The sequence below is a fragment of the Pleurodeles waltl genome, chromosome 9 (assembly GCF_031143425.1).
Source record: "Pleurodeles waltl isolate 20211129_DDA chromosome 9, aPleWal1.hap1.20221129, whole genome shotgun sequence".
Classification (NCBI taxonomy): Eukaryota; Metazoa; Chordata; class Amphibia; order Caudata; family Salamandridae; genus Pleurodeles; species Pleurodeles waltl.
Genome location: NC_090448.1, coordinates 258,946,241 through 259,018,329, shown reverse-complemented (window position 1 = coordinate 259,018,329; position 72,089 = coordinate 258,946,241).

Sequence of the window (72,089 nt, the reverse complement as noted above, 5' to 3'; positions counted from 1 at the left end):
GAAGGGTATCCCTTTATTCTACTCACAGTGTGTATGTGTCCTCTCACACAACAATAAGCTGCAGCATAATACAGCACCTTGTTGTCCGCGTTGTCATGCTGACAATGCTGTCTTTTATAATTTGGTGTGGGTTCGCCATGTTGTAAATCTGCTTTGGCCCAAGATTCAGAATGCTCTCAAAACTGTCACAGGACGGGAGTCCTATACGACTCCTGAGACATGTCTGATAGGCTCCTCGCCACATCCTCAACAAGGTAAATCTGGAACTAAATTTGCTGATTTATAATTGATATTGGCAAAACAGAGGCATTACTCTGAACTAGAAGTCCCTCACTATCCTGCACATTAAACAGTGGGAGGCAGCTGTCAATAGTATTTTAGGCTACTGAATGTGCAGCATTACACCGAGAGCAGGAGATTTGTGCACAGCCCTAGATTTGAACAGCAATAACTATATAATGCCCCCTTGAAGGTTTGGCGTTTCAACCCTCACTAGGCTAGCTATTCCACAATAGGAACCATTCGAGAGGTCAGAAGCAATTAGTATATTATGAATAACTTAATGTGTCCCATGGACCGCGACTAACTGATATCCCTGATATATCCATGTTGCACCTGCTGCTCCCTAGCATAGTATTGAGAACTCTATGTACTAACCCAAGAATGGAAAACACGCTTGTTGCATTAGCGCAGTGGCACCAATCTCTCCCTTCCTTAACATTTAACAGCCAGTTACCCACACATTATTCAGGAAGATCATTAGACATACCAAAAACTCTACAATAACACTAGTGCTGGGCACTCTGTAATACGAAAGCAACATATATGCTATGATACTAACACTGAATAACCTAATGAAGATATGTTTGTAACATTCTTCCATGCTAGAGTACCAATCTACCATAATAATGCTACATTGCACACTCTCAAGATACTCATAGAAGAGTCAAATTAGCAAAATATCAATTAAAAAAAATATGTTTACAAAGTGATCGGCTTGGTGTTTCTGTGTGGAATTATCGTCAGATGGCCAAATGTAGGTGAGATTATTAGAACAGTTTGTGTTTGGTGACAATGATCTAGAAGGAGCAAGACAAAGAGGGATGACATCATATGAAATGAGTTCTGGGTGGCTGGGTTGCAAGCAGGAGTGAGTGATTGGTGATAAACACGATATATAAGCAAGGTCAATTAAAAAAAGATTTGCTTTATTTTGATTGCATTTATTTGAATGATTTAGAGAGCACGTTAGTACATTGGATTTGGCGTTTGTACTGCGATTCTCTTACCATGCAAACATCATACCTATTGGCCTTGCCAATGCTTGTTCATTCGTCATTTCAACCATTAAAATACGGTGTACATCTAGATTTGCTTGAATAATGTCAGATTCGTACACTGGCTACACGATATGCACAGTATATCGATTAAAGTACATAAATGGACACAAGATTAGCATTTTTACTTTAGGTAAAGAGTTCCCTATCCATATCAAACTCGGCACATTTTCTGCTAACCTGACCAAATAACACAATGCACATGAACTGAGATCAAGGATCATGGAGATATACAATTGTTTCCACTTTACTATTTTTCTATTGTTAGATGAACAAACCAAGTGATTGAAATGACTGAAATGAGTAAGAGATGGCGTGAACATTGACTTCTAATATTTGAGAGGTGCAATTAAGATCACTGTGCTGTCAAAGTGTAATTGATAATGAAACCATTCATTTGAGGAAGAATATGAAAGACATTCTGTTTATGCTTAAAGGTCAACGAAAAGAGCCAAAACAAAATGCATGTATTTATATTACAACACGACGTAGAACTTAGTCACGCATGCCCTGTACACAAGGAAAGAAACATACATTACTGCGCACACGCACAAACACACAAACGTTTTAAATGTGAACTGACACCCATCAATTGATAGACGGGTGAGGAGAGTGATGGGAAATTGTTACTTTTGACGAAGTATGCAGAGAGACACAGTTGCCCAAAGGAAAGCCTGTTTTGTATGACATGCAATTCCATTGCCTCAATCCAGTGCATGAAAATGTTTTAAGTAATGTGCTACAATAGTGACATAAAATGATCAATGGAGTAAGGAAAAAAAAAATTGCTCACTCATCATTTTGCCCTTCCAGAGCCATTTTCATTAACCCACAGCTTAACCTTAACCTTGTAGCTCTGTAACAAAAAAAATTGCAATCAAGGTCTTCTAGGAGGTTTGGAAAATGTTTGTATGCCAACTCTCGGCAACACGACAGGGTTACCATAGTATATGAGAAGCTGATGGCTGACATGAAGAGAATGACATGTACAAATCCCTGAACTGCAACTAAGGTTGCTAAGCAACAGAGGTTCAGAGCATAATTGACTGAAGGCAGCGTGATAGCTTGCTAGAATGAAATAGCTGACTTGTATACTGAATTTTTCTTTTGCAAGCATTTTCGAGAGCATAATAAAAGGAACTGGTAAGTGAAAAAGGATTTAAGATTCTGAAAGCTGTATAAAAATCTTTCAGAATAAGGCAGTATGAGGTGAATTATTGACTTTGAGACACGGTGGTAGAAACTGACTGAATTTGCAGTAAAGTAATATGCTATTCAGTTCTCAATAATGAAAGCCATTCGCTATGTTTTTTTTCATTCACAGTACCTTTGCAAGTGCACTCGGAACACAATCAGAATCAGACAGTTAATTACACAATTTGCAATTTTTTTAATATTTCTAATCACCGCACTCGCCTAAAAATCTTAAATGAATTGTGCATCATAATATCTAGGAGTCGGAATTAAAATATGCTCCGCCGGCAGATTTGGCGGAATTATGGCCACTCCGCATTATAAGGTAATGCATAGTTTCGCCCAAATTCCGCCAACTTCTGTTTGGAAGAGATTTTTCTTGTCTGCAGCCCTCCAAGAGTAAGTTGGTGAGTGAAAATAGGCATCCCCTAGTGAGATTTTTGGGCCCAAGGAGGGCCCGGTGAGATTTTCTCACAGTAAACGGTCGCAGGCTGTGGCGACCATTTGCAGTGAGAAAGCTGCCAGTTTAGTAGAAAATCATGTCGAGTGGCAGCAAAATCAACTCAAGCAGCAGTGCCCTCTGGTGCACTGCAAGGAACTGTTCGCACTGATTTTTCAGCACGGAATGAGCTCCTGGTGCTAAAAATCAAAGTGAGAAGTGCAATGTGCCCATTTCCTCCCATTCGCGAAATTTATGAAATCTCGTGGAGTATTCATGTAACTCCGAGGAATTATGCAAAATGAAACTGGGCAAATTCCATCCACTCTTAATAATAACTACATCAAAGAGTGATAGAGAATAGAAACCTCACAAAACCTATTTAATATCTACTTTTCTTAATGTGTCTGAAAACCTGTTTGGGAAAGACAACTAGAATTTCGAAATATAGAGAATAACTAGGACATAGCATAAAAATAGATCCACATTCCCTCCACGGTTGTTATTTTTCACTATGTTTTACCTGACCATAAGCTGCCAAATCCTGGCAAGTCTACATTATAGGACTAAGGGGCTGATTTTGAGTATGGAGGTTGGAGGCTACTTCTTCACGATGGCAGAGAACATTGCCCCTGAGGATTATTTTAAACATTAGCAGGAACTGCCATCATGGCTGGTCCTGTCAAAGTTGTACACAGTTTTCACTTTATGACTGTTTGTGTGCTGCATGAATATATTGCCTCTAAGTTCATCCAGACTGCTTTTATGCCAAGATATCACTTTATAAAGGACATGTTAATATAGTGACTTTAGTGACTTTTGAGGCAGTTGCTTGAACAATGTTAACACCCCAATCAACCAACAGTATACAGTATAAGGCGGTTTGACACTCTGCATGGGGATAAGAAGAGTGATAAAAAATAATAATGTGAGAGTCAATTAGTGAGGAAAGCCCATCATGAAGAGGGAACTTATTGAGGGGTTGCCAAAAAGGACTGCTGCACCTGGCACCACCAACACCAAAGCTGACAAAGTACATTGGTGAATACACAAGCCATAACACTGCCTCTTTTGATGTGTAGCAAACACATTTTTGTAGTAAATTCTGGACTATGCAATTTTTTCCTGTTATGTTGCACTACAGCTTGTCTCTTCAGCCCTGCACACATGCAGGAATGGAAACATAATTTAAACAAACAGTCATAGGTGTTCAGTAAACTAAGCACCTGCTATCTGCCGATCTTTTTCTCTTCTATGTTTTGTACTATGCTCTGCGACTTCAGTATTCTAGAGTCTGCTGCAATCATGTTTCAGTTGCCTTGCCGACCTTTTAATATGACTTGTCATCTTTGCAGAAGCTATTCAAGAGCACAGTTTAATTTAAAGTTATTTACTGGCCAAAACTCGCAAGAGCAGCTTAACATGGAAAGCAAGGAAATTACAGATTTAGGAGGTTAAGTTGAATTTGGGGGTGATACAATTTCAGGTAAAAGTTTCAAATTTAAATTTTTCGAAATCGGAATTAATAATTTTTCACTCCTCCAATACAAGGGATAGCTCAGTCCTTCCTAGGGTATGAGCTAGATGCAGGGCAAGTATTTTAATATTTTGAAGCCCTGGATGGTATCCATCTTGCTAGGAGCTCTGTTGGTATTAGATGTACATAGCTTTTTTTTGGTTGCAAACAGCCCGATTCGCAGAATCAGTCTGTTTGCTACCAAAAAAAAAAAATGTCCAATGTACAAACCCTCATTTTGTGATTCTGTAATCTGTTTACTGAATCGCAAAATGGGTTTGCGAGTCACTATTAGGAAGGGGCGTGCCAAGGGCGTTCCTTCCTAATAGCGAGTCACAATGGTATGTATGATTGTTTTGCGACTGTGAATGCGGTCGCAAAACAATCCCAGTTACGACCAGTTTCAAACTGGTGGTAATCCATTCTCATTTGGGAAGGGAATGTCAACATTTTTTCAGAGCAGGCAGTGGCCCCATGGACCGCTGTCTTCTCTGAAAAACTTTTCATTTTTTTTAGTTTTTTTTTAGGAATGCATCCTATTTTCCTTTAAGGAAAACAGGCTGCATTTAAAAACCAAAAAAGTGCTTTATTTAAAAAACAGTCACAGAAATGGTGGTCTGCTGACCCCAGCAGGCCACCATCCCTGTGAGTGCGGCCATTCCCAAATGGGTCACAAATTGCAACCTGCCTCATTAATATTAATGAGGCAGGTCCCTTGCGACCCATTTGGGAATCACTAACAGTGTCTGAAACACTGTTGTACATCAGGTTTTTCACCTCGCAAATTGTGAGTCACTAAATTTCGCAATTTGTGAGTCACAAAACCTGACCTACGTACATCTGGTCCTTAATCTTATATTTCATCCGATGCCCACTGTGTTCCTGGAGGGGTTATTTACTGACACACTAGTAACCAGCCTGACATTGGCTCTCATTACAACCCTGGCGGTCGGTGTTAAAGCGGCAGAAATACCGCCAACAGGCCGGCGGTAAAAAAAATGGAATCACAACCATTGTGGAAACCACCAACACAGACAGCCACTTTAACACTCCGACCACCACGGCGGTAGCAACAAACACCGTGGCGGTAACCACCAACAGACAGGCGGAAGACAATGTACTGCCCACCCCATTATAACCCACCCATTCGCAAGCTTTCCATCAAAAGCACGGCAGAAACAGTACACAGAAGGGAAACCACCCACCTCGCGACACTCAATGAAGAACCAGGACGCCATTGAACCGAACTACAGGTGTTACAAATGTTGGTGTATCTTCTCATCTACCAGGAGTACGAACGGCGGTGGTGACGAGTGCGGTGAGTACTGCACCTAGCACACAGGGCAGGGGGGAGGAAAAAGAGAGTGACACACACAACACGCAACACCCCCACCTCCACCCTCACCACCAACACCATACACACAAACACATGCAACAACATTACATATACACACCGTAACCCTCTGGAATAATGCTAGGAAAAATGGAATGGAGTCAAATGAGTGTCATATTAGAAATAGTCAGATCTACGTTACAAATTCAAAAACAGTATTTACAATATATACAATATTCACATAAGGCGGTACATAGTCCACTCAAAATGTCTGTGGGCCACTGGGCCAAAACTCATGGGCCATGCCCAAACTTGACTCCTGCCTCAATACAGAGAGAAAACTGCAGGGGCATCAGGTCGAAAACACACAGGCACCTCAGGGGGACAGGGAAGGGGGGAGCACCTCAGCTGGAAGTTGGGACATCGCCACTGCTCCAGGAGGGGGCTACATGCCCACAGCGATGTCCTGGTGAGTGCAAGGCCACAGTCTCTCAAGTGGGTGGTTTGCCCCCTGCTTGGTCCTGGGGAGTGCAAAGTCACAGTCTCTCAAGTGGGTGGTTTATCCACCGCTTGGTCCTGGGGATTGCAAAGCCTCAGTCTCTCAAGTGGGTGGTTTGCCCACTACCTGGTCCTGGGGAGTGCAAAGCCACAGTCTCTCAAGTCTTTCAAGTGGGTGCTTTGCCTACTGCTTGGTCCTGGGGAGTGCAAAGCCACAGTATCTCAAGTAGGTGCTTTGCCCACTGCTTGGTCCTGGGGAGTGCAAAGTCACAGTCTCTCAAGTCTCTCAAGTGGGTATTTTGCCCACTGCCTGGTCCTGGGGAGTGCTAGGCCACAGTCTCTCAAGTGGGTGCCTTTCTCCACTGGTTCTGGAGGGGGCTTGGTGTCCAGTGTGCTGCATCCTGCCAAGGATAGGGTGAGTGGATGCCTTTTTCCACTGGTTCTGGAGGGGGCTTTGTGCCCAGTCTGCTTCATCCTGCCAAGGATAGGGTGAGTGGATGCCTTTCTCCACTGGTTCTGGAGGGGGCTTTGTGCCCAGTGATGCAACACTTGGGGGGTGGCACTTCACAGTCCCTCACCTGGGTGTCTGAACCACGAGATTTGCAGTAACCAGGATGTGTGATAGTCCATTGAGGTAGGGCTAGAGTCCATCCGGCGGCGGCTACGGCTGCACAGTGGTGGTAGTGTCGGTGCTGGTGGGGGTGCTGCCAGTGGTGGGGGGAGGCTCCAGCCCTTCTCCTGCAGCCTCAGACGGCTGCCCACTGGGGCTGCTGCTGCTGCCAGTAGTGGTGCTTGCGGCAGTGCAGGTGGCGGGGCAGGTGGCTGTGCTTGTGGCAGGGCTTGTGGCAGGACTGCTGGAGCTGCTGGCTGCGGTACAAGTGGTGGTGCTGGCAGTTGTGCTGATAGCTACCAGCCCTTCTCCTGCAGCCTCGGATGGCTGAGGTGCCTTGCCTGGTGTTTTGTGCCCCTTCCTGACCTTGGCAGATGGTGGTGTCACCTTGGGACTGGCAGCTGGAGTTTTTGAGGTTGCCTTGCTGGGTGGTTGTGACTTCTTCTCCTTGCTGGATGCTGTCCCCTTCTCACCTTGCAAGGTGGTGGAATGTTTTTTGCCTTGGCAGGGGTTGGTGGCACACTGGCTGGCCTGACGGGTGCCCTCTTTGAGCCTCTGACAGGTGCAGGAACCACAGCGGACATGGACTTAGTGGCTGAGGGACTGCTGGGCAGGGTTTTGGCCAACCTGGCCTGAGGGGAAGGACGGGGGGAGGGGTAGGGAACAGGTCAATGTTTGCCAGGAAAAGCTTCTTAGGGGCACTAGGGCGGGAAGAAGGTGAAGGTTTGGTAGTGGAGGAAGAGGGAACGGTTGTAGGAGGTGTCTATCTGCTGAGTTTGGGTGCAGCTGCATGGGCTGGATGCTGTTGTGAGGTGGATGGCTGTTGGGTGGGTGGGTGCTTGCATTTGTATACTTTGGGAGGAGGGGTCACAGACACAGTGGGAGTGGAAACAGGGGACATGTGATGGAGGTAGTGGATGAGGATGTAGTGCATGCTGGTGTGAGTGGAGACGCTACTGGGAGGGAGGTGGATGACGAGGAGGAGGGGGGCACAGTGGAGGCAGTGGATGTTGGTGTGTCTGCATGGGGATGGTGCTTGTGTGAGTGCCTGTGAGATGAAGTGTGGTGCTTGTGTTTGCCTGACCCACTTCTGTGTGTTTATTTGGATGAATGCTGGACTGAAAGTGTGCTTGGGAATAGGCTGGGATTGAGGAGATTGGGACTGGGTAGAAGAAGTTAGAGGGAGGAGGCTAGAGACAGGAGCAATGGCTGCCATCAATGCGGAGGCCAGAGCCTGAAATGTTCTCTGTTGGGCCGCCACACCAGAGTGAATGCCCTCCAGGTATGCATTTGTTTGCTACAAATGCCTCTCGACCCCCTGGATGGCATTCAGAATGGTTGACTGCCCAACAGTGAGGGATCTCAGGAGGTCAATAGCCTCTTCACTGAGGGCAGCAGGGCGGACTGAGGCAGGGCCTGAGGTGTCTGGGGCAAAGGAGATGCCCACCCTCCTGGGTGAGTGGTCACGGGAAACACACTGAGGGGCTGCTGGGAGGGCGGTGCTGGTAGGGGTGGTGGCGGCTGTACCTGTTGTTGGGGTGGGCACAGAGGTGTCTGCCACCGTCAGGGAGCTTCCATCGGAGGAGTCGCTGTCTGTGGTGTCCCCTCCTGTCCCCGTTGTGGTGCTCCCCTCGCCCTCCATCCCACTGGTACCCTCACCGTCGGTGGATTCGGCCTCCTGGCCCATGTGGGATGCAGCTCCCTCCTTCGCTGGTGCCTCTGCTCCTCCACCAGATGATGCTAATGCACACAAGGACAGGGTAACAAAACAAAAAGGGGGAGGAGAGACAGAAGATACACTTGGTCAATGCCACCAACAATACTACCGTTGCCGTGCACAACTCACAGGGATCAGCCCTATGCATTATTCCATACACTAGCAGTTACAATGGTAGGCACCAGCCCATGGTGTACAATGCCTAACACCATCAGCTGCACACCTGAAACCAACAGGTCCCTGACCAGTAGTAGATGCCCAATATCACTATTGGGGTTGGAGTGCTTCAGAGCCTGCCCAACAAGAGACCTACCCTGCCATGTTCGCCCTGGCCTAGAGGCACCCACAGTCCACATCCCCACCCAGGTAAAACCTTAACGTGCGCAAAGTTATGAATCTGAATCTGTACTCACCCCCTTGTGGCTGCTGTGATGCTCTCAATCACCCTCCATATCCAGACAGGCCACTGCCAAGATGCGAACATTAGGGGGGTTAGGGTACGATGGGCACCCCTTCCTTGTTGGGAGGCCAGCCCCAGCTGGGCCCCCGCTGTCTTCCTTGCCCAGCGGCACAGGTCATCCCACCGTTTGCGGCAGTGTGTGCTCCGCCTGTCAAAGACCCCCAGGGTCCGCATCTCCTTGGCGATGGCATGCCGAATACCCATTTTCTGGTGGGCGCTTACCTGCAGGAAAAAGACAGCAGAAAAGGGAATTATTTAACCGCCCGGACCGTCACACTCAGGGCCCACCTTATCCCTCCCATCCCCTGACACACATACATTGACCACCATACATGCAGTACTCTGGCCAGGACGCCTCAGCCCCCCCTACATGTGGCTTACACACAGAGCACTCCATCCATTAATGGCCCATGCATCATCCTCACAGAGTACTCATCTGTTTGTCTGGAGGAAAGTAGTGTAAAGTGTACTGGGGTAGGACCCCATCCACCAGTCTCTCCAACTCCTCCTCAGTGAAGGCAGGGGCCCTTTCCCCAGACACACGAGCCATTGTCGCTTCCAGACACAGGTCACAGCAGCACTTGCAGTAGAGGTCCTCTCCTGTCGAAGGTCAGCTAGCAAGTGAGTGAATAGATAGAAAATGGCGGTCACGTCCACAGCGGTGCGTACCGTCACCGCTGACGTACATCGCCATTGGGTCCTGGAACCCATAGGGCCCAATGATAACCAATGCAAAGATGCGCAGTGGTCGTCGACCGCCTACCGCAACGGCACACAGCGCCAGCGGAAATACCCCATTTCTACTTTTCCCTCCTCACAGGTCAGGCAGCTGCGATTTCAGGGGGGCACAGGCCATGGCACCTAACTGTGTCACAGCAGACATAGGCACAGCAACTGACTGTCGGAGTCACATACTGGTTCTGTAAAGGAAGAAATGCATCATTATTGCAATAGATGTGTGATTATGACCCTCTGCTCATCGTTTTCCTCCATAGGCTTCGACCGCTGAGAATGAATATGAGATGGCGACATCCTCCAGTGTACAGACCCCTGGTTAACCTTGCGACAATGGAGGGCATACACATTATCCTAACCTACAGACTTGATCAGGCCACAGTCCAAGAACTGTGTGCCCAATTGGAGGCAGACCTGATATCAGCTATACACCAGCCCATAGGTATCCTCCCTCTAGTGCAGGTCCTGTCAGTGCTCCATTTCCTGGCAAGTGGTTCCTTCCAAACAACAGTGTCCATGGCATCAGGAATGTCTCAGCCAATGTTCTCAAACGTGTTGAGCAGAGTGTTGTCAGCCCTGCTGAAACACATGCGCAGCTACATTGTATTCTCACAGGTGGAGGATTTGGCCACAGTGAAAGCTGGCTTCCATGCCCTGGGATATACCCCCAACATGATTGCTGCCATTGATGGTACACATGTAGCATTTGTCCACCCCCGGAGAAATGAACAAGTGTTCAGAAATAGAAAAAGCTTTCACTCTATGAATGTGCAATTGGTGTGTTTGGCGGACCAGTACATCTCCCATGTGAATGCCAAGTATCCTGGCTCTGTGCATGATGCCTTTATCTTGAGCAATAGCAGCATCCCATATGTGATGGCTCAACTCCAGAGGCACCGGGTGTGGCTAATAGATGAGTCCAAGGTCCCCACCCAGTATATGTTGGTGTCTGTGTACGGGTTTGTCCCTAAGGGTTAGTGTGTGTCTAACAGTTGTCCCTCGATGTTTTCAGGTGACTCTGGTTATCCCAACTTCTCATGGCTACTGACCCCAGTGAGGAATGTCAAGACAAGGGCAGAGGAACGTTACCATGAGGTACATGGGCAAACAAGGAGGATAATTGAGCAGACCTTCAGCCTCCTGAAGGCCAGGTACTGGTGTCTCCATCTGACAGGTGGATCCCTGTACTACTCACCCAAGAAGGTGTGCCATATCATCGTTGCATGTTGCATGTTGCACAACCTGGCCTTGAGCCGCCAGGTGCCTTTTCTGCAGGAGGATGAGCCTGGAGATGGTCGCCAGGTGCCTTTTCTGCAGAAGGATGAGCCTGGAGATGGTCTTGTGGCAGTGGTGGAGCCTGTGGACAGTGAGGAAGAGGAGGCAAAGGAAGAAGATGTGGACAACAGAAGTAATATCATACAGCAGTACTTCCAGTGACACACAGGTAAGACAATGTAACTTCATTTTATTTTTCAGTTTTCTGTTGAACATTGTACATGCAGCCTGATTTCCCTATGTCTATGGCCACTCACTGTACCCTTTGGCATCTCTATTTTCAGATCTCTGTGGCCCACTCTGGCTCCTGGTATGTCTATTCCTGCCCACTAAAGGTCATACCAATGTATGTATAACTATACATATGACTTGTAATGTTTTCAGAATGTTGTACTAATGCATATTCCAATCATTTGACAGACTCCAGATTTGTATTTGTTCCAAGGGTGTTCATTTAAGTGCTAATAAGTAGAGAGGGATGTGCAATGGGCTGGGGTGATGGTGGAGGAATGTCCTGTTAGAGTCCAGTCTCTTGGTATCACAGGTGCATTGTCCAATGGGGCATAGGAAGGGGAGCAATGGCAGTTCAAGGTGGACAGGGTGACAGAGTGGGACAGAAGGGTGACAATCAGGATAGTCTTATTTCTTGGCGGGGGTCTCTGGCTTATGCCTGGATCGCAGGGACCGGGTGGTTCTCCTTCTGCAGGGGTCGGGGTGCTGGTGGCCTGTTGTTCCTGTGGCGGGGCCTCCTGTCCACTAGTGCCAGAGGAGCTGGATGGCTGTTCTTTGGTGTGGCTAGTGTCACAGGCCCGTTGGTGTGCCACTGCCTCCCTCATGGTGTTGGCCATGTCAGCCAGCACCTCTGCAATGGTGACCAGGATGGTGTAGATGTGTTTGAGGTCCTCCCTGATCCCCAGGCACTGTCCCTCCTGCAGCCGCTGGGTCTCCTGCAGCTCGGCCAGTGTCTGGCCCATGGTCTCCTGGGAATGGTGGTATGATCCCAGGATGTTGGCCTCCTGGAGAGTGGGTTCCGTGGGCCTGTCCTCCCCCTGTCGCACAGCAGTCCTCCCAGCTTCCCTGTTGTCCTGTGCCTCTGTCCCCTGAATGTTGGTGGCACCTCCTCTCCGGTGACGTTGAGTAGGGGTCCTGTGGGGATGCAAATGCAGTATTATTGTATTTGCATGTGCCATCTTGTGCATGGGTGTGTTTCCTGTATGGTTGTGATTGCCCTGACAGCTTTGCCTTGTGTGTGTGGTGATTTTGTGGGCTAGGTGAGTCTCTCTAATGGGCATGCTGTGGTGATGAGTGTCCATGAAGGTCTGTGATGGGGCCATGGATTGGTGTGGCATGCAGGGCTTCATATTGGGATGGGTGGGTTGTGATAGTGGGGTATATGTGAGGTGGTGGAGTGATGGGGGTGAGGGTAGGGGTATGTGCTTGCATGCCGGTATGGTGGGGGATATATTAGTAAAGATTTAACTTACCAGAGTCCAGTTCTCCTGCTGCTCCTGCGAGGCCTCAGGATGCATAATCGCCAAGTCTTGCTCCTCCCATGTTGTTAGTTGTGGGGGAGGAGGTGGGTGTCCACCGCCAGTCCTCTGTATTGCTACCTGGTGTCTTGCAACCATGGAACACACCTTCCCCCGTAGGTCGTTCCACCTCTTCCCAAGGGCATCCCTTGTTTTGGGGTGCTGTCCCACGGGGTGACCCTGTCCACGACTCTCCACCATAGCTCCATCTTCCTAGCAATGGACATCTGCTGCACCTGTGATCCAAAAAGCTGTGGCTCTACCTGGATGATTTCCTCCGCCATGACCCTTAGCTCCTCCTCTGAAAAACTGGGGTGTCTTTGGGGTGCCATGGATGTGGTGTGAGTGATATGTGTGAGGATGTGTGGGGTGATGTGTGGGGTGCTGTGTTGGGTGTGTGCTGTGAGGTGCGTGGATGATGTATGGGTGATGGTGTTCTGTGGCTCAGATTGAGTGGGTCCTTCTGGCTTGTGTCTCTCTCTGTTGGCAATCTTTTTTTCTCGTAAAGGGTTGTGGGTAATGTGGGTGTGTGTTTTATAGTGGTGTGGGTGTGGTGTGTGTATGTGTGTCAGGTGTGTGTAGTTTGAATTGTCCAATGTGGTGATGTTTTGTAAGTGTATGTGTATTTTGAGCACGGCGGTGTGTACCGCCAATGGTTTACCACAGTTGAAAGACCACTACGGTGATTCATGGGCTGTGAAGCTGTGGGCGTATTCCTGTTGGCGTAACGGTGTGGGTTTTGCTATCGCCACTTTATCACTGACCTTTTGTGTGGCGGACTTGTGTGGGTGTCTGTATAGTGGCGGATATCTCTGTGTGGGTCATAATACCCATAGCAGTATACCGCCGCCGTCATGGTATGTTGGCGGCCGTCAGCACGGCGGTAGGCGGCATTTACCGCCACGGTTGTAATGAGGGCCATAATGTTCTTCAGATTCCTAGGCTCAAGAAATCAATATTGGGCAAACACTCTTTTGTCTGTTGCCAAACATTGGTCTTCTTTAGCTCTAGATTTTTGTTAAAATAATTTTGTCTTCAGGGAATCAATCACTACTTGGCTATTTCCATCTTTCTAGATAATATTATCAGCTCGCTAGGAGTTTCTAGAGTGCCAGAACACTCATTTGGGGTGAGAGTACACTTAATAAATACATTCAATGAATTTAATTTCTTAGAATGCAAAATGCGCCAGTTTGATCAATTTGCAGCTTTGGACATGCAACTTTTATGTAAAATACATGTGGGGAATAAAAGACATTAGCCCTCATTACAACCCTGGTGGTAGGTGATAAAACGGTGGTAATACCGCCAACAGGCCGGCAGTAACCAAAATGGAATTATGACCAAAGCGGAAACCGCTCAGACAGACAGCCACTTTAACACACCGACCGCCACGGCGGTATCAATAAGCACAATGGTCGTAACCGCCAACAGCCAGACGGAAGACAATGTACCGCCCACACTATTATGACCGGCCTGTCCACCACCTTTTCCGGGCCAGTACCAACGACACCAAAAGCATGGCAGAAACAGATCACAGAAGTCAAAGGACTCACCTGTGAAGGCTCAGGGAACAACCACAACGCCATGGAGCCCGAGCTGCACATATTTCCGATGCTCATCTACCTTTTTCTGCATTATGAACATCAATGCCGGCGAAGACGACCACGTTGAGTACTGCCGCCTAGCACACAAAGAAGAGGGGAGGAAAACAAGAGTGACACACACACATACACGCAACACCGAACACCCCCACTCCCAACACCATACACACAACCAGATGCACAAACATTACATGTTCACCCCGTACCTTTCAGGAATAATGCAATGACAAAGTGATTTGAAGAAAGTGAGTGTAAAACGAAATAATAACATGAATAAGTACATCAAAATACAAACTTATATACATATTTAAAAATGTAGGGACACTGCCCAGTCCTCAATGTCTGTGGGCCACAGGGCCACAGGGCCACAAAACATAGGCCAAGGCCCCACCTCACTCCTGCACCAACACAAAGAGAACACTGGAGGGGCATCAGGTCGAAAATACACCGACACCTCAGGGGGATGGGGGAAGGGGGGCACCTCAGCCGGACGATGGTACATCACCACTGGTCCTGGAGGGGTCTACATGCCATGTGCTCTGTCCTGGGGAGTGCAAGGCCAAAGTCTCTCTAGTGGGTGGTTTGCCCACTGCTTGGTCCTGGGAAGTGCAAGTCCACAGTCTCTCATGTGGGTGGTTTGCCCACTGCTTGGTCCTGGGGAGTGCAAGGCCACAGTCTCTCTAGTGGGTGGTTTGCCCACTGCTCGGTCAGGGGAGTGCAAGGCCACAGTCTCTCTAGTGGGAAATTTGCCCACTGCTTGGTCCTGGGGATTACAAGGCCACAGTCTCTCTAGTGGATGGCTTCTCCACTGGTTCTGGAGGGGGCCTTGTGCCCAGTGTGCTTCATCCTAGGAAGGATGGGGTGAGTGGATGGCTTCTTCCACTGGTTCTGGAGGGGGTATTGTGCCTGATGTGCTTCATCCTGGGAAGGATGGGGTGATTGGATGGCTTCTCCACTGGTTCTGGAGGGGGCACTGTGCTCTGTGATGCAGATCCTGGAGAGTGCAAGGTCACAGTCTCTCACCTGGGTGTCAGACCCACAGGATTTGCAGGGGCCAGGACTCACAACAGCCCCTGGAGGCAGGACTACACACTCTCCACAGGCGGTGACTGCTGCTCAGTGATAGCAGTGGCTGGACTGATGTCGTTGATGGCAGTGGTGGGGGAGGCTCTAGCCCATCCCCTGCAGCCTCGGACGGCTGCCCACTGGGGCTGTTCTGCTGGCAGTGGTGCTGGTGATGGTGCTGGAAGGGGTTGGGGGAGGCTCCAGCGCATCCCCTGCAGCCTCGGACGGTTGCCCATTGGAGCTGCTGCTGCTGGCAGTGGTGCTGGTGGTAGTGCTGCCAGTGGTGAGGGGAAGCTCCAGCCCATCCCCTACAGCCTCGGACGGCTGAACCACCATGGTTGGTGAGGGGGGCTTCGAATGAGTCCCAGCACCAGACCCCTGTCCTTCCTGCCTGCTGGTGCAGTCCCCTTGCCCTTCCTGGCAGCAGCTGGGGATCGCCCTTTGCCCTTCCTTCCTGCAGCTGGTGGTGCCTCCTTGCCCTTCCTAGACACTGCTGGTGGTGCCTCCTGGCCCTTCCCTGTCGCAGCTGGTAGTGCCTCCTTGCCCTTACCCGTCGCAGCTGGTAGTGCCTCCTTGCCCTTCCTTGATGCACGTGGTGCAGGTACCCTTTCAGTGTTGCTGCCTGGTGCCCGGGATCCTCTCCCACCTGCAGTACCTGTCGACACTACTGTGGCCATTGACTGGGTGGCTGAGGTGCTCGCCTGGGTTCTGACCACCCTGGCCCGACGTGAAGGATGGGGTGAAAGTGCCAGGGAAGAGGTTAAGGGTGGAGAGGAAAAGCTTCTTAGGGACATTGGGATGAGAAGAGGGTGAAGGTTTGGGAGTGGAGGAAGAGGAAGTGGTTGTAGGAGGTGTCTGTCTGCTGTGTTTGGGTGCAGGTGCATGGTCTGGATGCTGTTGTGAGGTTGATGGCTGTTGGCTGTCTAAATGCTTCTGTTTGTGCACTTTTGGAGGAGGACACAGACACAGTGGGAAAGGACACAGGGGACGTGTGCATGAATGTACAGGTGGTGACTGCCAGTGAGGAGTGTGTAGTGATAGGCGTGATGGTGGTAGTGGATGAGGATGTAGTGCATGCAGATGTGAGCGTAGACGCTACTGGAAGGGAGGTGGACGAAGAGGAGGAGGGGGCCACAGTGGAAGCAGTGGATGTTGGTATTTATGAATCTGGATGGTGTTTGTGAGAGTGCCTGTGGGATGATGAGTGGTGCTTGTGTTTGTCTGAACCACTCCTGTGTATTGTCCTGGGTGCATGCTGGTCTGCCTGTGTGCTTGGGATATGTTGGGGTTGAGGGGAATGGGATTTGGTAGAGGAAGTTGGAGGGGGAGGCTAGAAACAGGGATAATGGCTGCTATCAGGAAGGAGGCCAGAGCCTGGATTGATCTCTGTTGGGCCGCCTAGCCAGAGTGAATGCCCTCCAGGAATGCATTGTTTTTTTGCAAATGGGCTGCCAGCCCCTGGCTGGCATTCACAATGGTTGACTGCCCAACAGAGATGGATCGTAGGAGGTCAATAGCCTCCTTACTCAGGGCAGCAGGGCTAACTGGGGTAGGGCCTATGGTGCCTGGGCCGAAGGAGATGTCCATCCTCCTGGGTGAGCGGGCACGGGAAATACACTGAAGGGCTGCTGGGAGGGCAGTGCTGGTACGAGGGGTGGCAGTTGTACCTGTAGTTGGGGTGGGCACAGAGGTGTCCGTCACCACCAGGGAGCTTCCATCACAGGAGGTATCACTGTTAGAACTGTCCCCTCCAGTCTCCACTACCGTGCTCCCCTCGCCCTCCGTCCCACAGGTGCCCTTAATGTCAGTGGATTCAGCCTCTGGGGCCCTGTGGGATACAGCTCTCCCCGTCCCTGGTGCCTCTGCTCCTCCCCCAGATGCTAATGCACATAAGGGCAGGATGGGTGAGGAGAGACAAAGGATACCCTTGGTCAATGGTGGCAACAAGACCACCGTTGGCGTACACCCCCCTCACACACACACACAGGGAAGAGCCCTACATACTAGGCAATGCACTAACAGTCACAATGCTAGTCACCAGCCCATGGACAGGGATACCTAACACCAATTGCAGCATACCTGAGACCCACGGACACCACCCCAGTAGTGGGTGCCTACTAGCTTGGTCAGAGGAGGTTTATATCAGACCTTGCCCAACATCAGCCCTACCCTGCAATGTCCGGCCTGGCCTACGTGCACTCACAGACCAGATCCCCCACCCAGATGCCACCCCACCATGCGAAAGCAGTATATTGTGGCACTGTACTCACCACCTTGTTGCTGCTGTGAAGCCCCCAAGCACCCATCCAGCTCCAGATAGGCCACTGCCAGTATGCGAGCCATCAGGGGGGTCAGGGTTCAACGGGCACCCCTTCCTTGTTGGGAGGCCATCCCCAGATGGGGCTCCGCCATCTTCCTTGCCCAGCATCTCAGGCCCTCTCACCGTTTGTGAAAGTGGGTGCTCCGCCTGCTGTAGACCCCCAGCGTCCGCACGTCCTTGGTGATGGCACGCCATATACCCTTTTTTTGATCGGCGCTGACTTGCAGAGAAATACACATAGGAAAATATATCAGTCATACCGTCCTGCCTGTTAAACTCATGGCCCACCATAGCCCTCACATCCCCTTACACACAGACATTGCCCACCATACATGCAGCACGCTGCCCAAGGCCCTTCCACCAACCCCCCTACACGAGGCCCTCACACACAGCACTCCATGCATTCATGACCGATGCATCATGCTCACAGTGTACTCACCTGTTGGTCTAGAGGCCCATACAGCATTCAGTACTGGGGTAGGACCCCATCCACCAGTCTCTCCAACTCTGCAGCGGTGAAGGCAGGGACCCTTTCCCCAGTGATACAAGCCATGGTAGGTTCCAGACACAGGTCACAGCAGCACATGCAGTGTAGGTCCTCTCCTATTGAAGGTCAGGTAGCAAATGAGTGAACAAATAGAAAATGGCGGTGACATCAACGGCAGTGCATACCGTCACTGCTGGCGTACATCACCATTGGCCACTGTAAACCATAGGGCCCAATTGTATCCAATGAGGAGTTGCATGGCAGTTCTCACTCACCTCCCGCAACGGCGCACAATGTCAGCGGAATTACCTCATTTGCACATGTCCCTCCATACAAGACAGGCGGACGCCATTTCAGGGAGGGCAGGCCATGGCACCTCACAGCGTCACAGTACACATAGGCAACATTGGGCCTATCCCACAATATACTGTTACAGTCACAACATGCAATGCAGTGTAGGGTTTGGAAATATGGAATACTGACCAGCTGCTCACCGTTTGCTCCCTAGATTGCAACCACTGTGGATACGTAGGAGATGAAGACATTCCCCATGTACAGGCCCCTTCAGAAAAGGCACCTGGCATTTTAAGGCTAGGTTGTGCAACATGCAACATGCCACGATGACCTGGCACACCTTCTTGGGTGAGTAGCACAGGGATCCACCTGTCAGATGGTGGCATCTGAACCTGGCCTTCAGGAGGCCAAAGGTTCACTCACTAATTCTTCTTGTACGCCCATGTGCCTCATTGTAACTTTCCTCTGCCCTTGTCTTAGCATTACTCACTGGGGTAAGTAGCCATAAGAGGTTGGGATAACCAGAGTCACCTGCAAATATCGAGGGATACCTGTTAACCAGACACTCACCCTTAGGGCCAACCCCACACCCATATACCAACAGACACTGGTTGGGGACCATGGGCTCACCTATTAGCCACACCCTGTGCCTCTGGAGTTGAGCCATCATATATAGGATGCTGCTATTCCTCAGGGTAAAGGCATCATGCACAGACCTAGGATACTTTGCATTCACGTGGGAGATGTACTGGTTCACCAGGCACACTATCTGTACATTCATAGAATGAAAGCTCTTTCGATTTCTGAACACCTGTTCAATTCTCCTTGGGGAGAAAGGCAATATGTGTACCATCAATTGCCCCACTGATATGTCCCATTACATAGAAGTCACCCTTCACTGTGGCCAAATCCTCCACCTGGGGGAAAACGATGTAGCTGCACATGTGTTTCATCAAGGCAGACAACACTCTGATCAGCACTTTTGAGAACATTGACTAAGACATCCCTGCTGCCATGGCCACGGTCGCTTGGAAGGGGCCACTTGCCAAGAAATGTAGCACTGATAGGACTTGCACAAGAGGTGGGATCCCAGTGGGCTGACGGATAGCTGAGATCAGGTCTGCCCCCAATTGAGCACACAGCTCTTGGATTGTGGCCCTATCAAGTCTGTAAGTGAGGATAATGTGCCTGTCCTCCATTGTTGCCAAATCCACCAGGGGCCTGTGCACGGGGGTATGTTTCCATCTCTTATTCATCCTCAGTGGTTGTACTCTAAGGGGAAAAAACGATGACCATCTGGTCACTTTTCAACATTTCCTCATTGAACAATGCATTGCATGTTGTGGCAGAAACAGCATGTTTATGTTTATTCCCAAAATGTGCTTATGCAGGCTGTGATGCAGTTAGGTGCCATGGCCTGCCTCCCTGAAATGGCGGACGCCTGTCCTGTGTGGAGGCATAAGTGGAAATGAGGTAATTCTGCTGACATTGTGCGCCGTTGCGGGAGGCAGACAAGAACCTCCGTGCAACTCCTCATTGATTATCATTGGGCCCTATGTGTTCCAGTAGGCAATGGTGATGTACACGGCAGTGACGGTACACACAGCTGCGGTTGTGACCAACATTTTCTATCTGTTCACTCACTTGCTACCTGACCTTCAACAAGGGAGGACCTACACTGCAAGTGCTGCTGTGACCTGAGCCTGGAAGCGACCATGGCCCGAGTCTCTGGGGAAAGGGCCCCAGCCTTCACTTCGGTGGAGTTGGAGTGACTGGTGGATGGGGTCCTACCCCAGTACTGATTGCTCTATGGGCATCCAGACCAACAGGTGAGTACACTTTGAGCACGATGCATGGGACATGAATGCATGGAGTTCTGTGGGTGAAGGCCTCGTGTAAGGGGGGGTTGGTTGAGGATTCCTGGGCAGAGTGCTGCATGTATGGTTGGCAATGTATGTGCGTAAGGGGATGAGAGGGATATGGTGGGGAATGAGTGTAACAGGCCGGACGGTATAACTGATAGCATTATTCTATGTTTATTTCCCTGCAGGTCAGCGCCCATCAGACAAAGGGTATATGGCGTGCAATCGCCCAGGATGTGCGGCCCTGGGGGTCTACGACAGGCGGAGCACTTACTGTCGCAAACAGTGGGAGGACCTGAGACGCTGTGCAAGGAAGACGGTGGAGGCCCAGCTGGGGATGGCCTCCCAATGAGGAAGGGGTGCCCATCATACCCTGACTCCCCTGATGGCCTATCCGCAGTTGGATGGGCGCTTCAGGGCATCACAGCAGCAACAAGGGGGTGAGTACAGTTTCCAATTCGGCAAATTGCGCGTGGTACGGTATCTGGGTGGGGTATTTGGGCGCGTGGGTGTCCCACGGCCAGGTCAAACATTGCAGGGTAGGTTCCATGTTGTGCAGGGTCTGTTAGACTCCACCACCAAACATGCTAGTGGACATCTACTACTGGGCAGGGTTCTTTGGGTCTCAGGTATTCTGCTATTGGCGTTAGGCATTATTCTCCATGGCCTGGTGACTAGCATTGTGAGTAGTAGTGCATCACCTAGCGTATAGGGCTGTCCCCTGTGTGGCGTGTACGCCAACAGTGGTGTTGTTGCTGGAAATGACCAAGTGTATCCTCTGTCTCCCCCCCCCTTTTTGTTTTGTCACCCTGTTTTTCTGTGCATTAGAATCATCTGCCAGAGGAGCAGAGGCACCGGCGACGGACGGAGCTGCATCCCACATGGGCCTAGAGGCCGAATCCACCGACTGTGAGGGCACCAGTGGGAGGGGGGACAAGGGGAGCACCACAGCAGAGTCGGCAGGGGACAGTTCGGACAGTGATACCTCTTCCGATGGAAGCTCCCTGGTGGTGGCAGACACCTCTGTGACCACCCCAACTACAGGTACAGCCGCCACCCTCTGTACCAGCACCGCCCTCCCAGCAGCCCCTCATTGTGTTTCCTGTGCCCGCTCACTCAGGAGGAAGGGCATCTCCTTCACCCCATGCACCTCAGGCCCTTCCCCAGTCAGCCCTGCTGCCCTGAGTGAGGAGTCTATTGACCTCCTGCGATCCATCTCTGTTGGGCAGTCATCCATTGTAAATGCCATCCAGGGGCTGGCAGGTCACTTGCAACAAACACATGCATTCCTGGAGGGTATTCACTCTGGCATGGTGGCCCAACATAGATCATTCCAGGCTCTGGCCTCCTCCCTGATGACAGCCATTGTCCCTGTCTCTAGCCTTACCCCTCCAACTTCCTTTACCCAGTCCCATTCTCCTCAACCCCAGCCTATCCCAAGCACACCATCAGACCAACATGCACCCAAGACAACACACAGGAGTGGTTCAGGCAAACACAAGCACCACACATCATCCCACAGGCACTCACACAAACAACATCCAGAATCAGACATGCCCATATCCACTGCCTCCACTGTGTCCCCCTCCTCCTCGTCATCCACCTCCCTCCCAGTAGCGTCTCCACTCACACCTGCATGCACTACATCCTCATCCACTACCTCCATCACGTCTATCACTACACACCTCTCACTGGCAGTCAACACCCCCACATCCATACACACGTCCCGTGTGTCCTCTCCCATTGTGTATGTGCCTCGTCCTCCCAAAGTGCACAAACGCAAGCACTCAGACACCCAACAGCCATCCACCTCACAACAGCATCCAGCCCATGCACCTGCACCTGCACCCAAACACAGTAGACAGGCACCTCCAACCACCACTCCCTCTTCCTCCACTCCCAAACCTTCACCCTCTTCCGGCGCCAGTGTCCCTAAAAAGCTTTTACTCTCCACCCTTGACCTCTTCCCTGCCCCCCCATCCTTCTCTTTGGGCTAGAGTGAGCAGAATCCAGGCCAGCACCTCAGCCAACCAGTCCACAGCCACTGTAGTTTCGGCAGCTACTGCAGGTGTGAGAGGCTCCAAGGAGACACCCATCAGCATTGGCAGTGTGCCTACACCAGTTGGCAAGCGCAAGAAGGGACCACCAGCTACCAAGGACAAGGAGGCACCACCAGCTAGCAAGGGCAAGGAGGCATCACCAGCTGGAAAGTGCAAGAAGGGACCACCAGCTGCCAAGGACAAGGAGGCATCACCAGCTGCCAAGGGCAAGGAGGCACTACCAGCTGGCAAGGAGGCACCACCAGCTGGAAAGGGCAAGAAGGGACCACCTGCCACCACGGGCAAGGATGCACCACCATCTGGCAAGGGCAAGAAGGGACGACCAGCTGCCGAAGGCAAAGACAAAGGGCCAGCCACTGCAGGCAGGATGGATTTGGTGCTGATGCTGGTGCTGGATCTGAGCACACAACACCAATCATGGCACTTCAGCCATCAAGGTTGCAAGGGAAGAGCTAGAGCCTTCCCCACCACTGCTAGCACCGCCACCAGCCCCGCCACCAGCACCGCCAGCAGCAGCGCCACCTGCAGCGCCACCTGCACCACTGTCAGCACCACTGCCAGCAGCCCCAGTGGGCATCCATCTGAGGCTGCAGAGGAAGGGCTGGAGCCTCCCCCCACCACTGCCAGCACCACCACCAGCACCGGCACTACCACCACTATGCAGCCGTAGCCTCCGACGGATAGACTGTGATCCTGCCTCCATGGAGTATCATGCATTCTGCCCACTGCAAATCTCGTGGGTCTGACACCCAGGTGAGGGGCTGTGACCTGGCACTCCCCAAGGGCTGCATCACTGGGCACAAAGCCCCCTCCAGAATCAGTGGAAGAAGGCATCCACTCACCCTCTCCTTGCCGGGATGAAGCACACTGGGCACTAAGCCCCCTCCAGAACCTGTAAAAGAAGGCATCCACTCAGCCCTTCCTTGCCAGGATGAAGCACACTGGGCACAAAGCCCCCTCCAGAACCAGTGGAAGAAGGCATCCACTCACCCCCTCCTTGCCAGGATGAAGCACACAGGGCCCAAAGCCCCTTCCAGAATCAGTGGAGAAGGCACCCACTAGAGAGACTGTGCCTTTGCACTCCCCAGGACCAAGCAGTGGGCAAACCACCCACTTGAGAGACTCTGGCTTTGCACTTCCCAGGACCAAGCAGTGGGCAAACCACCGACTTGAGAGAGTGTGGCTTTGCACTCCCCAGGACCAAGCAGTGGGCAAACCACCCACTTCAGAGACTGTGGCTTTGCACTTCCCAGGACCAAGCAGTGGGCAAACCACCGACTTGAGAGACTGTGGCTTTGCACTCCACAGGACCAAGAAGTGGCCATGTAGCCCCCTCCAGAAGCAGAGGCATTGTACCATCATCTGGCTGAGGTGCCCTCCCTTCCCCGTCCCCCTGAGGTGCCTGTGTATTTTCAACCTGATGCCCCAGCAGTGTTCTCTCCGTATTGAGGCAGGAGTCAAGTGGGGCCTTGGCCTATGTGATATGGCCCTGTGGACTACGGACCTTATGGACTGGGCAGTTTCCCTCCATTTGTATATATGTATATACTGTTTTGATTTTGAAGAAAGTATTTCTAGTATTGTATCTTATTACACTCACTTTATTCAATTCCTTTTGTCCTTGCATTATTCCTGAGGGGTACGAGGTGGATATGTAATGTTATTGCATCTGTTTGTGTATATGGTGTTGGGGGTGGGGGTGTTGCATGTGTGTGTCACTCTCTTTTTCCTCCCCCTCCCCTGTGTTCTAGGTGTGGTACTCACTATGGACGTCTTCGCCGGCGTTGGTATTCCTGGTGTAGGAGGAGGTAGACCAGCATGGGTAACACCTGTAGTTCGGGTTCCATGCTGTTGTGGTTGTTCCCTGATTGTCCAGAGGTGAGTCCTTTCCCTTCTGTGTACTATTTCCGCTGTGCTTTTGATGACGTTGGTACCGCCCCAGAAAAGGTGGCAGATTGGCTTGTTGTAATAGGGTGGGTGGTACATTGTCTTCCGCCTGGCTGTTGGCGGTAATCACCGCAGTGCTTGTTGCTGCCGCCGTGGCCGTCGGTGTGATAAAGTGGCTGTCTGTGTTGGCGGTTTCCGCCATGGTCATAATTCAATTTTTTTACCGCTGGCCTGTTGGCGGTATTACCACCTCTTTATCACCAACCGCCAGGGTTGTAATTAAGGCCGATATCATTTACATAATCCTGGAGTGATCAGCTACCACACAGACAAGCATAGCATGCTGCTGATTAGATGGACGTGATGTTCACCATAAGTTCAGTAAGGCCGGATATATCTGAAAAGCTTAGGATAACCACCGCCTAATGTAAAAAGCAAATGTTGAGAATGTAAATATCCACTTTATTTTACACTGCAAGGTTCTATCTAGGAAGATGACTCTAAACAGTGCCACAGGCAGAAGGACTTAAACACTGTTATAAAAGCCAAGCAGAGAGAGTACAATGTTAAATATTGAATATGGTGAAAAAGAAAATCAAACAATGGAATGCCTGAACAGAAGTCCTACTTCAAACATTAATGCACATCTCTATTTTTACCTCTCAGATTGTCCAACTTTAAAATGCTATATTTTCTGTACAAGCCCTTGCCTCTGTTTGAGGTGATGCTGAATGTGTGTCTTGAAAGGGAATTTCTTTGCTTTGGAAGGTTTGCTTGGGGTCGACCTTCTAAAATAGTGAATTGATGCATTTTGAAACCTAAAATGAAGCCTACTTTTCTGTGTTTTTGGGGGGCTACGAGTGTGTTGTAGGTGGTGTTCGCTGTATTTGGCATATGTTTCCCATTGAGGAAATATAGAAATTGTGTCCAGAAGTGAGTTCTAGTTATTTGGAGAAGGAGAAGTTGTGTTTTTGGTCAAGTGTTTTTCTGTGTTTTTGGATGGCTTTTTCTGGGATGTTTTGGTGCATGATGGGTGTGTTTGAGATTCATTTGGTTTGTGTTTTAGTGTTGCACAGTGTTCTCTGATTTGGTGCAATGATTATTGATATTTTAGAGGGCAGGTTTGGGTTGGTGTGGAGTGGTTTTTGATTGCTTTGTTGTGTTTCTGTAGTTTTGGGGCCAGATACGTAGGGTTGTGGGAGTTTGGGTATATTTGTTGAGGTATGTGGTGCTAGAAGCAGCCAGCCTACAGCAGATAGAGTTATGTTATACATATCAAACTTAGACAGTAAAACAATTCAAAAAAAGGATGAAGACTAAATGTTACTATTACTAAGGGAGAACATTTGTATTTTGGTAACCCCTATTATAAAGAAAAAGTAAGACCCTTCCTTAGTAAAACAGTTTATTATTTATTAAAAAATCAATTGGTCACAAAATATAAAATGTGCATTAATTTAATACTGTTCGTTGAATAACTTTAGATTTCAAAGACCACAATCATTGAGCAGCGTAGATATGCTTTTACTTTTGATGTCACAATGCAATCATGACCTATATGTATTTATAACAACAACATAATGTGTGTTTTAACATTTACCTAATGGAAAGTGGTGCACTCAACATCAATAATGAAGCGCATTACCTGTAGTGTTAGGTAAAATGTATTCAGTGTGCCTTAACTTTATCAAATAAAATATAGCCAATGAATGTGTTTGCATAACAATCCTCTTGTTATTTGGATTTATTTGCATTTTAAATATTAATAATTTATGCAATGTGTACACTAATGTTTTATAGACCAGTGTTGAAATGTACATCTCCATCATACCTAAACTCATGTGTTAGTAAAAGTCTGCATTTATGTTAACTGTAACATGAAATTCTAACTGAATCTATGTAACAGATTTATATAACTGTAGAAATTAATATGTGCACAGTATAACATGAAATTAAATGTGCATTGCGGAATAATGTTGAATATTGACATTTCTAGGTCCGAATTTCTTTAACTTGAGAAACTGTTTTTCAGTTTTTGCTAACCTGTCCTCTCATTGCAGGTGCATTCACATCATTCACAATAAATTTTAGTTTGAAAGTAGATGTGCTACTGTTTTAATAATAGAGAGTCTAAGAACAAAACGTTGAAGGCAGTGCACGGAGAGACCAAGAGTAAAATGACTGTCCACTAATTCATACATGTTGCAAATGATGTCCAGAGGACCAAGGACAACAGTGTTCTCAGGAATGCCCTAAGAGCAAAGAGTGATGTTGCATTTTACACCGTGGGACAGGAGAACACAACAGAGCTCATGATGGCACGACCAGAAAAGTGTTGCCTGATTGGATTTTGTGGTTTTAACTAGGTCTTCCACTAATCGATTATAGAATACTTTCTCATGGACTCTGAGAGGTAGAGACCTCTTCCCCTTGTCCCCATGCTTTGCTGAGTGTGGGTTTACACTGAACCCTCATAGTTGATTCTTGACCGAGCTTCTGAACTTGCTGACACCTTCTTTCATTTTTTCATTTCATTTTCCCCATTCATTTTTACCTTATTTCTGCTCCCCTCTTTTTTGTCCTCATGCCTTTTTCAAGTTAGAATTTTTCTTTTTGCAATAGTTTAGACTTTGAGGATATTTCCCTAATTATCCATAGTTCAACTTAGTTAAATTATTTTAGTGTTCACTAAATTATTATTAGTATTGGTTGTGAACACTGTACAGAGGATTGTAGCTGAATAATGACTTCCTAATTGTAAATGAAAAATTATTGTGAAAGCTTGTAATTTGATTGAAAAAATTATATTCTTTAAAGAATTGCAAAGTCTCATGAAGGGAGATGCATTTATACCAGTTAGAAAGTGAGTGGAGACTCCTCCCAAATGTTCGCCAGGTCAATATATGGGGGGTCATTCCAACCCTGGCGGTCGGTGATAAAGCGGCGGCCAACCCGCCAACAGGCAGGCGGTCCAAAAAATGGAATTCTGACCCTGGCGGGAACCGCCAACACAGCCCGCCACTTTAACACTCCGACTGCCACGGCGGGACAGACAAACAGCGCGGCGGTCACCACCAACAGGCAGGTGGCAGACAATGTACCGCCCACCCTATCACAACTCACCAATCCGCCACCTTTTCCGGGTCGGGAGCCCGCTGATAAAAACACGGCGGAAACACACTACGAACGGGAAAATGCTCACCTCTACACACTCCACGAGGACGGAGGACAGCATGGAACCCGAATTAAACATCCTACCAGCTATTGTCTACCTGCTCATCTACCATGAGTACGAACGCCGGCGCAAACGACAACGGTGAGTACTGCACCTACGACACAGGGGAGTGGGGAGGAGAAAAGGTTACGGGCACACACATACGCGACACACCCACCCCCCCCAAATCCCTACACACCAATGCAGAGCAACAAGTCAGAGTGACACCCCCCAAACCCACCGGGATAATGCAAAGACACAAATAAAATGATCTTGAAAATATATGTATAATATAGCTCCATTGAAGTCATGGGAAATATGCAATATGAAAGATACAAAATAAGGAATGAACATAGTAAAAAATATATACATAGGCAATAAGTCCTGCCCATTCTGTCCAAGTTCCAAAGTCCGTGGGCCAATGTGCACAACACTGGGGCAAAGCCCACACAGGAGACCAGATACCATTGGAGAGAACACTGCTGGGTCATCAGATGATAAAACTACAGGCACCTCAGGGGGAAGGGAAGGGGGGGCACCTCAGCCACATGAGTCCACGACTCCAGATCCACGAGGGGCCTCCATGGCCACTGTGCCATCCTGGGGAGTGCAAAGCCACAGTCTCACAAGTCTGTACAGTGGGTGGATTGCCCACTGGACCATCCTGGGGAGTGCAAAGCCACAGTCTCACAAGTCTCTACAGTGGGTGGGTTGCCCACAGTGCCATCCTGGGGAGTGCAAAGCCACAGTCTCACAAGTCTCTACAGTGGGTGGATTGCCCACTGTGCCATCCTGGGGAGTGCAAAGCCACAGTCTCACAAGTCTCTACAGTGGGTGGATTGCCCACTGGACCATCCTGGGGAGCGCAAAGCCACAGTCCATCAGATGGATTACCGACTCCACTGTTAATGGAGGAGGCATGGTGCCCAGAGTGCTTCGCGAAGCCCTGCTCGACACAGAACCGGCACTGTCAATGGGCCAGCGGTGCCTGAGACGGCGGTGGCCAGCGGAGCGGTGCTTGAGACGGCGGTGGCCAGCGGAGCGGTGCTTGACAGGAAGGACCCAGCGGAGCGGTGCTTGAGACGGCGGTGGCCAGCGGAGCGGTGCTTGACAGGAAGGGCCCAGCGGAGCGGTGCTTGAGACGGCGGTGGCCAGCAGAGCGGTGCTTGACAGGAAGGGCCCAGCGGAGCGGTGCTTGAGACGGCGGTGGCCAGCGGAGCGGTGCTTGACAGGAAGGGCCCAGCGGAGCGGTGCTTGAGACGGCGGTGGCCAGCGGAGCGGTGCTTGACAGGAAGGGCCCAGCGGAGCGGTGCTTGAGACGCCGGTGGTCAGCGGAGCGGTTCTTCTCACGGCGGGCCCCTGTTCAGCGGTTCTTCTCACGGCGGGCCCCTGTTCAGCGGTTCTTCTCACGGCAGGCCCCTGTTCAGCGGTTCTTCTCACGGCGGGCCCCTGTTCAGCGGTTCTTCTCACAGCGGGCCCCTGTTCAGCGGTTCTTCTCATGGCGGGCCCCTGTTCAGCGGTGCTTGTCCTGTGTTTCTAGGGAGCCAGACCTGGCCAAGACTTCATGCTCACTCGCCATCCGACGTTGCGGTCGCGGGGCCCTCCTGTGATGGAGTCCTTGGCCCGTGGGTGTTGTCCGTCCCAACCGGAATGGGGCTGGTGGGGCCCTCGTGGGCAGCTCGCCTGCTGCCTGACTTCTCAGCACTGCTGCCCTTGCCCTCCTTCGCTGAAGCTCTGTGGCCCTTGCCTCCCTTTGAGGATGTGGCAGGTGACTGGCCAAGGCTACTGTCCTTGGTGGCAGCCGTCTCAGGCTTGTCGCGCCGGCCCTTAGTTTTTCTTGTCCTCTTCCCAGGGGGTGGGCTGGCTGTCCCCTTGCTGCTGGCCGATGTTCCTGCCCTAGGAGCTGGTGGACTCCAATAGCCCTGCACTATGGTCATAGTAGATGCAGGGCTGGTGGTGGCTGAGGTGCTTTTTTTACTGTTACCAGATGGAGGGGGTGGGTCAGTGGTTGGAACGAGGTCAAAGTTGGAAATGAAAAGCACTTTGGAAGGACAGGGACGGGTCGGTGTAGTGGGTATGGGAGTGGAGGAAGAGGATGTGGTTGTAGGAGAGTCAAGTGTGCTGTCTTTGGGTGCAGGTGCTTGTGACGGAGGCTGTCGTGAGGTGGATGGCTGTTGGGTGGGGGGCTGCCTGCGTTTGTGTGGTTTGGAAGAGGGGGTGACAGACACACTGGGAGAGGACATAGGGGACATGTAAATGGCAGTGGGGGTGGTGACTGCACGTGTGCGGACTGTATTGGAGGGTGTGCTGGTGATGGAAGTACTGGCTGATGGTGGTGTGCATGCAGGTGTGAGTGGAGACGTCACAGGGAGGGAGGAGGGAGATGAGGAGGTGGGGGACACAGAGGTGGTAGTGACTGTTGGCATGTCTGCATCTGGATGTTGCTTGGGTGAATGCTTGTGGGATCTGTGGTGCTTATGTCTGGATGAGCTGCCCTTGGGTGTAGAGGTGTGTGCAGGCTGGTCTGATGGTGTGGATGGGATAGGCAGAGGAACAGGAGACTGGGACTGGGTGGAGGGAGTCAGAAGAGGGAGGCTGGAGACAGGGACAATGGCTGCCGTCAGTGCTGAGGCCAGAGCGTTGAACGATCGCTGATGGGCAGCCTGACCCGAATGAATGCCCTCCAGGTATGCATTGCTCCGATGCACCTCCCTTTCTACACCCTGGATGGCATTCAAAAGGGTAGAATGCCCAACAATGAGCGTCCTGAGGAGGTCAATGACCTCCTCACTGAGGGCAGCAGGGGTAACTGGGGCAGGGCCTGAGGTGCCTGGGGCGAAGGAGATGCCCGCCTTCCTGGGCGAGCGGGCACAGAGCGAAGGCTGAGGGGCTGCTGGGAGGGCGGGGCTGGTGCGCTGGGTGGCGGCTGTACCTGTTGTGGCGGTGGGCACGGATGTTGCCGCCACCGCAAGGGAGCTCCCTTCCGAGGACGTGTCGGTGTCGCTGACGTCTGCACGGGTCCCCGTTGTGGAGCTCCCCTCGCCCTCCGTCTCACTGGTGTACTCGGAGTCTGTTGCATGGCCCTCCGGGGCCATGTGAGATGCAGCTCCCTCGTGCGCCGATGCCACTTCTCCTCCGCCTGATGATGCTAATGCACACATGAACAGGAAGACAAAGAAAATGGGGGGGGGAGAAATGAAGACAGGTTGAGTGCATGCATTGGCAACACCGTTGGCGGAGAGGACAGACACAGAAGCCCCCTGCACTAGGCCGCGCAATCGGGGTACACTACTCAGTTATTGTGACTAGGCCTACAGGCCTATGGACGACAAATGCACACATGGGTGAGGCTGGACCATGGAGAGCTGTACCTGGCACCCTACAGAGGTGGGGGGCGGGGGCACAGGGCCATGCCTAACGGAAGGGCCTAGCCTACAGAATGCGCCCTGGCCTAGAGATAGCCACAGCCCTCCTCCCCCACCCAGACACCTTCACTGCGCGCACAGATAGCAGAATGTGGTGATACTCACCCCCTTGTGTCTGCTGTGATGTCCTCACGCGCCCATCCAAATCGGGGTAGGCCACCGCCAGGATCCGGGACATCAGGGGGGTCAATTGGCGGCTGGCACCCCTCCTACGTTGGGAGGCCATCCCCAGCAGAGACTCGGCGGTCTTTCTGGTCCCGCAGCAGATGTCCTCCCACCTCTTTCGGCAGTGGGTGCCCCGTCTGTTGTGGACCCCCAGGGTCCGGACGTCCTTGGCGATGGCACGCCAAATGTCGATCTTCTGATGGGCGCTGACCTATGCGACATGTACAGGGTGGTAAAGGAAATCACATTACTTTTCTGCCTGGTCAATGTGAGTGCCCCCCCCCTCCCCAACCTTGCCATGTGGCACATGCTCTCATCTTTCGTGCGTTGCACTCCTCATTCGCTCCCCACCATCCTACATACACCCCTCTCAACACAGGCATAGCCCATTCAACGTGCACCCTGTGTACTAACCTGTTGGTCTGGAGGACCGTAGAGTAGCGCATACTGGGGGAGGACCCCATCAACAAGTTTCTCCAATTCTTCAGAAGTGAAGGCAGGGGCCCTTTCCCCAGTCGCAGCAGCCATTGTATCTTCCAGACCGAGGTCACAGCAGCACTTGCATTATAGGTCCTCTCCTGTGGATGATCAGGTCTCGAGTGATTAATCAGATAGAAAATGGTGGCCACGCCCGCGGCGGTGCGTACCGCCGCGGTGCGTACCGCGACCGCCGGCGCACATCGTCATTGGCTACTGAAACCCATAGGGTTCAATGTTAACCAATGCGGCTGAGCACCGCGGTCTTCGACCGCCTACCGCCACGGTGTGCCACGCCAGCGCATTGTCCTCACATCCCACTGTCACACTTCACAGGTCAGGCAGCCGCCATTTCAAGGGCCCACATGGCATAATTTTTACTGCGTCACACAGGTCTAGGCCTTGCATTGCCACTCATACAAGCCATTCAATGCATAGCGATTCGTGTACTGTGCAAGCTGTGTGAACGAACCTGTGGGTTGCTTGACTCTGTGCTCCATGTTGTCCTTCCTAGGCACCGTCCGCTGGGACTTGCAAGGAGAAGGATGAATCCTCCCGTGTACCGACCGCTGGTGGACCTGTCGACAATGGAAGAACGACATATCATACTTACATACCGCCTTGACAGAGCAACTATACATGAACTATGTGCCCAGCTGGAGCCAGACCTGATGTCCCCCATCCGCCAACCCACAGGGATTCCCCCTCTGGTGCAGGTTCTGTCAGTACTCCATTTTCTGGCAAGTGGGTCTTTTCAGACAACAGTGGCCATGTTATCTGGGATGTCTCAGACTATGCTTTCAAAGGTTTTGTCCAGAGTGTTGTCTGCCCTGATGAAATACATGCGGAGCGGAGGTGTGCAATTTGGCTACAGTAAAGGGTGATTTCTATGCCCTTGGACATATCCCCAACATCATTGGTGCCATTGATGGGACCCATGTGGCCTTGGTTCCCCCCAAAGACAGTGAGCAGGTGTACAGAAACAGAAAAAGTTACCATTCGATGAATGTCCAGGTGGTCTGTTTGGCTGACCAGTACATCTCCCATGTAAATGCCAAGTTCCCTGGGTCAGTGCATGACGCGTATGTCATGCGAAATAGCAGCATCCCTTATGTGATGGAACAGCTACAGAGACACCGTGTGTGGCTAATTGGTGACTCTGGTTACCCCAACCTGTCGTGGCTACTGACCCAAGTGAGGAATCCCCGGACCAGGGCAGAGGAACGGTACAATGAGGCCCATGGGCGAACTAGGAGGATCATAGAAAGGACCTTCGGGGTCCTGAAGGCCAGGTTTAGGTGCCTGCATATGACAGGGGGATCCCTAATGTACTCACCAAAGAAGGTGTGCCATATCATCGTGGCCTGCTGTATGCTTCACAATCTTGCTTTGAGACGCCAGGTGCCTTTTCTGCAGGAGGATGGTCCAGATGGTGGTGTTGTAGCAGCTGTGGAGCCTGTGGAGAGTGAAGAGGAGGAAGACGACGGGGACGACATGGACAACAGGGATACAGTCATACAACAATATTTTCAGTAGCACACAGGTAAGAATCACCCACGCCATCTTACATTTACTTAAGGCCTCATGCTTCTCTACTGTCTGTGTTTCCTCCCAGTTCCTGTTCACTGATTTGTGACTTTCCGTTCCCTTTTCAGAGCTGAATGACCCACTGCGTGACTTCTGCTTTGTTTGCCCATGGACTAAAGCTTATTGAAATTGGTATGTTGTCATCACAAAGTAACTGGACATTATTGCACCGTTATGTGTAATACATTTGTTAAGAATACAAGCAGACTCCTGTTATTTTAAGTGCAATAGGTGATTTATTTTAAGTGCTACATATACAGTAGGTACATGATTGTAAAACGGTGATGGGTGGGGGTGGAGTGATGTCCATGGCAGAGTCCAGTTCTCAGACGCACAGGTGCATTGTCCATATGCCTGTGGAATGATGGAGCAGGGGCAGTTAAAGGTTGGACAGGGTGACAATGTGGGACAGTGGGATGACATCAGGGGGTATCTTATGCTGGCGGGGGTCTTGCAATCCTACTCTGTCTTCTTGTGAGATCTCAGGTTCCGCTTGCGGGGTGGTTCTTCTTCTGCAGGAGGTGGGGTTCTGGTGGCCTGTTGTTGTGTGGGGGCCTCCTGACCACTAGCGCCGGCAGAGGTGGTAGGCTGTTCCTGGCCTGGGCCAGAGACAGGGGCCCTTTGGGGTGCCACATGGTCCCGAAATGTGGTGACTATCTGGTTAAGGGCCACGACGATGGTCCCCATTTCCTCTCTGAACCCCATGTACCGTTCCTCCTGCTGTGCCTGGATCTCCTGGAACCTGGCCAGTACCGTCGCCATCGTCTCCTGGGAGTGGTGGTAAGCTCCCATGATGGTGGAGAGGGCCTCTTGGAGAGTGGGTTCCCTGGGCCTGTCCCCCCCCTGTCGCACAGCAGCCCTCCCAGTTCCCCTGTGTTCCTGGGCCTCTGTCCCCTGGACGGTGTGCCCACTACCACTGCCCCCAGGTCCCTGTTGTTGTTGGGGTGGTGGGTCAACCTGGGTGCCCTGTAGTGGTGGACACACCGCTGATTGACGTGTCCTGGAGACAGAGGCATGGGCCCGCTGGGTGGGAGCTGTGCTGGTGTTCCCAGAGGGGGTTGGGTCTGGTGTAGCATGTGGCTGTCTGTGGGGAACCGACTGTCCAGAGGTCCCCGATGGGCCGGGCTGGTCATCTGGGTCCAGGGAGACAGAGCTGCTGTCATCACTGGGGGCCTCTTCTGGGGGTGGGATGGACATCTCTGTACCCTCCGTGGCGGTGTGGGGGCGTTCGGGTCCTGCAGGGGTATGAAGGTATGGTTATTGTTTCTGTGTGTGGCATTTCGTGTGATGGGTGGGTGTCCGTGTACCCAAGTGCAGGCATTCCCTTGTGTGGGCTTTTGTGAGGATGGCTTGTGGGGGTGATGTGTGTGTGCAGTGGGCATGCTTTGGTGATGGGTGTCCATGCTTTGTGGTCGCATGCAGGGCTTGGTATTGGGATGGGTGGGTTGTGATGGTGAGCCATTTGCAAGGAGTTGGTGTGATGGGGGTGGGGATGAGGGTGGGGGTATGATTTGGCATGCAGGTGGGGTGGGGGGAATGAAGTAGTGAAGATTTGACTTACCAGAGTCCATTCCTCCGCCTACTCCTGCGAGGCCCTCAGGATGCAGGATGTGCAAGACTTCCTCCTCCCATGCTGTGAATTCTGGGGGAGTAGGTGGGGGTCCGCCGCCAGTCTTCTGCACCGCAATGTTGTGCCTTGATACCATGGAACGCACCTTCCCCCGTAGGTCGTTCCATCGCTTCCTGATGTCATCCCGATTGCGTGGATGCTGTCCCACCGCGTTGACCCTGTCCACTATCCTTTGCCATAGCTCCATCTTCCTGGCAATTGTGGTATGCTGCACCTGTGCCCCGAAGAGCTGGGGCTCTACACGGACTATTTCCTCCACCATGACCCTGAGTTCTGCGTCAGTGAACCTGGGATGTCTTTGGGGTGCCATGGGGTGGTGTGGATGATGTGTGGGGTGGCGTTTGTGGTGATGAGTGTGGTGCGTGTGGTGGTGTGTGGTGTTTGGTGCATGGATTCTGTGAGGGTGATGGTGTTGTGTGCCTCTGTGTTGTGGGTTTGTCTATTCTGTGCTCTCTCTCTAGCCTTCGTCAATAATTTCGGGTCGTAGGGGTTTGTGGGTGATGTGGGTGTGTGTTTTATATTGTGTTGGGTGTGTGGGAGTGGTGTTAGTATGTGTAGCAGGTGTGTGTGTTTCAAAAGGACCAATGTGGCTGAGTTTTCTATGTGTGTGTGTCTTTTGAGCGCGGCGGTGTGTACCGCCAATGGAATACCGCGGTTGAAAGACCGCCGCGTGGATTCATGTGTCGTGATAGTGTGGGCGTATTTCTGTTGGCGTGACGGTGGAGGTTTGGTCATCGCCATCTTTTCGCTGACCTTTGGTATGGCGGACTTTTGTGGACGACGGGTTTTTGGAGGTTTGCACGTTGCGGGTCAGAATGACCATGGCGGTTTACCGCGGCCGTGGTCAGAATGACCACCATGGTGTTAAATGTAGGGCTTCAAACATGTCTTTGGCTTAAAAAATGGAACAAGATCACTGAGAAAGATGGTACACTGACATATCCACCTTATGGAACATATAATTTGAGAATCACTGAACATTTTAGACAAATGTTATTGTACCGTCACCACTGACGTACATCACCATTGGCCACTGTACCCGATGGGGGCTAATATTATCCAATGAGGCATTGCAACATCAGCAGAATTACCTCACTTCCACCTGTCCCTCCACACAGGACAGACAGATGCCATTTCGGGGGGGCAGGCCCTGGTTTATAACTGCGTCACATTTCACATTTGGACATACATGACAAATGCCACTTATACATTTCAAATTAACATCATGAAAGGTACTGTTGTGGCTACAATGTACAGTTTGTGACCACCTCCTCACTCTTTTGCCCCATAGATTGCTACCGCTGTGGATGAATAGGAGATGGAGACATACCTCCGTGTACAGACCCCTGGTAGACTTGGCAACAATGGAGGAAAGGCACATTATCCTCACCTACAGACTTGACAGTGCCACAGTCACGGAGCTGTGTGCCCAACTGGAGCCTGACCTGATATCTGCTATCCGTCACCCCACTGGGATCCCCCCTCTTGTGCAAGTCCTATCTGTGCTCCATTTCTTGGCAACTAGTTATTTCCAAGTGACAGTGGGCTTGCAGCAGGAATGTCACAGCCAATGTTCTCAATAGTGCTGATAGCATTGTTGTCTGCCCTGATTAAACACATGTGCAGCTACATTGTTTTGACCCAGGTGGAGGATTTGGCCACAGTGAAGGCTGGCTTCTATGCAATGGGACATATCCCCAACATCATTGGGGAAACTGATGGCAAAGATATTGCATTTTCCCCCCACCGGAAAAATTACCAGGTGTTCAGAAATCGAAAGAGTTTTCACTCTATGAATGTGCAAATGGTGTGCTTGGCGGACCAGTGCATCTCCCACGTCAATGCCAAGTATCCAGGGTTGGTGCATGATGCCTTTATCCTGAGGAATAGCAGTATCCCAAATGTGATGGCGCAACTACAGAGGCACCGGGTGTGGCTTATAGGTGAGCCCTGGTTCCCACTTAGTGGATGTTGGTTTATGGGTATGGTGTGGGCCATATGGCATAGTGTGTGGCTAAATTTTGTCCATCAATATTTGCAGATGACTCAGGTTACCCCAACCTATCATGGCTACTGACCCCTGTGAGTAATCTCAGGACAAGGGCAGAGGAATGTTACAAGGAACCATATGGGCGAACAAAAAGGATAATAGAACGTACCTTTGGCCTCCTGAAGGCCAGGTTTCGGTGCCTCTATCTAACAGGTGGATCCCTGTGCTACTCACCCAAGAAGGTCTGTAAGTTAATCGTGGCATGTTGCATGTTGCATATCCTTGCACTGAGACACCGTGTGTCTTTTCTGCAGGAGGAGGAGGAGGAGGCTGGAGATGGCCGTGTGGCAGCAGTAGACCCTGTAGACAGTAAAAATGAGGAGGCAGAGGATGAGGATAAGGACGACAGAACTGCAGCGATCAATCAATATTTCTAATGACACACCGGTAAGACAGTGTAACTCAAATTTTATTGTAATTTTTTAGTTTCACATTGTCACTGGCAGGCTGTGATTTCCCACTTTTATGCCCACTCACTGTACCCTTTGGCAACTCTTTTTGCAGATGTTGGAGCCTCACTATCGCTCCTGGTGTGTTCACTGCAGCTTACTACAGGTGTAACCTATGTGAACATTACTGTACAATTGATTTGCCATGTTTGAACCTTGTTAAATGGATACATACTTAAATAATTTCACATACTCCATAAATTGTATTTTTTCAAAGTGTGTTTATTGAAGTGCTTAGAAGAAGAGGGGAAGGGCAATGGGATTTGGTGGTGATGGAGGAAAGTCCAGGGTATTGTTCCAGTCTATATGTAGCACAGGTGCATTTTCCATTGGGACATAGGAAGGGGAGCAATGGCAGTTCTAGGTGGACAGGGTGACAGAGTGGGATACAAGGGTGACAATCAGGAGAGTCTAATATCCTGGCGCGGGTCTTGGCAATAGTCTCTGGCTTCTGCCTGGATCTCAGGGAACGTTTGTGGGGTGGTTCTCCTTCTGCAGGGGGAGGGGTGTTGGTAGCCTGTTGGTCTTGTGGCGGGCCCCCTGCCCACTAGCGACAGGGGAGGTGGAAGGCAGTTCAGATGTCTGGCTAGTGTCAGGGGCCCGCTGCTGTGAGGCTGCATCCCTCATAATGTTAGCCATGTCTGCCAGCACCCCTGCAATGGAGACCAGGGTGTTGTTAATGGCCTGCAATTCCTCCCTGATCCCCTGGTACTGTTCCTCCTACAGCCGCCTGTTCTCCTGCACGTTGGTTTGGATCTGGCACAGCGTATCCTGGGAATATTGCTATGCTCCTAAGATCTCAGTAAGTGCCTCCTGGAGGGTCATTTCCCTAGTTCTGTCCTCCCCCTGGTGCACAGCACTCCTCCTAGTGTCCCTGTTGTCCTGTGCCTCTGTCCCCTGAACCATGTGCCCACTGCCACTGACCCCAGGTCCCTGATTTTCTTTGGTGCGAGGTGTGGCCGGTGTCCCTGTAGTAGTGGACACACTGCTGATTGACGTGTCCTGAGGACGGAGGTATGGGTACATTGGTTGGGTGCTGTGGTGGTGTTTCCTGAAGGGGGAGGCTCTGTGGTGATGTGTGACTGTACCTGGATAACCGACTGTCCAGAGGTTCCTGATGGGCCAGGTTGGTCATCCAGATCCAGGCAACCAGAGTTGCTGTCATCACTGTGGGCCTCTTCTGTGGTGGGACTGGAAATTGCAGGCACCTCTTCTCCGCTGACATTGACTGAGATACCTGTGGGGATGTAAATACTGTGCTATTGTTTCTGTGTGTGACATATTGTGCAATCTTTGGTTGTATGTGCCCTGGCAGCTTTCACTTGTGTGAGTTGGTATGTGGTGGGCTAGCTGATTCTCTCTAGTGTGCATGCTTTAGTAATAGGTGTCAATGCAGGTCTGTCAGTGGTGTCCATGCATTGGTATGGCATGCAGGGCTTGGCATTGGGTTGAGTGAGATGTGATGGTAGGGGTGTGAGGGAGGTGGTAGAGGGATGGGAGTGAGGGTGAGGTTGCGGGTTTGTGATGGCATGCAGGTAGGGGGGTAGTAGTATAGAGTTGACCTACCAGAGTCCAGTTCCCCTCCTACTTTGGCTAGGCCCTCAGAATGCATGATTGCCAAGACTTGCTCCTGCCATGCTGTTAGTTGTGGGGGAGGAGGTGGGGGTCCACTGCCAGTCCTCTGTACAGCGAGTTGGTGTCTTGCTGCTATGGAACGTACCTTCCCCCGTAGGTCGTTCCACCTCTTCTTGATGTCATCCCTTGTCCTGGGGTGCTTTCCCACAGCATTGACCCTGTTCACGATCCTCTACCATAGCTCCATCTTCCTAGCAATGGATATTTGCTGCACCTGTGCTCCAAATGGCTGAGGCTCTACCCTGATGATTTCCTCCACAATTACCCTTAGCTTCTCCTATGAGAATTGGGGGTATCTTTGTGGTTCCATGGGTGTTGTGTGAATAGTGTGGCTGAGGGTGTGTAGGATGATATGTTGAGGTGTGTGTTGTAAGGTGCGTGGGTGGTGTATAGGTGATGGTGGTATGTGGCTCTGGTCTTGTCTGCGGCCGTGGTGTCTATCTTGTGGCAATTGTTTGTATTTGTAAAGAGTTGTGAGTAGTGTGGGTGGGTGTTTTATAGTGGTGTGGGTGTGTGGTGTGTGTATGTGTGTCAGGTGTGTGTAGTTTGAATTTTCCAATGTGGTATTTTTTTTTTGGGTGTGTGTATTTTGAGCTTGACACTATATACCGCCAATGGTTTTCCGTCATTGAATGTCCGCAGTGGTGATTCGTGGGTCATAATTTGATTGGCGTAGTTCTGTTGGAGCAACAGTGTGGGTTTGGATACCGCCAGTTTAACACTGACCTTTGGTGTGGTGGACTTGTTTGTGTGGCTGAATAGTGACAGATTAATGTGTGTGTGTCATAATATGGTAAACGAATATCCTCCGCGGTGGCGGTATGTTTGGGGCAGTCAGCGTGGCGGTAAGTGGGATTTACCGCCAATGTCATAATGAGGGCCTTAATGTTTGGAAACACATACCACATCAGACACAGAAAGAGAAATATGAGGGAAAGGTCAAGAAGGTAATGTGTACTTATGCAGATCAACGAAAAGCTTGGAAAACAGACATAATTGAGGGGACTAGATTACATCCAGCCTTGAAGAGTGAAGAAGAGGTGGAAACTAAATACAGAGAAAAGAAAAAGAAAGAAGAGGCAAAAGACACTGTGAATAAGAATAAAAACAGTGATAGTGATGTGGATGATGATTTTATAAATGAGCTCTTGTTGAATCGTCCACCACCATACAAAATAATTCAAACCATAGGTGGAACTGGGACAATGAGAAATGGGAATTTCAACATACCTACCGCACCACTTGAACTATATTGAAATTACACAGGCGGGAATTTAGGGATGACAGTTACTCAGAGCCTGAATGCTTTAGCTACTCCAGATGCAGTGACTGTTCCTGTTACAATTGGTCTTATAATTCCATCATATGGACAAGGAGTGTTAGGGAACAATGTACATACATTGGCTGTTCCTGCTTTTCCCTTAGAAAGGGGTATCCCAGGTAATGACAGTTCAGGGAATACGACAATAAGGAGACTTCCTTCAGTTTCAAGACAAATAAATACTATATGCATCACAAACACAGACCCAACAACAAGTCCGATGGGATTCTCCCCAATGCAAGGTTTCATCAGGGACCACCACCACTATTTCTTGTACCCCAAAATAACACTATTCCAAATGGTGGCTGTAGTACTCCTAATAGAAGAATACGGTTGAAATGCCAAATTCTGCAATGTCCATTGCAAATACACCAGACCATGCAAATTTCAGTACTTTCTGAGTAGAGATAATACTCAATACTCCAGCAAAACAAGTAGGTTTTACTGCTCAGTTGTTAGATGATTGGCTCAAGGGTATTCACATTCCAAATGAGACTGGAGGCATAGGACATTTCATGTTCAGATTTATGCAGGGATTGAATTCTGAAGTTAATATGATGATTCAGCAGCATTTGATTTCTTGGCAGAGTTAGCCGATTAATGAAATTCTGAGATAAGCAAAATACTGCAGTGATGAATTAGAGATGAAACAGAAGTTGAAGGAAAAGTTGATGGTGGCACAGATGAAAGCTGTATAGAGGAGTCAGAATTCACAGTTTGTATGGAATATTAGTGCTATGATTCTAACAGATGAGGATTACAATTCTGATCAATGACAGTTCCTGATGGGGGAGGAGGAATGCGTATGCGTACTTTACACATCCTTAGAGGTAGACCAGAGTAGTAAATTTGTGGATGGTGAGGTGAATGGTCACCCTGTGCCATTTTTAATCGATATAAGTGCTAAACGCTCAACTATGAGACTGGCAGACCATGTCAACCTATCCCAATCCAAGTTGTAGGAGTTTTCAATTAACAATGACTAACGCTGTCACAGAAACTTCACCTATAAAAATATGGTAATTTGAAGAGAATCGACAATTTGTGGTGTGTGATTTGAGTCCTGTGAGTCTGCTTGGATGTGACCTATTTTGCAAACTTAATTGTTCTATCTCCTGCACTCGAAAAGAGGCATATAGATACAGAAACATGTTGAGGAGGTTGCATTTAAAATTATGAATCAATGCACTGATGTCAGATTGCACCATGTGCTGACAAGTGAAGATGTCCCGGCAGATCTGAGAGACAATGTATTACTTGAATGTTGGGACTTTTCAGGAAAAGGTATAGGCCTAATCAAAGGTGTTGAGCCTGTAGGGGATAACTGTAAATCCAAATGCGGAGTATTTGAAAATCTCACAATACAACATGACTCTTGAAATTATTGCAGGGATTAATTCAGTGATTTAATCCATGATTAACTAGGGAATGCTCAAAGAAATGAAGGGTTGTCCATATCAGAAGTACATCATGGGACTGCAGAAACCCAGTAGAAAGTACTGCATTCTCCAGCACCTGAGAAAGATCAATGATATTGTCGTTTCTTGCTGTCTCTTGGTACCACATGCAGCTGGGATGTTGTTTCTGATTCTATGTGAAGCCGGAGGATTCACTGTGATCAACCTTTGCCAAGCACTTTTGTCCATACCATTGCATGAAGGAAGCCAATTCTTCTTTGTTTTTCAGTTTGACAGTCTTGTTTTAGCATGGTGCCGAGTCTCATGGGGTATACTGGGAGTCCATCTATCTTTAGCCAGATTCTGAAAAAAAATCTGGAGACCCTAGAAATTCCCTATCATTCAGTCCTGAATCAATATATTGATGACCTATTGGTGGCATCAAACACACAATAAGTTTGCAGATAGACACAATTACCGTGTTGAACGACTTAGCTGAGAATGGACAGAAAGTATTTCCAACCAAATTGCAGTACCATAAGTGAGAAATCCTACATTGTGGACATCACATTGATAAAGGATCAGGAAGATGTCAGAAGAGAATTGCAGCAGTTCTAAAAATGGATCAGTCATCAACTCAGAAAGTAGTGAGCATGTTCTAGGGAATGGTGGGCTTCTGTTATCAGTGGATTCTCAATTTTTCCCTTTTGGCCAAGCCTTTACATAGGCTGACACACAAGGATGTGTCTGATCCATTACCACTGGATGAGACTTGCAATCATGCCTTCTCAGAGCTGAGAGAATGTCTCTGTAGTGCCCCTGTTCCGGAAATGGCTGATTACAACAATTGTTTTTCTTTGTTTTTCAGTGAGATGGAAGGATGAGAGAGTGCTAACACAGTTACACAGAAACACTCATAGACCAGTTGCTTATTTTCCGGCTATACTTGAACCAGTAACTTCAAGGGGTGTCAACATTGAACAGTGCAAAAGCATTGTTGTGGGTCATCTTTTGAATGTTTTTTGTTAACTCAAACAAAGCCCCAACATCTTACAAGCAGTAGGTTGACACACTATGAGCAAACAATATTAACTGCCCCAAACGTAAGCCTTAAGAGATGTGCAATGTTGAATCCTGCAAATTTGCAAATGATGCAAATGTTGATGATGACATTTTGCAGGATTGTCTAGATTTCACTGAACTGTGCACCAAGCTGAGAACTGACATACAAGATACACCACTTACTGAATGACATTATGCAATGTCTGTCAATAGCAAAAGGATGCTTGTTTCCAGTCCAGGGAGGACCTGGCCCGGCAGTTTGGGCTGGACTCTTCTCATGGGGAGCAGGGTCAAGACTGATTTGCATATGGTTGGGTACAAACTGGGGTGGCATGGTAAGAAAAAGAAGGATGGATTTAACCCAGATCTGTGAATGGGGTGAGTGTTTGAAAAGATTCAGCACTCCGTCCAACTTCCTTTAGCATTGCTTAAGTCACCCTAAGTTGCCAGGTTATGCTAAGATGTTGGACCCTTGCTCACTGTGACACTGGATTCAAACTAGCCTTGATGATATGGGGTGATACCCCAAAACCGTCCCCAAGATGTTTATTCCTGTTCCAAAGAAGACCTGGCGTGGCAGTTCATCCTGGAATGTCCCCATGGGGAGCAAGGTCAAAACTGATGTGCATATGGCTGGCTCCACATTGGGACGCTATGGTGAGTAAAAGAACAATGGATTTAACCCATATCTGTGACTGGGATGAGGTTGTGAAAGGTTTCCGCACTCTGCTCATCATCCTTTTGTGATAATAAAGTCACCCTAAGTGGCCAGGGTATGCCCAAATGTGGGTCCCTTTCTCTCTGTGCCTCTGGATTCAAACTAGCATGGCTGATGAGGGATGTTATCTCAAAAATGGTCCCAAGATTCTTGTTTCGAGTCCTGGGAGGACCTGGCGTGGCAGTTCAGGCAGGACTGTTCACATGGGGAGCAGGGTCAAGACTGAATTGCATATGGCTTGGTCCAAACTGGGGTGGCATGATGAACAAAAGAGTGATGGATTTAACACAGATCTGTAACTGGGGGTGAGTGTTTGAAAAGATTTAGCACTCCGTCCATCATCCTATTGTATGATTTATGTTTATCTATGGCTCCTGCTTCAGACACCATGAAAGAAACTTGAGATTTGCCTCTCCAGTCTGTACTGTCTCAGGTGTGGTTGAAGCTTCCAGGCTTCAAGGAGTAATTTTGACACAAGTGGCTGAACTGTTTGCCCTTACAAGAGCAGGCTGGGTTTTAAACCAGCTAAAGGTGACGATTTTCACCAATAGTCAGTATGACTTTGGTGTTGTCCATGATTTTGAACAGTAATAGTGTGAGAAAACAGGGCTGATTGCAGAGGCCCCCTAACTTTTTGCCCCCATTTTCCACTTTTTGCTGGTGTTTTCCTGACTCTGATGGTGCCCTGGGTACTGCTAACCAGTCCCAGGGCCTGTGCTCTGTGTAAAATGGATATGCAAATTAGGCTAATTATAATTGGCTAAGTTAACCTACCTATAAGTCCCTAGTACATGGTAGGGCATGTAGGTTTAGGGACCACAGCATAGGTGGTGCACCCATAGGTGCACTGCTGAGGTGCCCAGTGTCATTTTAAAGGCAGGCCTGCCTTGCTGGCTGCTTTTAAATTAAATTTATATGCAAATTCGATTTTGGAATTAAAAGTAGTTACAAAGTCTTAAACTACCTTATTTTTACATATAAGTCACCCCTAAGGTGTGCCCTATGTGCCCCTAGGGCTGGGTGCCATGTAACTATAAGCAGGGACTTTATAAAAATAGTTTTATAAGCCCTGGTGAGGTAAAAACAGCCAAATTCATTTTTCCCTCATTGTAGTAAATGGCCTTCATAGGCTAGAATGGGGGGACTTTATTTTAATTTTTAAAGTCTCCTTAAATGATGCATACCAAGAGTTTGGTATCAAATTAATTGTTGTAATAAATCCCACAACTTCCAGTTGTTGGATTTAATATAACTTGTTCAGGTAAACAGTTTTAAACTTTACCTGAAAAATTGCCCATTTCAGCCCTGCATTGTTTTGCTGCTGTACTCTGATTGGCCAGCCTTTAGCAGCTTGACCAAGCTGCCTTGATGAGGTGTGAAGTGGCCTGGCTTCACACAAAGGAATGTGCCTGTGGGAAGGAATCTCCCCTCAGCAGATGGTGAGGCAGGAAGAGGGAGGGCTGCCAAACTGGTCTTCAAAGGCAGAGAAGGACATTTGGAGCAACCAGCAACACCCCCACATCCTGCAACCCCAGACAACTAGGAGCCCCCTTGATTATATTAGGAGAGGGCAGGAGAGGGGTGTGTTTATGATTTTTAGCCACACCAGTGGGTGGGCTCAGCCAGATGTAACCTCCAAAAATCAGATTCAGCCATGATGGATTTTTAGAGAATGTTGCCTCCTGGGATTGATTTTTGCCACACTTCCCAGGAAGTGGCCATCACAGGGGGAAGGACCCTGCACCTGATTGGAGAACCAGGACCCCCCTGCCTTTCACCCAGGAGCAAGGATAAAACTGGCAGACCTGCACCCACACCTTAGTTCCCTACCACATCCAACAAGGAAGAACAACAGAAGAAGAAGGACTGCCCTGCTGGACCCCTGGCCTGCACCTGGAACCTGCACTCAGAAGGACTGCACCAGCTGCACACTTGGGCTTCACCACAAGAAGGACTTTGCCTGGCTTCAACTGGTTCAAGGAGGGACTCCCTGTTTGCTACAGGTGAAAAATTGCGATCCAGAGTCCCCTGCACCAACTCCTGAAGAAAGCGACCAGCTGACCACTGTCCAGTGGCCAAAAAGGAGTTTGCGCCAGGTGCATTCTGGGAGTTGTAGTCCGCACCCCCCAAGGACCATCTCAGAACTTCCGGACCCTTGGGGTGAGCTGTGGACCCCAAAAGAACCTTAAAAGGACATCTGGGAGAAGCCCCAGAAGTTTGGAGAAGTTTGGACAACTTTTGTAAAAAAGCTCCATAGAGGGACCGACCCGCCGCGGCAACTCTAGCCGGCTTGCCTCAACCGCGACCCGGCCTGATTTGCTGGTTCATCCCGGTAAAGAAAATCTCCGAAAAAGAGACTAAGTCCGAAGGTAAAAAGTTGACCGGGACCTCCCAGCCAGCGTATCCGAGAAAGGCTCCATGGACGTCGGATCAAGATCCAGGTTTACCCCGGTCGAAGGATTTTCATCTCGAAAAAACGACTAAGTCCGAAGGTAAAAATCTCCACCGAGGATCCCAGCATCGCGTATCCGGAGAAGGGCTCCAGGAGGTCGGATTGGACTGGCAGGTTCGTCCCGCTGAAGAAAACCTTCGAAAAAAAGACTAAGTGTGAAGGTAAACTTTTAACCGAGGCCTCCCGCGGCCTGTAGCCGAGCAGGGCTCCATCGCGGTCGGCCTGAAACTTTGACTTTGCCCCGGTCGAGGTGCAATCAGATGACCCGATTGGCCCTTTTTGTTTCTAGGCGCTAAAATACAATAATTATTTAAAAATTCATATCTCCGGTTCCCCTTATCCGATTTTATTCGTTTTGGTGTCATTTTAAAGATAAAAATATAATCTATTTTTATAAATTGGTTTTGGATTTTTAAACTGTTTCCTGTGTTTTATTTAATTACTGTTTTGTGATATTTGAATGCTTTACACTCTGTCTCCTAAGTTAAGCCTTGACGCTCGTTGCCAAGCTACCAAGGGTTGAGCTGGGTTTAATTTACTGAGACCTAACTAGACCTTAGTGGAGGTTAGTGGTCTATTGCTAAGTGTAGGTACCTACCTGCCCTTACCAATAACCTATTTTCCAACATTTTTGGTGGCAGCGGTGGGATCCTGTACTTGTGTTCAGTATCACGTTACAGTTTTAAGTAAAACAAATTTAAAATCCTTTAAATTGTCCTAGTGCAAAAATTGTTTTTAACTTTTAATTTGGATTAATTTCAATTATTGAATTTTTGTGATTTTTCTAAATTCTTGTTTCCAATTTTTGCAAAAAGTTTTTGTTGACACAAAACTAGGGAACCATGGAGCTTGATCTGGCTAGCCTACCCACACTGACAGTAGTCCAGCTTAGGGGGTTGTGTACTGAAAGAGGGTTGCCTGCAACCACTGACCTCAGGAAGCATATCCTGATCAAATCCCTGACAGCATGGGCTGAGGCCCAAAAGGTAGACCCAGAGGAAGCTCCAGAGGAGGGAGAAGTAGGGGAGGATGCTAGCTCTAACCACTCAGGGGAGGGAGGGCATCTGAGCCTAAGTGAGAATGAGGAAGACCGGTCCTCATTACATACATTCACTAGGCGAAGTCCCAAAGCTAGTTGGGGGAAGGGGGTCCCTTCAGGAGGGGAGAACCTGTCCCTCAGAGAAAGAGAGCTGGAGGCCCAGCTAGCATTCATAACTTTGGAGGCAGAGAAGCTGGCCCTAGAAAAGAAAAAGTGGGCAAAGAGAGAGAAAAGAGATGGTGGCAGCGACAGAGAAGTTGAGGTGTCCCTGGGTGGGGGGTTTTGCCCCAGATTACCCAAAGGGGTGGTTCCTGCTTATGTAGAGGGGGATGACATAGACAAGTGGTTGGATGTCTTTGAGAGGGCACTCCAAATGAGAAGGGTTAGGCCTCAATACTGGGGTTCCCTTTTGTGGGAGTTGGTCCCCAACTCAGGGAGGGATAGGCTTCTGACCTTAATGGGGGAGGAGGCAGATTCATACCCTAGTATGAAGAGGTGCTTAACCAAGAAGTTTGGTCTAACCCCAGAGCAGTATAGAATGAAGTTCAGGGACACCCAGAAGGTCAGTACCCAGTCTTGGGTTGACTTTGTAGATACCTCACTTAAGGCACTAGAGGGCTGGATTATTGGTAACAAAGTAAATACTTATGAGGGGTTATACAATCTGATCCACTTCCTCTGTCTCTCCTATAAGCAATGGTGAAACGGTATATAACCTTCGGAAGTCATTACAGCTGTCTGCCAAAATTGTGGTTGTGAAGTTCTCAGTGCACTGCAAGAGAACTGATTATCTGACTGAGGGAAACAACTATACATATGAAGTAGCCAGATTCTGTGCCTTAAAGGCATGTGCTTAAATGATGAATATCAACATGAGGGAAAAGTTGAAGCAAATTACAATCTCTTGCTAACTGCAGAGACACATGAGAAGAAGTAAAGGGGATACAGGAAAGCAGTGTCAGAAGGATTTTTGCAGTACATCATGTTTGCCTTACTGCAAACTATCCCACAGTGCATTGTTCTGATTAAAATACAACGTGTTAATACCCTTCTGTCCTTGAAGGCTGCTGGTGTGCCACCCAGGGATGGTTAGGAAAATGAAATCCTTCTCCTCCTTATTGACACAAAATAGGTTCTGGAAACAAACGCTTCTTCCACTTGGCTAGGACCAATCTGTAGACAAAAGACCCCGGTCCCCCTTCATAAGTAACTAAAAATGGGTAGGCCTCACCCTGGTCCCTTTTAAGTTAATTACATTACTGGACTTCTAATTGGATGGCAGCAACTTCTAACGATTCAAGCTTTCATGTGGCTTCTGCCTGCATGCCATGATGTAACCTCATCTGCAAAGAATGAAAGATAAAACTGTGATTTTTGAGGTAAAGCATCAGAAAGGAGTGGCAGATAGAGTAGGTAGTGTGAGTCAAAAAAATCCTGCAGAGGAAATGGAGAACAGCTCAGACAGACAGTGACAAAGAGCAGTGCTGCAGCAGGAAGAGGGAATCAGGCTTCACAGATGACGAGGCAGACAGATGAGATAAAACCCCTAGCTGTTTCCCATGCCTCTCATGGCAGATACTTCTTGTCCACCCTGTGTGAGCAAAGGGATATGTGTTAAGCTCCATGGCTCTCCAAAGTCCCACTATGGCAAAATGGGATCCCATAAATTGAGTTCATCTCCTTACTTTACACCTACCCTGCTATGTTGCGTTATCTCTGACTCGGGCCCAGGTCTAGAAAGTTTGGCTTCCCTACCCAGTGGTTCATGCACCATCACTTAGGGAAATCCAGGTTACTGTAGCCCGATTCACCCCACTGAGCATATCTGCTGGGTTACTAATAGTCCTTTAAAAGGTTTAGAGATGCAGTGAATTTGAAACCCAATTTAGTTCATCATGATAGCATACTCTAGCATTGCACTACTGCAAACACAACATATGTATATGAATGTGTTCTACTTCAACAGTGTTGTCATGTTGCTTTATACATGAGTAAAAACCACAGAGAATATAATTAAAACAACATTCAAGCATGTTGCTAGCAGTGGCAAAACGAACAGTTCAGACATAATTAGAATAGTCTAGCAGCCTACCACTCTAAAGATATTTCAATGTGCTACATTATGAAATAGCTAACTTGCCTCTCGAATTTCCTGGTGCCCAACAACCTGCAAACCTTTACACAGCAGAACAGCTGATTAGCAGACCTAAGCCAGCACAAAGTGTTCCCCCCCAAAGAACATACACAGTCAGCTGGTCTCAACTCCTCTCATTACTGTGTCAGTCATGGCAGTCAACAAATATGTTTTATAAACCACAAGCTCTTAAACAACAAAACAACAATGCATAATATCCCTTATTATGTACTTAATCTAAACTATAAGTATTCCTTTGTACAAACATCTTTATACACAATCAAGGTTCAAACTCTTTTAAAATCATTAACAATCTCATCATGGCACACATTAAATTTATAGAAGGCATTTGATTTTTTTAAAGAAACTCTTTTCTACTAATCTAGACCTTATATTATATATCATTCTAAATGGGTTTTAAAATTGCCCACCTCAGAATTAAAAAATAACGGAAATCTGAAAAGATACCATTTCTTAACAGTGCATCTGCAACCCACATCTACACAACCCTTCCCCACTCTTAATGTTAAAATCTCTAAATGGTGTGCATAAAGTAGATACAGTTCTATTCTACACTTAATAATTTGCTAGGCATTTGCAGATTTGAGAGCTCATGTAAATATGGAATGCGAACATTAGATTTTCAAGATTCACCTAAATCAAGATCAGAAGCCTTAAGGCTCAAACTCCAAAGATCCATTTCTCTTGAATCCATGTCTGTTTCAACTCCGCCATTCCACCTCTGGGGGACGCTCTACACAAGCCATCTGCAGCCTGGGAATCACCACTAACACTCATTCAGAGTCCCTTTCTGAATCCTGCTTGCTTCCCATTTCGATAGTGTATGCTATTGAAAACGTACATTTGCTTCCATGGACTTCCGGTCCCATAATGCACTGCCTAGTAGTCAGTAAGACCTGGAATCTGCTGTCTATTGCTTTCTAGAGGAATAGTCCTGCTGGATTCTCTCGTCCAGGACTTGTGAGAGACTGGAATTGCACACACCTGTGACCACTCTTGTGCAGCCCATCCATGTAACTCTGCCCTGAGCATGCTGCTGCCTAGAATTGCTTGTAACAGTGGAAATGCTACCTCTTTACAAGATGCTCAGCCTCTAAATAAACCAGCTAATTACTTGCCTCATGCTAGTATTTCCCACGTTCACTTCCAGGACTCTACTATAACAAAGAACTCTTCACACACACAAGAATACACTGTCCAAGAAACCACACCAGAGATTACCTTATTTTCTGTGGTGTGCTCTAGTCCATTTTGGTTAGCTCCTCAGAATTCCAAGGGTGGTGCTTACACTTACAAAAACCTACACAACATTCAGAGCTCTCAAGTCAACTTGAGATCCCCAGTACTTACCCCCTTGGGTACATGGGACGAGCTGGATACATCCTCGGCCACGGTGCTTTTGTGTCAAGGATGTAACCAGCTCGTCCTGCACCCGGCCCACGGTGGGAGTGCTTGCGCTTCCCCCGTGGGCCTCCCATCCCCCTCCCCTGGGCAGGGATGGAAGGGAATTGCTCTCCCTTCCACCCCCCAGTGATGTTTGATTACATCAGCGCGCAATCTTCAGAGGTCACCCCATCGTGCTGGAAGCTCAGGGGTGTGGGGGATTTTTTAATTTTTTATTTTTACAGGTGGGCAGGGACCCCTTAGGCAAGGGTTGCTCCCCTACAGGGCAAATTTATTTTAGGCCATTTTGCCCCCTTTGGCAGATCGGCCTATTTTTATTAGGCCAATCTACCCTCAAGACTGGCAGAAACCATGAGAAACCAGGGATTTTTAAAAATAGAATTATAAGGGGAGTGACTCCTTAGTCAAGAGTTGCTTCCCGGGCGGGCATTTATATTAGGTCATTTCTGCCCCCTTTGTGGTCAGATCAGCCTACTTTTATCAGACCAGTATGCCCCAAAGGGGGCCGAAACTACTAGACACCAGGGATTTAAAAAACAAAATACATAAGAGGAGCGACTCCTTTGGCAAAGGTCGCTCCCCAGGAAGGGCATATTATATTAGACCATTTCTGACCCCCCTTGGTGGCAGATTGGCCTATTTCTATTAGGCCCATCTCCCCCAAGGGGGACAGAAACCACTTAGGCACCAGGGATTGTTGTGTGTGTGTGTGTTTTGTTTGGGGGTGCAGCCCCTTTTGCAATTCCCCCAATCCCCTACCCGGGTGGGAAGAAAGCCTACTAGATGCCAGGGAATTGGAGGGGTGAGAGATGCCAGTCAGTATGGACATGGTTATGCCCCCACCTCAACTGAAGGGGGGTAACAGTCTTTCAGGCCCCCTTGCAAACTAAAGGATCTTATCCCAACGTCAAGCAAGTGGACATTTGATTATTTTAGGTTTTGATTTTACATTTGGGCCAATGGGAGAATGGCTAACTCTCAATATCGTCCCACTTGAAATGGTGAGCAGCTGTACGTTTTGGACTTTGGATGCTGCCACCTAGAAACATCTACCAGATCTACACACATGAACATTTGGGTGAGTCCAGGGTGGTGTGTTTCACATGCACCCCACACCATTTTCTTGCCCACAATGCCCTGCAAACCCTACATTTTGCTTGAAATCATGCATTTTCCTTACATTTTTGTGATTAAACCTTCCAGAATCTGCAGGAATCCACCAAATTCCTACCACCCAGCATATTTGCATCTATATTGATAAACATTCTACCCCAGTTGTCAGCCTAAAAATATTTTTTTCTTAAACTGCCCTTTTGGACCCGCTTTGCTTCCATCTCAATTTCAACATGTTTTTGCCCCTTCCCTGTCACAGGCACTTAGTCCACCTACACAAGTGAGGTAAATTTTTATCAGGAGACTAAGGGGAACATTGGGTGGTAGGAAATGTGTGCTGGTGCGGTGATCACACAGAGAAATGTAAGGAAAATGTGATTTCTTTGCTAAATTTAAGATTTACTGAGGATTCTGGGTAAGAAAACACTGGGGGATCCACACAAGTCACACCTCCCTAGACTCCTTCAGGGGTCTAGTTTTCAGAAATGTCTGGGCTTGGTAGTTTTCTCTAGATGGCTGCTGAGCCCAGGACCAAAATCTCAGGTGCCCCTTTGCAAAAACAGGTAGTTTTGCAATAGATCATTTTGATGTGGCCATGTTCTGTTTTGGGGCATTTCCTGTCGCGGGCACTAGGCCTAACCACACAAGTGAGGTACCATTTTCATTGGGAGACCTGGGGGAATGCTAGGTGGGAGGAAATTTGTGATTCCTCTCAGATTCCAGAACTTACTATCACTGAAATGTCAAGAAAAAGTATTTTTTGCCAAATTTTGAAGTTTACAAAGGATTCTGGGTAACAGAACCTGGTGAGATCCCCATAAGTTACCCCATCCTGGGCTCCCCTAGGTGTCTAGTTTTCAAAAATGCCCAGGTTTGGTAGGATTTCCAAGTGCCAGCTGAGCTAGAGGCCAAAATCCACAGCTAGGCACTTTTCAAAAAACACATCAGTTTTCAATGTAAAAGAGTGATATGTCCATGTTACATTTTGGGGTGTTTCCTGTCACGGGCACTAGGCCTACCAACACAGGTGAGGTACCATTTGTATCGGGGGACTTGGGGGAACACTCGGTGGAAGGAAATTCATGGCTTCTCTCAGATTACAGAACTTTCCATCACCTAAATGTGAGGAAAAAGTGGTTTTTTGGCCAAATTTTGAGGTTTTCAAAGGATTCTGGGTAACAGAATCTGGTGAGAGCCCCATAAGTTACCCCATCCTGTGTTTCCCTAGTTGTCTAGTTTTCACAAATGCACAGGTTTGGTAGGTTTTCCTAGGTGCCGGCTGAGCTAGAGGCCAAAATTCACAGCTAGGCGTTTTCCAAAAAAAGATGTCAGTTTTCAATGTAAAAATTTGATGTGTCCATGTTGCGTTTTGGGATGTTTCCTGTCATGGGCACTAGGCCTACCAACACAAGTGAAGTACCATTTTTGTGGGAGACTTGGGGAAATGCTGGGTGGAAGGAAATGTGCAGCTTGTCTCAGATTCCTGAGCTTTCTATCACCTAAATGTGAGGAAAAGGTGTTTTTTTGCCAAATTTTGAGATTTGCAAAGGATTCTGGGTAACAGAAACAGGTGAGAGCCCCATAAGTTACCCCATCCTGGGTTTCCCTAGTTGTCTAGCTTTCACAATTGCACAGGGTTGGTACGTTTTCCAAGTGCCAGCTGAGCTAGAGGCCAAAATCCACAGCTAGGCACTTTCCAAAACACAGATCAGTTTTCAATGTAAAAAATTGATATGTCCATGTTGCATTTTGGGGTGTTTCCTGTCACGGGCACTAGGCCTACCAACACAGGTGAGGTACCATTTTTATCGGGGGACTTGGGGGAGCACTCAATAGAAGGAAATTCACGGCTTCTCTCAGATTCCAGAACTTTCCATCACCTAAATGTGAGGAAAAAGTGTTTTTTTTTTGCCAAATTGTGAGGTTTTCAAAGGAGTCTGGGTAACAGAACCTGATGAGAGCCCCATAAGTTACCGCATCCTGGGTTTCCCTACTTGTCTAGTTTTCACAAATGCACAGGTTTGGTAGGTTTTCCTAAGTGCCGGCTGAGCTAGAGGCCAAAATTCACAGCTAGGCGTTTTCCAAAAAAGACGTCAGTTTTCAATTAAAAAATTTGATGTGTCCATGTTGCGTTTTGGGACATTTCCTGTCATGGGCACTAGGCCTACCAACACAAGTGAAGTACCATTTTTGTGGGAGACTTGGGGAAATGCTGGGTGGAAGGAAATGTGCGGCTCGTCTCAGATTCCTGAGCTTTCTATCACCTAAATGTGAGGAAAAGGTGTTTTTTATGCCACATTTTGAGGTTTGCAAAGGATTCTGGGTAACAGAAACAGATGAGAGCCCCATAAGTTACCCCATCCTGGGTTTCCCTAGTTGTCTAGCTTTCACAATTGCACAGGTTTGGTAGGATTTCCAAGTGCCAGCTGAGCTAGAGGCCAAAATCTACAGCTTAGGCACTTTCCAAAAAACAGATCAGTTTTCAATGCAAAACATTGATATGTCCATGATGCATTTTGGGGTATTTCCTGTCACGGGCACTAGGCCTACCAACACAGGTGAGGTATCATTTTTATCGGGGGACTTGGGGGAGCACTCAGTGGAAGGAAATTCATGGCTTCTCTCAGATTCCAAAACTTTCCATCACCTAAATGTGAGGAAAAAGTGTTTTTTTGCCAAATTGTGAGGTTTTCAAAGGATTCTGGGTAACAGAACCTGGTGAGAGCCTCATAAGTTACCCCATCCTGTGTTTCCCTAGATGTCTAGTTTTCACAAATGCACAGGTTTGGTAGGTTTTCCTAGGTGCTGGCTGAGCTAAAGGCCAAAATCTACAGCTAGGCACTTTCCAAAACACACATCAGTTTTCAATTAAAAAATGTGATGTGTCCATGTTGCACTTTGTAGTGTTTCCTGTCACGGGCACTATGCCTACCAACACAAGTGAATTGCCATTTTTTTGGGACACTTGGGGAAATGCTGGGTGGAAGGAAATTTGTGGCTCCTCTCAGATTCTGGAACTTTCTATCATCGAAATGTGAGGAAAAAGTGTTTTTTTGCCAGATTTTAAGGTTTGCAAAGTATTCTGGGTAAGATAACCTGGTGAGAGCCCCACAAGTCACCCCATTCTTAATTCCCCTACGTGTCTAGTTTAAAAAAATGTATAGGTCTGATAGGTTTCCCTAGGTGCCAGCTGAGCTAGAGGCCAAAATCCACAGCTAGGCACTTTCCCAAAAACACGTCAGATTTCAATGTAAAAATGTGATGTTCCATCTTGCATTTCCTTTCGCGGGCATTAGGCCTACCCAAACAAGTGAGGTTCCGTTGGGGAACACAGAATAGAAGAACAAGTGTTATTGCCCCTTTACTTTCTCTATACTTTTTCCTTCCAAATGTTAGACAGTCTGTAAAAAAGAAGTCTATTTGAGAAATGCCCTGTAAGTCACATGCTAGTATGGGGACCCCAGAATTCAGAGAAGTGCAAATAACCACTGATTCTCAACACCTTATCTTGCCCCCATTTTGGAAAACAAAGGTTCCTTAGATACCTATATTTCACCAAATAAATTGCTGTATACCTGGTACACAATGAAAAATTATTGCAAGGTGCGGCTCAGATATTGCTTCTGGGTACCTAGGGTTCTTTGTGAACCTACAAGTCCCATACATTCCTGCAACCAGAAGGGTCCAGAGAGCATAGCAGTATTCTGCATTCAAAAACCTGTCATCGTTAAAAGAAGTTACAGATGAAAACATAAACACAAATGTCTGCTTCTTCAACTCAGTTTCAATAGTTTTTATTTCAATTGTTACCATCTTTGGGAAAGCCTTGAAGGATCTGCACAAATTACCCTTTGTTTAATTTCGTCTTTTATCTACTTTTCAGAAAACACATTGCAAGGTGCAACTCATTTGTTGGCTCTGGGTACCTAGGATTGATGATTAACCTATCACCCCCATATATCCTTGCATCCAGGAGAGTCCAACAAACTAGCGGTATATTGCTTTCAAAAATCTGCCATAGCTGGAAAAAATTATAGAAAAAAATGCGGACAGAAATGGCTATTCTTTTCACCTCAATTTCAATATTTTTTTAATTTAAGCTGTTGCTTTCTGTAGTAAAACCTTAAAGGAGCTACACAAATTACCCCTTGCTGAATTCAGAATTTTGTCTACTTTTCGGAAATGTCTAGCTGTCCAGGATCCACCATTGGTTTCACACCCATTTCTGCAACTAAATGGAAGGAGACTGAAAGCACAAAAAATAGTAAAAATGGTATATGTCTTAGTAAAATGCCAAAATTGTGTTGAAAGATGTGGTTTTCTGATTCAAGTCTGCCTGTTCCTGAAAAAAACACATGCTTTCTTCTGCGGCACGTTTTCCCCATTTTTCAGAAAAAAATGAAATGTTGGCTGTATTCTGGCTAATTTCTTGGTCTCCTCTAGGGGAACCCACAAACTCTGGGTACCTTTAGAATCCGTAGGATGCTGGAAAAAAGTATGCAAATTTGGCGTGGATAGCTCATGTGGACAAAAAGGTATGAGGACCTTTGCGCGAACTATCCCAAATAACCAAAAAAGGCTTGCCACCTGAGGGGGAAAGGCCTGGCAGCGAAGGGGCTAAGGGATCAATGAAAACCGTGGCCCTCATTAGCCCACCTCAAGTGGCTTGTGCTCTTCTCAAACTAGATGGTAGTACACCAGTCTCAATACCTAGGAGCACTGCTAAATCCTTTTCTATCTTGTATGGGTTTGAAAATAGTATGGAAATACACACAAGAAATGAGCAGTTCTGGCATATTAAAAGGCAGGTAGAAGACTTTTATGATGAATATGTTTGGATATACTCAAGCAATCTTGCACATGGGCTCTTGTTTCACTTTTGACAGAATCAGATATTCTGTTTATCTATAGGTTAGATGCAGTAACAAAGCATCTGATAGAAACTACTGCAGATCAATTTGAAATCTTGAAAAAAGAATATGCTCCCGAGCTTTATCTTAAAGAAATTTATGCTGCTCCATGTGCCACGACTAAAGCCATTCCAAAGACTACAGTACATCAGCTTGTCCCTCCTATTAATTTTGGTCAAAAGACAGCTCAATTTTCTAAAATATTAGCCACTACTTCAGACTCTCTCACAGCTAGTAGTACATCATTATATATCTCTGAACAGTTGAATGACTCGCTGACATCTCTGGGTGATGAGAAACCTGTTGATTTAAAGGATAAATCAGAGTCATTAGAAGGAAGCATCTCAGTCCCTCAACTAGAACAATTAAAGCCTAAGGGAGAAGAGAGTTCTGATACAAATTTAAATAACTAAACTAAAATAGCTGCACAGTATGAAAGCAAAATATGAATTTACTGGAGATAAAGGACAAGTTGTGCAACAGTTTTGAAGATTTTGAATCTAGTGATGACAAAAGTACATATCCTGAGGTGAATAATCTTGCAGATAGCACTGTTCAAATGAAGCATGCTCCAGAATTTTCAGATGACAGAAATACCCCTGGCCTTCTAAACAACATCTTGGATTTTTTAGACAATGACGAGACAGTTCCTCTTTCAAGTGAGTTTATTGATTATTCAGACAATGAAGAAACACCTGGAGTTACTAAGAACATGATGGACCTATCAGAGAGTCTAAAGTTTCCTTCTCTGCCAAAGAAAACCATGGAGGTTTGGGATGATGAGGAAAGTTAGCAATCTGAGACTGAACAGCATGCAATAACAAATGATAGCCTTCTCCTAGAACTGGACACAGTTGTGGCCTCAACTCCTGATCCCAACATAATATTCACTTCCACTGTGCTTCCTGTCAGTAGTGTCAAGGTTAGTGAAGAACAGCTCCTTGATCTACTGGTGTCAGATTCTGATTTAAAACCTGTCACCAACACCTCCTGCTGTGTCCCTGAAATTAAATACTACTAAAAACTAGCAATCTGAAACAGAAGTATACGTATTGAAGAATGTTATGTCTCCAACCAAAACTAAAGACTTAAATTCAAACCTTGAATTTGAAGATCTGATGATAAGTTCTGTACTCAGTGTTTTATTGCAAGAAACCAGACAGCAATGCAAAGATAACTTCTGAAGGGATTCCTGTTTCTTCCCAAAGAACAACTTTCCAGTGTTAACAGAGCGTTCGGTCAGCTACCTGTGGTAGTAACACTTTACAAAGAAACGACTACTAATACCATGAATACACTAAAGAGTACTTGTAATGCTGAAATCTCAATCTTGTGCCAAGACCACCCTAAAGAGTTAGCTTGTGGAACTAGATTTTCAGCTGTTAATCCAGTTTCTACAGACTCGAAAAAGCTTGTTGACCCTGTAATTGATACTCAAAGTCATCCAAAACTGTTAAAAATACTGATAAAAATCAGACCTTTTCATGTTTATCTTGGAAATGTCAGTTAACCATATCTCCCAAGTCTCTATGCCTTACAAGCCTCAGACCACAATCAATGCAAATATTGTTGCAGAAACAGAGCTATCCTGCATGTCTGAATGTGTTACAGAGCTGGCTGTTACTGATGAGCCTATTATTTTCTCCCAAGAAAGTACTCTACAGGAAACCAATGTTTTAACGTGTACTGCCCTCAATGCCACTCGAAATCTGCTTACCATTGAATCCACTCCACCAGAAACCAACTCTCTGGACTCTTTCTCACATGTCAATTGAGCAATCAAGAGGAAAGACATGATTTGCTCATTGGAGGATTCACCTCTGGCAGAACTGTAAACTTGTGAACCTAGGCTGGTGTTGGATTTATTTGCGGTGGCTTTTTCTCTTCAGCCTTCTTCAGCCCAAAATCTGACTTCTCTTTTCGAGACAGCTTGTAAGAGGGGATATATTGCTATGACTCCGTCATTCCACCTCTGGGGGATGCTGCACACAAGCCATCTGCAGCTTGGGAATAACCACTAAAACTCATCCAAAATCCCTATCTGACTCTTCTTGCTTCCCATTTCGATAGTGTATGCTATTGAACATCTAAAAAGGCTTCCATGTATTCAGGTCCCATAATGTACTGCCTAGTAGTCAGTAAGACCCTGAAATCTGCTGTGCATTGCTTCCTAGGGGAATAGTCCTGCTGTTTCTATGTACTGGGTTCCCTCCTCCATGACTTGTGAGAGACTGGAATTGCACACACCTATGTCCACTCTTGTGGAGCCCAGCCATGTGACTTATCCCTGGGCTTGCTGCTGCCATTTCCTGAGCCTCACTGTTCATGCATTGAATTTTGTTCCTCTGTGTACTGGACCCCTCGTTGGCTAGTTTTCCTGTCCTGTTCCTGCTTTGCTTCAGCCAGAGCCTGTACCCTGTTTTCCTGCCCTGTTCCTGATTTGTTTCAGCCAGAGACTGTGCCTTTGTTTTACAGTCATGTTCCTGCTTGCTTCAGCCAGAGCCTGTGCTTTTGTTTTCCATTCCTGTTCCTGCTTTGCTTCAGCCAGAGTATGTGCCTTTGTTTTCCATTCCTGTTCCTGCTTTGCTTCTGCCAGAGCCTGTGCCTTTGTTTTCCTGTCATGTTCCTGCTTTGCTTTCTAGTTTGTTCCTTCTGTTCCTGGTATTATTTTCTCTTTATTTATTCTTTTTGCTTCTACCTCAGCGCCTGTCATTTTTCTTCTGTTTCTTAGACTTGGCCCCTGGTTTCTATTCTCTTTCTTTGTGATTCTTGTTGTCTCTGGTTCTCTTGTAGTTAATCTCTTGCTTGTTACAGTTTTCTAAATTTCCTATGTATATTTGTCTGTTCTTCAGTTTTCCTTGCATAGCCTGCTCCTGACCATTATCTTCAGTTCTTAGCCTCCTTTCTAGCTCTTGCTCTGTATTGTCCTCTTGGGCTACTGTGTCTGGTAAGTGTACTATTAGTCCTAAATTGTATATAAGTGTTTTCCTTTGTACAGGGGCTGGCTCCTGGTTCTTAGGAGGCAATTAATGCCCGTCCCTTATCTTGTGTTGCATGTAGTCTGAAGTGCTCTACCTGTGACAGTGTGCCATTCCTGTTTTCCAGGAATTACCACTGTGTCTCCCGCTGGACCCACAATGGCTTGTCTCATGTCTGTAAGTCCAATCCCTGTTTGTGCCCTAAGGGTCCAGAGACAGAATCACTTCTGCTGCCTCCTTTCTATAGGGCTTGTGAGGTGGTAATCTGGACAGAAGCATTGATGTTCCCTGCTGCGGTGGCTAGTTCTGAGCCTTACCTGTGTACAACCTTAGTGGTAACCAGTGTGTTGTCCATTATTGGTTCGTCATCCATAGGAAGATATTCTCTGACTTGAAGGGGTGCTCAGCCCGGAGTCCTGATAATGTGACCCAACTCATTCCATTCTTTCTTGAAATAAGCTAGTGGATGAGCCACTTTAAAATTAATAAACTTTGGGGTGGCTGTCATATCATGTAACTCTGTCCTTAATTTTGTTGTCCAATTGAGTTCACTTTCAAATATTGTCATTGCATAATATGGCAATTTTAAGGTGTTCAGACATTATTTATTTACTCCAGTTTCTCCGTGAGCGTACCAATACAATGAAAAACCAGGATTGTAGTCCGGTTACCATTCTGGTGGCTGAAGCCATTTCACATTTTGGTAAAGATAGCAGATTATTTTAGACAGCCCCTTCTACCTCGTCCTACCCTAGATGAGAGCCTTTACTCAGCAACTCTACTCCATAAAAGGCTTGTGATAGGACCATTGTATTGTAAGCCGCTAATACGGGATGGAGAAAAAGGCCTCCATAAACCTGTTTGAATTTTCTTTACTTACCAATGGTTAAAATGATTTTGCCATTCAGTGTATTTTCATGCAGTAATCAAGAAAGTGATTTATCTATTCCTAAATATACATACACAGTGGTTTACTCAATTCTTGTCTGCCCTATTGACCAGACAAATCCATGTTGCTTCCTGACAAAAGCCATATCTTTAGGTTGTATCAAAATGATTTGTTAATTTATTTTTGTGACAGTACTTCTCGAATTCTGCCAGTTTAGTTTTTTAGGCCATCAGAAGTTCTATACATTTTTACAAGATCATTCACTTATGAGACCCTATCTTCAGAGTAAATGAATATGTAACTACAAGCATTTTAGAGAGTTATACTGTTAAGAGAGCAAACAGACTGGGTGCCAGCAGGCATTCTTGCCACAGTCTATTATTAACACTTATGTTCCTAGAAAGGTTGTCTCTGACATACAATTCCACACAAGCCCAGTTCTTCTCATAGAGTTCTTTTAATAGTATGCTACCAATGATTTTTTAAGATTCTAATTTAGACCACAGGACTTCCCTATCCACCAGATCAAAAGCAACCCAGAAACTGACAAAGCAGTAGTATAATGAGCTGCCAACCTCTGAATATTTCTGCACTGTAGTCCACATGCTAAATCATTGGGGTTACCCCCCCTGGAAGTCACCCAGCTTTAATGAAATTGTTCCCCTGTTTGAAATGTGCAATAGTAACTGCACATAAGTCTTTATAAGGCAGAATTAGGCAGATTAAACAATAATTTTTGGGATCCTCTTGATCCTGCTTTTTATGGATGGATTTTATTAGAACACCTTTTTAATTTTCTGGGTATCCTCTGGTTAAAGTAAATCACCTAAACAACCCAGAAAGAAATGTTACCACCAATCCATGTTCAATCGTATTATGATTGATGGGTGGTCATGGGGCTGGCTGCTCTTGTTAGATTAATTAATGCAATTGTATGTTTCACTGATGATTTAAAGAAAAGGGGAAGAAGGTTGTACTCAACTAATGGGCTCACTGTGGCAACCTTACCTTTCCCCTTATATATTAATGACAGGTAATTAAGCCATGCATATTCAGTAACCACCATTTTAACACTGATCTCCTTACCATGAACACCTAGTCCCACTAGTTTCCAGAGTTTCTGAACATCCTTGGTAATAATTACCTCTATCATTTCCTTCCAATTAGTATTATAGTCATTTGCTTTATTTCATCTTATTCCTTGCTTAATAGGGATTATACACTTCTCCTTAAGAATTGCTGTCCGTAAGTGAAGATTTTGTCTGTTTCAATTTTCTTAGCTTCTTTTTCAGCTGCTGGCATTTGGACTCAATCCAATGTGCCCTCACTCACCCTTTCAAGTGTGGAATATTTGCAATTGATGTATACTTCTGCTAATTCATCTTCAACCAGTTGACCAGATCTTTTATTGTAACTGTATAGTTAGAGATTTGGGTTCATAGCTAAAGAAATCAAACAACCTAAATCAATATTTTTGCAAGTCAAACAATAACTGGGTACATTGGCAACAAATTTTAGTAGAGATCTATCAGGTAAATGCTATGTTTAAGGGCATAACGGTGTGTCCTGCCAATGTTTCCACTTGAGGATGGCTTTTAAGTGAACATGATCACTTCCTGAGAGTGCAAGGAGTTAGACATCCAAATTAATGGAAAGTGTCATGCCTAACGACAATCTAATCAATAGGGCCCATTAAGGTCCCTTGCTTAAATGTCAGGGATGCTGGGAATCTGATTGGAAGTGGCCATTTCAAGAATAAATAACTCCAGCTCTCAAAATTGTTTTCAATTTCCCTGCTAGCTTTGATCTTCTGCACTTTGAAAAACTAGCCAACAGAATTGAGTATTGTCCACATAAAGGGCATCTTCCTGAAGAGCTTTCTGTTGCACACTACAATCTCCCAATATTGTAAATATAACATTGGAAAACAATGTACAAATATGTTCTACATCTAACTGAAACATGATAAGCTGATCACAATTATGTTTGTTCACATTTATACTCATAATATTCTCTAGTGATTCCATATTATTACACAAGTCAAGCGGAAGCTCCTCCGCTATAGCGGAGGGGCATCACTCCTCCCACCATGCCAGCGGCAGCAGCTGCAAAACTTGAAAAATAAAATGATAATAAAGCATGTTTATTATTGTTTTATTTTTTTTCATAGCCTTGAGTCTATGGGGAGGGCCATGGGGATGACAAGCACGAGGGGGAGTGGTGGGTGTACTGTTGTCAGTATACACGTGGGATTGGCCGGCTTCAGAATGTAATAAGATACTTAGCCAGTGCACATTACATACAAACATTGAAAGGTCATCTAGAGGAGACTTAACCTAATCTAAATTATTTAGAATGCTAAACTCCTGCCAAGCCTGACCCTCTAAGTTTATGTAGTCAGATCTATTTCCATCAGTCTTGGCACAGGTTATCACTAAATTATCATTGACCCACCCAGCTATCTGACTTATTATTACTTTGTTCTTCTGTATAGAAGATTACTTGTATTTGTCCTAACTCTATATGAAAATTACGGAAGGGACATATATGATCGTACTTTTGACAACAGCACTGTTGTAATCCATTTGGCCTTCAGTTCATTTTCTGCTGCCAAAATTATTCTCTTAATCATGTGGAAGAATAGTATGACCTATGTTATTTTATTTATTAATCACCTCTCAATAAAACTAACTTGCTTTATGTTGCTTGAGGTGATTGCCTTTGAGGAAGAACAACAACAGTATGATTGATGGAATGTTTGAACTAATCTCAACCACTGGCAATTACTCAGGGCTGCATCCCAATCCATTGTTTTTCACCCACTGTGCCACTTCAGCTTAGACCCAGCCATATTCAAATCAGAGTTGACCCTGCTCCACATGGGAAGTTTCCAGCCTGAACTGTAAAGCCAAGTCCTCCCTGAACAAGCACTTTACAACCAGATTTGCCCTGATTTGGGCTCATCAGCTAGATATAGCTTGATTTCAGTTAAAGAGTGAGCACCGGACCCATGCCTGGGCCTACCTGTCGCATCTGGGGCATCAACTGCAACAACAACAAGGTAATAGAAAGCTTGAATTAATCTCAGTCACTGGCAAACATTAAGGCTGCATCCCAATCCATAATTTTTTGCCCACCATGCTACTTCACTTTTGACCCAGCAACTTACAAATAGGCTTTGACACCGCTCCTCATGGGAGCCGTCCAGACCAAACTGCCAAGCTAGATCCTCTACCAGTATACAAGCAACCTAACACCAGTTTCACCCTGATTAGGGATCATGAGACAGATATAGCTTGATTCAAATGGCTTAGTGAGAACGGGACCCACGTCTGAGCATACCTGCCTATCACACTTACAGTTTCAACTGTAACAACAACAACAAGGTGATGGATGGAATGTCAGAAATAATCTTAGCCACTGGCAATCATTCGAGCAGAAGCCCAATCCAATATTTTTTGCCCACCATGCCACCTCAGTTTGGACATATCCATGTGCAATTCAGCCTTGTTTAAGGAAGGACATGATTTAAATGTCCCTACAAACTAGATTTATTAAAAGATCTCAACATCTTGCCTTTTTTCCCTTCCTTTAATATATCAAAATATAAAACTAACTGATGTGCCTGCTCCTTTAGGCTCTCTGAATGTTTAGCCTTATCCTTTAATAGGTTTGTTTTCTTTATACCTGTTTCAGTTTTTACACAACCTTGATGAATCTGTTTCTTTAGGGCTGACCACTGATTTGAAGACCTAAGCGGAGGCTTTTGTGAATTATTCATATAAGAAAGAGCACCATTACCTTCTGGGAGGCACCCCTAAAATGTGAAGGAGCATAAATGACCACTGGATATTGGTCAGGAGCTACCCAACTTTGGTGGTTTCCCAGGGATCACATTTTGTGTTGTAAATGCATTACCCTTAAGATGTAATATCATGTGGCAGCTCTTTTGAATTGTTCCAGAACCATTTCTCCTGATCTCTGGTCCATTTTGTTAATGTTTGTCTAGATATTCTTTTTTAAATTATTTTTATTTCCCCTATGGGCCTAAGGACATCTTTTGTGGAATTGAAAAATCCCCTTATTTTGACTAGCATTGGGACTTTAGAGGTAAATATATCAGAGTCTACCCACTCCCTTTTTTGAGAATTTGAGTAGCTTCTGCCTTCGTTATTATCCTTAGAGGTATCACAGGACAAACCAAAGCAGGCATACAAGAGTGTATTGCCTTGAATTCCTTTAAATTGTTGTTTTTTTTAACAAAAACTATATGATTTTTAGATTTGCCTTTAAGGAAAACCACAGGTTAAAAAATGCAAGGTTTTCAGTGTAAGAATTTAAACATCCAACATAAAGCTCCTGGGACTCTTGAAATAGGAGTGCATGTTATTACAGTCTTGCAGAACCGCATGTGATAACCTGGTGTGAAGGTCTCTCAAATACACTGTGAAATGATAGTTTAATGAATTTAATAAGGATCCTCATTATCAAGAATTGTATGTGTCTGCAGTGTAAATCAGACATCATGGTTTTTACAGTCTCTGTGCCCCAGTCATCTAACATAGAACAGGAATAATCATATCATTCATTGAAACCTACAAACCTACAAAACACTTGGCAATTGCAATGTCTCAGTGGTTCCCCTTAACCTGATAAGGGATGCTTTCCCAAACCATTCCCTTGAACATAGGACGTGCTGTAGTATTTTCATCATGGAGGTCTTGTGGACCTCTGTGGGAAGAAAGTGCTATTGTGGTTCTTGACCCACAAGTTGTGGTCTAGGTCTTTCAGGGATGCAGTATCCATTCAGTAGCAACAGAACCTCAATTAGCATCAGAAACCACATGATGAAAAGGAACACTTCTTGAGCAACCCAAACATAAGACCATGTATATGGTGGTATTAGATACCTGTTATGAAACCAATGATAAATACAAAGAAATCAATGGTGCAAAGTGAGTGCAGAGCGTATTAAAAATATGTGTGCAAAACTCATAATAAATCTCATACAGTGTTATTTCTTTTATTCCTCAAAAAAGTATAATCTTGATTGATAGTGACTCATGCGAGGTTTCACAGTAAACATCAGTGTTGACTGGAACATTCGCAAATGTAGAATTTGCAGCATCAGATCCCGCCATGGAATCTGTTGCTTGCTGTAAGGCTGGAGATAATGTAGGCTCAAACATCTCCGACTTCAGACTCAAGCTACTGACATTACTGTAATCTTCAAAGGGCATTTCGTTCACAGTAGGGAGAGACTGAAATTCTATACTCTGAATTCTTCTCAGTGTCTAGGAGGGTCTGCTGTACAGGCTCAGCCACATAGTGTTTTTTATTATGGTCAATGGCCATTCGCCTGTTTTTCTTTTAACCCAACAATAGAGGCAGGATTACAGTTTGTGTGCCTTTCACCCCAAGAACTCGAATGGGTGGCCTGCAAATTGGCCCAAAAATGTATTTATCACTGATCTTTTCTCAAACTAGATCATCTACCTAGAGAGCCATCCATCAGTTGGTGGTGGCTCCAGAATTCTCCCAATTATATAAATGATCTCTGATCTTTTGGATGTTCTGGAAGATATTTAAATATTGGTCCAGGTCAAATTCATCGTCTTTCACCACCTTCCCAGGATTATCTTGGTTGGGTACTACATAGCCACAGCAAACTGTATTTCATTTGGAGTGTGGCCACCCAAACCTCTCCTAAGCAAGGAATGTAATCCTCTCTGAACTCCATACTGCTAATAGTATCAACTGAGGTCTGAACAAATCACCCTAGTTACCAGGACTTGATTAAGTGTTGAATTAGATCACTTGATTAATCTATTACTCTCCAATCAAAATAGGTTGCTTAATTCCTTAATACTCCCATAGCAGACACAGCAGACATGTAAGCTCTTGAAGCGAACGCAAGACCATTGTCTGAATGAAAGGTTTTATCTGTTCATGTGTCTGTGAGACACTGCAAGCCCTTTCTTACCCCTTGACCACCAGAATATATTTGTGGCCAAACCTACAGGAATTGATAACATGAATCAATTGCCACCAATATGTACATATATTGATTAGCAGAATTTATTGGTATGGCATGGTCCAAATATACAATTGTAAATGGTAAATTTGAAACTGTCAGGGGAGTCTGCTCTGGTCTTCTAACAAAAGAAGTTGCAATTTGTTGACAAGCTTTCCATTTTTTTAAATTTATCCTCATTCGTGTAACCCCACAGTGTGAAGCATCTATTGGGTACCCCTCTGGAATAGTGGATTCCTTCCAATTCAGTCACTGTCTGCAGCTATTAGACCAGGGAGTGAACCAATCTCTGGGCTAAAATAGCCCTACGGAATGCTACTACCTTGCGTTCCTTTGAACTTGCATTTGTGTAATCATAGAACAGGCACTAATTTGTTTCAACCCAGTTTATTAGTGGCCCCCAGAACTCACATCTCTTCTCAGTTCTTTCCTTCCCCCTTGTATTGCATACTAAACTATACATTAATGAGTCTTTCTATTCCACAATTATAGGGGGGTCAGACTAGTCCATCTCCTACATATCTCTCTCCTAGCCAACAGAATCATATAAAACAGCAACTCTGTACTATTCTTCTTTATCCGATTTTCTCCCTGTATGCAACCAAAGATAATCAGAGAAGGGCTTACCTTACACTTCATAGGTAAAATCTTATTAATGTAATCACCAACCTCCCTCCAAAACCGGCTAAGTTAAGGACATTACCAGAACATATGCATATCACCTGCAGATTCCAAGCCGCATTTCCCACATCAGACCTTATTATTGAGCTTAAATTTTGTTAACTTTTCTGGGGTCCAAAAGGCCCTCTGAACTGAAAACAAATGATTCCTTCTTAAACAGTCAGGTTTAACTGTAGAATACAGCAAAGCAATAGATACTTGTCATAACTCTCTTATCTGTGTTACTGGGAAATGTTTTTTCAAAATTTCTTCCGGCATAAGGAATTCACCTTCTATCATGTCCAGGAGTGTCCAGTACCATCTCAATATTTCTTTTTTGTCCATGTCGACCTTTTGAAGCAGCCTTTCCACCTCGTTCGAGCCACCCACCCCCCCTTTGATCTCTTTCACTCAACTCCTTATTTGCAAGTATTTAAATTAATGGAAAATTACCCGCTGGTTCATTAATAAGATCTTGATAGGAAATCAAACCTTCTGCTGTACACAGTTGCCCCCATTGCCAAAACCCGGCCTCCTTCAAAGGTAAAGCTAAAACATCTTTAGTCCATTCTGGGGAACCCAGTGAGTTCCATACGGGGGCATATTTACTATAAAAGGGCAAGTTAGAGGCCCTCCTCACTTCATACAAAAAATTTGCCCAATAATGCGGTATTCTAAATCTCACCTTTTTTTAAAAAAATGGGGTCTCCAAATTCATACAAGAAACCCACCTCTGCAACTTCCTCAAATTTCATCATTACTTTTAAAATCTGCCCCAATTCAGAGATGGTAGACCTACCCAGGGCCCCTCTCGTATTCTTTATAAAGGTTGCCCAAGCATAAAGTTGTAGATCCGGCAGTGCTAACCCTCACTTCTCTTTCCTCCACCTCAACTTACTCCATGCTATATGTGCTCCTTTATTGCCCCATACAAAACTACTAATTTTGCCTTGAAATTTACTCATACATTCCTTATCAAATCTCAGAGGTAGTGCATTAAAAATTAATAATATTTTCGGTTGAATCATCATTTTAACTAAATTTACCCGTCCTTAGATCGTAAGGGGTAAATTGGTCCAGTTCTTCATCCGCTTACAAGACTCAGTCATAACACTTTCAAACTTTCTCTCTGTGATTTCCCCCATATCATGTGATATCGTGATGCCAAAATATTTCAGCTCTCTTGGGCATATTCCAAGTCATGACTTCTGTTTTACTTTTATTAACCATATACCTCGCAATCTCTCCGAATTATGTCATCAAATCTTCCAATACAGGCAAAGATTGTTTCAAATTGCTTGTATAAATCATCAAATCTTCTGCATACAGGGCTCCTTTTCTGTACCCATTCCCACACTGGAATGGGAGTATCATCGACTCACTTCTAATTTTACAGGCCAGGGGTTCTATGTATAAATTAAATAGCAGGGAGATAGTGGACATCCTTGTCTAGTTCCCCTCCCAATTTTAAAAGGACGAGTTAAAGTCCCATTAACCAAAATTCTAGCCACCGGGTTATGATATATTAACCGTAATACCCTTATAAACCTCCTTCCCAAGTTAAGTGACTCACAGAGAGTGGTCAAATATGACCAATTAACTATATCAAAAGCCTTGGCGGCATCAACCATCACCACCACTAAAGGTACCTTACACATGCTTGCCAAGTCGATTGAACCTATCAAACCTTGAGTTAACTCATAAAAATGTCTACCCTTTATAAACCCTTTTGGATCTACATTGGTCAGTGTTCCCATCACCTTAACCAACCTTCTCGCCAAAATCTTTGCAAAAATGTTATAGTCGCTATTCAATAGAGAGATTGGCTTATAGGAGTCACAACAAATGGGGTCTTTCCCTGGCTTTAATATTAAAGTAATAGATGCCTAACTCCATGAGGAGGAAACGTGGCCCCCACCATCAAAATATTATCACATAACCCTGCAAAAACATCTGTTATAGTGTCCCCTAAGATCTTATAGACTTCAAGGGGTAGCCCAACCGGACCTGGCCCCTTCACCCCACTCAATTACTTCATTCAAAGTTCTTTTGTTCTCGTCCCCCAAGGTGATAAGATCTACATCTTCCAACCATTTGCGTGCCATCAATGGAGACACCTCTACCCTCTCTGTATAGAGATCCCTAAAGAAATCTCAAAACAATTCTCCTATGTCCTCATTCCCACTGCAAGTGGCCCCTAGATTTTTACTCTGGATTTCCATCACCTTATTTCTCATCTGATTTGACTTTATTTGCCATGCAAGTAGATTCCCACAATTTTCCCCATATTAAAAAAAGTCATCCTATACGCTTCACATCTTTTATCTCATTCTGATGCAAGCTCTTTTCGTAGTTCTTGGAGTACCCTGGCTATTCTTTCAATTTCATCCACCTCGCCCCTTTTATCTATCAGCTCTTTTTCCACTGACTGTATATACCCTTCCAAGATGCTAATCTTATTTTTGTAAATTTTCCTCTAAAGGAGGCTGCTCTAATCAATCTACCTCTCAAAAAAGCTGTAAAAGCATCTCGCACTGTGTCTGGTGGCAATGAACCGGCATTCAACTTAAAGAATTCTTCTGTATATGTTCTCAAACCTGCCAGAATGGCTTCATCAAGGAGAGTTCTGTCAAGTGTCCACCTACTCTGTGCAATGTTCCCAATGACCCTAAAACTCACACTCACTGCTGAATGATCTGATAAATGTACTCCAACATGAGAAATTTCTTCAACACTCTCTTTCAGCCTCCCATCTACTAACATATAATCAATCCTAGATTGATGTCTAAACTTGTTATTATTATATGTATACCCCCACCTTATTCCCATCCTTTCCCCTCAAATATCATGTAACCCAAATTGAGACATCATATTAATTACTTGAGATCGCATCTTCTCATTCATTTTCAACCTACTCCCTGTCGACCTATATAGGTCATAGTTTAATACTATATTAAAATCTCCTGACCATATTATTGGATCTGGCAATCATAACAAGTGCTGGTACAATTCTTGCAGGGGCTAAACATCATCCCTTTTCGGGCCGTAATAACCCACTAAAATAAACACCTGATTGAAAGCCGCCATCTTCCCTATTACCCACCTGATTGCTTTATCCACCGATCCTCCCTGAAAGGAAATTTCAGGGTGACTTTTAACTAATATAGCCACCCCCTTACTACCTCCGGCCTGTGTGGAACTTAAAGTATGCTGAATCCGTCAATGTGGCTTAAAGAACTTGATACACTCCTCATTAAATAGATATGTTCATAGCAAGATTATTACCATAGCTTGGACATCCCTACAGTATTGCACTATCCTGTTTTGCTTGCTCCTTACCCTTAAACCATTGACATTCCTCAATAGGAGCCTCAGCTCTTTAGCTTTCATCTTCTGACCTCTACACACAATCTGCCTGCAACAATCCTAGAGATTAGCAAAAAAACTGCTTGTATCAAGTACACATGAATAGGGACACTTTTTCCCTTTGCTCCCCAGCCTGTGCACATCCCATCCCCCAACTTTTCCCTAACTGCGGTGACCCAACCTCTATATCCCTGAGAGAACCCACCCTAGCTTCCTCACTGACCAAGAACGCCTTGGGAAGGCTCCTCCCGGTCCTTGAAACCTAACAGTAATGAGTCCGTGCTCCTTAACCAGACGGCTGATTGCCCTTATCTAGCATCTTAATTAACTCATCTACATCTCTGCTATTGCTAAAGGTGTACATTTTATTGTTAACCATCACTCTCAAGGAAGCCGGGAATTTCAATTGGGCCGTAGCCTAACCACTTCAGAACTTCGACTCTATCCCCAGTTCCCATTGTTTGTTCAATGTCAAACTTGATAGATCAGATCTAATCTCAAAATTGCTATCCTCAGCCGTTAAAGTCTTTTTTTTTCAATGCAGATGCTAAAATACGCTCCTTAATAGCATAAGTTTGGAAGCAAACTAGGATCTTTCTAGGTTTATCTCTATTGGGGGGTTTTCTAAAGGGATCCCTACGCACCCTCTGGATATCTTTTACTAAGTCTTCTTCTTCATCATCTATCTGACCCCCTTGTTTGATCAGACAAACTACCAAACGCTTCAAATCCCCACATTCCAGTCCTTCTGAGACTTTTAACAACCAAAAGTAATTTCCTTCAATTTATTCTCCATTAACTCAAGCGTTAATTGAACCTTTTCCTTCCCCAATTTCAGAAGTTGAATTGCCTCACTATTATCTTCCATATCTCTCCTCAAATCACTGACTTCTACTTTCAGGGCAGCAGTCCTGTCTGCAAGATTATCAAACTTCCGCCCAAGGGCTTCACATAAACCTCTTATCTCCTTCTGGTTACTATTTGAAACCTCAAAACTACCTCTAACCTCCACCACCAGATCTGGTATCATTCCTGCAGTGGACTGACCCAGGGGTTCCTCGGTCGGGACCTGCTCCTGGGCTTGCTGCCTCTCCTCCTGCTGCTGTAAGTCCCCATCTCCGCCCTGCCTATCCTCATACTCTAACTCCTGCTGATAGCTGGTAGTGACCCTTTTAGTGAAGTTCGCCACATCGTCTTGAATTGAAGTACCAATGTTATTAATATGGTCCAAGATAACCTCTTCCAGAATTTGAGACTTTTAGGGGAGCACCCAATTTTTGGGCCCTGATGAGTCTCCACGCTCCCTTCTGGATTTGAAGCAGGTTGCCAGCGGCTTTTCCACACCCTCTCCATCTCCAGCGTTCCAGGCAGGACTTTAAATTATGTCCTTAAAGACAGGGTAATCTTCGACCTTCTAGTAGATTTGCTTTGACACGAAATCGGCGAAGCAAACCCTTATATCTGTTGCTATCGCTATCACAGAATTTCTGATTATCCACCGCAATGGGTTTAATAGAATTCATATTTTTTTGAGGGGGGCCCTGTTACAGGGACCGGATTCACCTTTGTACTAGGAATCCTCTTACAGCTTCTCAGGGAGTAGATAGCATCCCCTTTATTTCCACCTCCAACTCTACCCTTCCTTTTACCCAAATGTAACCCCCTCACACACTGCATAGTACTTTTGTTTTTTTATTTTCATCCCTTATATTAAATGTCCGCTGTAAATCAGGTACT